General features: G+C 33.6%; 3 protein-coding genes, 2 long non-coding RNA genes and 1 pseudogene across 6 annotated transcripts; 3 read left to right on the top strand and 3 right to left on the bottom strand.

Moving 5' to 3' along the window:
• Nucleotides 1-27,687: 27,687 nt before the first annotated feature.
• Nucleotides 27,688-28,474, bottom strand: LOC144560243 (uncharacterized). Its single transcript, XM_078309407.1, has 2 exons — nucleotides 28,344-28,474; nucleotides 27,688-28,072 (listed from the first exon to the last, which is right to left on the bottom strand). Exons 1-2 carry the CDS (start codon nucleotides 28,472-28,474, stop codon nucleotides 27,688-27,690), a joined length of 516 nt encoding a protein of 171 aa, XP_078165533.1.
• Nucleotides 28,475-34,317: 5,843 nt separating this feature from the next.
• On the bottom strand, nucleotides 34,318-34,633 carry LOC144560144 (uncharacterized). The gene is made up of 2 exons (XR_013513342.1): nucleotides 34,578-34,633; nucleotides 34,318-34,476 (listed from the first exon to the last, which is right to left on the bottom strand). It is a non-coding gene; the product is annotated as an uncharacterized LOC144560144 (long non-coding RNA).
• A 5,052-nt stretch (nucleotides 34,634-39,685) lies between these two features.
• LOC144560762 (3-ketoacyl-CoA synthase 13-like) lies at nucleotides 39,686-41,534 on the top strand. Its single transcript, XM_078310011.1, has 3 exons — nucleotides 39,686-40,333; nucleotides 40,444-40,783; nucleotides 41,015-41,534. The coding sequence occupies exons 1-3, from the start codon at nucleotides 39,744-39,746 to the stop codon at nucleotides 41,417-41,419; spliced, it is 1,335 nt and encodes a 444-aa protein (XP_078166137.1). The 5' UTR covers nucleotides 39,686-39,743; the 3' UTR covers nucleotides 41,420-41,534.
• A 1,715-nt stretch (nucleotides 41,535-43,249) lies between these two features.
• Nucleotides 43,250-43,908, bottom strand: LOC144561002 (uncharacterized). The gene is made up of 2 exons (XR_013513544.1): nucleotides 43,846-43,908; nucleotides 43,250-43,459 (listed from the first exon to the last, which is right to left on the bottom strand). It is a non-coding gene; the product is annotated as an uncharacterized LOC144561002 (long non-coding RNA).
• Nucleotides 43,909-50,533: 6,625 nt separating this feature from the next.
• LOC144560242 (3-ketoacyl-CoA synthase 13 pseudogene) lies at nucleotides 50,534-52,304 on the top strand (annotated as a pseudogene). Its single transcript, XR_013513350.1, has 3 exons — nucleotides 50,534-51,148; nucleotides 51,265-51,604; nucleotides 51,821-52,304. The product of XR_013513350.1 is annotated as a 3-ketoacyl-CoA synthase 13 pseudogene (transcript).
• A 1,775-nt stretch (nucleotides 52,305-54,079) lies between these two features.
• Nucleotides 54,080-56,508, top strand: LOC144560768 (cytochrome c oxidase subunit 6b-2-like). Its single transcript, XM_078310017.1, has 4 exons — nucleotides 54,080-54,213; nucleotides 55,108-55,196; nucleotides 55,786-55,867; nucleotides 56,256-56,508. Exons 1-4 carry the CDS (start codon nucleotides 54,205-54,207, stop codon nucleotides 56,307-56,309), a joined length of 234 nt encoding a protein of 77 aa, XP_078166143.1. The 5' UTR covers nucleotides 54,080-54,204; the 3' UTR covers nucleotides 56,310-56,508.
• The last annotated feature ends 15,581 nt before the right edge of the window (nucleotides 56,509-72,089 follow it).

The following is a 72,089-nucleotide window of genomic DNA, read 5'->3' as shown; positions in this document are numbered from 1 at the left end:
AGATTACTTTCCGCTATTCTGTAATCGTTTTTCCTACTTCTTTTTACAAATTGCATAGCCTATATAAGGCAAATGCACGTGTGGAATTGTATCCGGAAATTATCTAGTGAAATAGGCGAATTGCTTTGAGCTTTTCGTGCGATTGGTTGCTGTTGCTCCATCGCTTTATCTCAAATTGTTCTCTTTTAATTGCAAAGCTCGAATCTTTCTTATCTGAATTTCCTCAACGAGATCCAAGCTCGTTGCAATTGGTATCAGAGCCAGGTTTCTTACCTGGAAACGCTTCCGCGAGATGCCACCAAAGCGGGTTCCTGAGCAACCGGAGGAGGGTGCTCTAGATCTGTTGGCAATCAACGAGAGGCTCAACCAGGTGATCAGAGAATCACAAGCGTCCTCTCAGTCGCGGGATGAGCATGTCATAGCTCTCGAGCATAGATTCCAGGGAGCGGAGACTGGTATCAATGAGCTCAGAAATCAGTCTGACATGCTGAGGAATTCTGTTAATGGTCTTCAGACATTACTACGGGATATCGCTACCCGTTTACCAGAGAAACATAATGACACGGCTCAGAGTAGTCATACCACGCACAGATCCGATCGTCCCCTGGGAGGAGGTGGAGGTAGTTGGCATCCTGAGGGTACTGATATGGGAATCCATCGCCAAGAAAGGGAGCATCCCGATCAAAGAGTCTATATGCCAAGGGTAGAAATACCCACTTTTGATGGCAACAAAGCCGCTACCTGGTTAGATCGATGTAAGCTCTATTTTGAAGTTAATCAAACACCTGAAAACTATAAAACAAGATTGGCCTCTCTTAGCTTCACTGGTGATGCCGAGGAGTGGTATGAATGTTACAAAGAGGAGAACCCGAATCCACCTTGGCTAGAATTAGTAGATGCTGTGTTTGAGAGATTTAAATTGCGTAATAATGTGAATCCAGTTATACAGTTCAAGAGGGTCAAACAAGAGGGAAGTGTAGATGAGTATGTCAGAGAGTTTCAAAGAGCTAAAGCCAGGCTGTTAGCTGAAACCGGTATCAAACAGGAGTATTTTTTTGTGTGGAGTTTTGTGTGTGGATTGAAGGAAGAAATTCAAAACACTATTCATCTGTTTAAACCTCAAACTCTCAACGAAGCTTTCAACCTAGCCCTAGAAATTGAAATTGCCCTTGGACCTGGTGACAAGAGACCTTCTTTCCTTAGAACTCAACCTACCCTGAACCCTAAACCACACACTCTCATACCTTATAAACAGCCTATGCCAAGACCACCTGAAGGAGGGTATAAAAAGGGTGCTGACTTCCCATACACTCCTAAACCAAACATTAATCTTAAACCTCCCAATTCATCTCTTACTATTGATCAAAAAAGGGCATTGGGGCTGTGCTTCAGATGCAATGAAAAGTGGGGACCAGGTCATAAATGCAGCAAGGGCTTACATACCATGGAGGGTGAAGAAGAGGTTGACCTAGAGGCACAATACCAGCTGGAGATGAGTGAGTTGATACATGAGGAGGAAAAGGCTAGAGGGACAGAAGAGGAGGAGGTAATTATAGGTACTTTGAGTGGTACCAGTAAAGCTGGTAGAAAGAGAACCCTTCAATACAAAGCAGAAATTGGTGGAAATCTTATTTGCTTGTTGATGGATACGGGTGCCTCACATTCTTTTATCAGTCCCTCCATTGTACAGAATCTGAAATTACCTACCTTCCCAACAAAAACCCTGAAAGTGCGGAGTGCAGGAGGGGAGGAACTCATCTCTAAAACCAACTGCAAGGGGGTAAATTTTAGGGTGCAAAACCATGACTTTGAAGCTGATTTATGGGTGATGGAAGTGACGGGATATGATATAATACTCGGGTGTGATTGGATTGCTGAGCAAGACAAAGTAGAATTGATTCTGAAGCATGGGGTGGTAACCGTAGAAAACAAGGGCAAAAAGGTCCATCTAGTAATACAAAAAGATGAGGCTGAGGTTCAAGTGTTGGATGGGGTGCTGAATGTGATGCAGGAGATAAAAGAGGGAGGTCAGGTGTACTATGCACACATTTCCAAAATTGAAGAAGAAGATAAGAGGAAATTGCCAGAACTGCACCCTACCTTGGCTGCCATACTGGATCAATTTGATGATGTTTTTTCTGAACCCAACTCTCTTCCTCCACACAGGTCAATTGACCATCATATCACACTCAAGCATGGTTCTCAACCCATAAACATTAGACCCTATAGGTTTTCCTATTTCCAAAAAACTGAAATTGAGAAGATCATCAAAGAATTATTACAGCAATCCTTCATACAACCTAGTACCAGCCCATACTCAGCACCAGTATTGCTTGTCAAGAAGAAAGACTCCACTTGGAGGATGTGCATTGATTATAGGAGATTGAATGATGAGACCATTAAAAACAAGTTCCCAATTCCCCTCATAGATGATATGTTGGATGAGTTAGATGGGGCACATTTCTTCTCTAAACTTGACCTAAGGGCAGGATACCACCAAATCAGAATGGCTGAAGAAGATATTCCAAAAACAGCATTCCAAACCCATGAAGGCCTATATGAATTCAAAGTCATGCCTTTTGGCTTGACTAATGCCCCAGCCACCTTCCAAGCTCTTATGAATCAGATTTTTAAACCTTTTTTAAGGAAATTTGTGTTGGTTTTTTTTGATGATATACTTGTGTATAGTAAGGATTTAGAGTCTCACACTTCTCATGTCCAAGCTGTGTTCAAAACAGTGCAAGAGAACCAGCTTTTTGTAAAAAAATCCAAGTGTGAGTTTGGAGTTCATACCATAGAGTACTTAGGCCACATAATTTCAAGGGAAGGGGTAGCTACTGACCCAAAGAAGATTAGGGCAATGGTTGAATGGCCAGTTCCAAAAACAGTAAGGGGTTTGAGAGGGTTTCTTGGTCTCACAGGATATTATAGGAAATTTATCAGGGGTTATGGTATTATTGCCAAAACTTTGACTGACCTGTTAAAGAAGAATTGTTTCAGATGGAGCAGTGCAGCACAGCAGGCTTTTGACCAATTGAAGGAGGCTATGGTCACTTCCCCAGTTCTCAAACTCCCTGACTTCCAACAACCCTTCACAGTAGAGACTGATGCAAGTAAGGATGGTATTGGAGCAGTACTGATGCAAGGAAGGAGGCCAGTGGCATTTTTGAGTAAAAAGTTGGGTACAAAGAATCAATCCCTTTCAACCTATGAGAAAGAGTTGTTGGCCTTGTTTACTGCAGTGACGAAATGGAGGCACTACCTCTTAGGGGGGGAATTTGTGATTAAAACAGATCAGATCAGTTTAAAGTATTTGTTGGAACAAAGAATCAACACACCCATGCAACACAAGGGATTGAGCAAGTTACTTGGGTTGAATTATAAAATTGAGTACAAAAGGGGAGTTGAGAATAAAGTAGCTGATGCTTTATCTAGGCAAGAGTGGCAGGAAGAAAAAGAGGAAAATGGGAAAGGGGTAAAAGAAGGGCAAAGTGGTAATACTAGTGCTGTAAGTGAGAAAGGAAAAATAGATACTGATCTGGTAGGAGGGCAATTGCAGGAGAGAGAAGCTGAAATCCAAGTAGTAAGTGAATTGATACCTAGGTGGGTGCAAGAAGTGAGGGACAGCTATAAAGATGATGAATGGATTGTTGAACTGAAGAGGAAGGTTAAAGACAGTAGTGTGCAGTTAACACCCCATCACTTGACTGAATATCAAGGTGTCATCAAGTATAAGGGAAGGATCTGTATTGGAAATCATGGGGATTGGAGACAGAAAATCATGCACGAATTACATGATACCTGTTTAGGGGGTCACTCAGGAGTTACTGCCACATACCAGAGAGTCAAAAAACAATTCTATTGGCCTAAATTGAAGGAAGCAGTACACAACCATATTCAAGCATGTACCAATTGCCATCTGAACAAAGGTGAACATGTTCCTTCTCCAGGGTTGCTACAACCCTTGCCAGTACCAGAGGAGGCCTGGTACAGTATCGGGATGGACTTCATCACTGGTTTACCAAAATCTAAAGGATTTGATGTGATTTTCGTGGTAGTTGATCGTTTGACCAAATATGCCCATTTCATGGGATTATCCCACCCTTTCACTGCCTCCACCGTAGCACAAACTTTCATGGATTCTGTGTATAAGTTACATGGACTTCCTTGCCAAATTGTATCAGACCGAGACCCAATATTCACTAGCCGATTTTGGCAGGAACTAATGAAGAAGTTAGAAGTAAAACTGAATATGGGAACAGCCTATCATCCACAGTCCGACGGCCAAACAGAAAAGGTGAATCAATGCCTGGAACAATATTTAAGAGGAATGGTGTTCGACAAACAGAATAAATGGGCATGTTACTTACCATTGGCAGAATGGTGGTACAACACCAATTGGCATAGCGCAATCAAACAGTCGCCTTTTGAGGCGCTCTACGGCTACCCACCACCGCAATTGGGAATAGGGAGTGTTCCGAGAACCCCAGTGGGAGCAGTTAATGACTTCCTGAGAGATAGGCAAGTTGCTATGACTCAATTGAAGGCGAATTTGCAAAAAGCACAGGAACGGATGAGAAAGACGGAAGATAAGCATAGGAGCGAGAGAAAATTCAGTAAAGGGGATTGGGTGTACCTAAAATTACAGCCGTACCGTCAGATATCAGTGGGGGGAGTACGCAACCAGAAACTCAGTTCCAAGTATTATGGGCCATTTGAAATTCTCAAGCGCATTGGTACCGTTGCGTATCAGCTCAACCTCCCTCCAGGATCTCAAATCCACCCTGTCTTTCATGTCTCCCAGCTCAAGGCCAAGCTGGGCGGAGCACAAGCACCTTCGCCAATGCTTCCAGTAACGGGTCCAGGAGCAAAGGCGGACCCAATTCCCCACCTGGTACTTGACCGTCGAATGGTGAAGAGGCGGAATGCAGCAGTGTCCCAGCTGCTAGTTCAATGGAAAGAGCAATTGGCTGAAAACGCCACTTGGGAAGATTATGAAGAAATGGTTAGGCGATTTCCTGAGTTTATTCGTGAGGACACGAATTTCTTTAAGGGGGGAGGAGTGCAACAAGGCAGCTGTGATTTGGGGGAGACCGTTGGCATCGCTAATTTGATGGGAGAAGAGGAGAGTAAGGGCAGCGCGGTCAGAGCTCTCGGGCAGGAAGAGATAATGAAGGGAAAGACTGATAGAGGGGTCCCAGTTGTAAGAAGGCCAAATTAGAGAGGAACTGGAGACGATACAAGAGATGAAGGATAAAGGATCGTTTCCGACAGAATTCAGATTCAGTTTTCAAGTTAGTTACGCCAACTCAGCTCTCCAGCTGACATGGCAATCGTAGATTACTTTCCGCTATTCTGTAATCGTTTTTCCTACTTCTTTTTACAAATTGCATAGCCTATATAAGGCAAATGCACGTGTGGAATTGTATCCGGAAATTATCTAGTGAAATAGGCGAATTGCTTTGAGCTTTTCGTGCGATTGGTTGCTGTTGCTCCATCGCTTTATCTCAAATTGTTCTCTTTTAATTGCAAAGCTCGAATCTTTCTTATCTGAATTTCCTCAACGAGATCCAAGCTCGTTGCATCTATCTTGCTCCTCGCTAAATACGATTTGTGTGAGGTTATCACCTATGGGATCAATTTCATCTCTTCTTTGCCAGGCCTCTCTTAGTGAAATCCTGGGTCCATCTCTTCTTTGAATTTTTTTGGGACTTAAAAAAACGCAAGTAATCATCTCCTTTTGTGTTACATGAGATGGTTTCTATGGTTTGATACAAGCAATAGTGCTGGTCTGCTACCAGAGAGAACTCTGCACGACTTCACGTGCAGCTAGTTGTTTGACCACGTGATCCCACCTGTACGCAGTAAACACACCCAGTCAACATCTCTAGCTTTGACTGACAATATTGGCAGTGGGACCGCACGGCCCAGGCGATGGGGCACAAGCCGATAATTATACAACTTTGGGCTCTTAACGGGCCGTAACATAATTCTGTTGTGGAGCACATCTGTAGTGGAGATGGAATAAAAGAAAAGATCTTAGTCTTATATGTGGAAAATCCGGCCCATTAATAAATAAAATTCGAACAAATTGGAACACAGGTCTTGATTAGGAATTCGTATCCTCGGAAGATTAACACAAACGGTGAGTTAATACAGAGGATGAGGATTCCTTGATTAGTCCATGCACCACAGGTAGGGATCCATATCTTCGCAGGTACCTGACTCAACACAATTGAAACAGACGACACAGATTTATTCTCGGCCAGTCTAAATTCTGATCAGACAGTCTGTATCCAAACTCATAAGTTAGGTTACTTGAGGATCCGGATTTTCTTGTAGGTGGATCAGAGGAGCTGATATTAACACTATAACATTTGTTACTAACACAACACAATTTTAATTTTCTATATGATGGACAAAATTGCCTTTCGTAAGCAATATTTATGCTTCCTTATTTAGTAAACTTTTTGATACCTATTTGTTTTTTTAATGTACTTTCTTAATCTGTTTATCTTCTTCATAAAGAAAAAAATGCAACAAATCAATTGGAGCAACCATGATTCTATTGTTATTTATCAATCTCTTAAAAAATCCTTTTTTGTGTCTTTTACTATTTTCTTTTCAAACAAACAGATTTTTATGAATCATATATTGTCCTAATTGAAGCCTTGTTTATATAATAAAGCACGAACAACACAGATACCCCCCCCCCCCCCTGCAATTTTTTTAATAAAATAAAAACGTATATATCCCTCCCCCAATAGCAGAATAATTGTTCCATAATTAAAAGTTTAATTATAACACAAATCTAAAAAAAATATTACAACATAGAGTATGAAATCTTTGTTTACATGATATATTACAAGCACACATTTTGAAAAACCCTTTTTTTCTTACATGTGCTTTTCTTGATTATTTTGTCTAATTATACTAAATGAGTTTTATTATGTATAACAAACATTACAATATATCTAGCAGAAAATAATTAATAAGATCCGATTTGGAAAAAATAATATTCATAAAATTAATATACAATTAGTATCGATAGATTTATATCCAACAAAAAATATTTTGTCAAAATAACTTTTTAAAGATTTTTTTTCTTTAAGTAAATACTTGTTGAGTTTGGTAAAATAAATGCATATATTGAAAGGTTTTCAATAATATAATAAAATCTTTTATTCTTGTAATATATTTTTAAAATCTTAAAAGTATGATGAAATATAAATAACGAAGATGATTATACATTTATTCAATTTATAAATTTTATTTTTAATGAAACAAATTATACAATATAGAGTTAGGCTATGGTGCTATGCATATATAGTGTTGTTTGGTGCTATGTATTTTTCAGCCATCAGATAGACTTGGAGATGCGTGCAAAAATCACCGCTAATTCATTTAACAGAGAAACAGAGACGGAAATTTCAAATAGCGTCACTTTCTTGATTAATAGTACATGATGAAAAAACAATACCATTACTTTCTTGATTAATCATTCTTTCTCTGTGTACTCCATCGACAATAAACTATATATGTTCTTGAATATAAGAAACAGAGTTAACTATAGTAATAGTCAAAACATCATCTTATTCTTTATTTATTAAGACAAGCTACAACGTGTGACGGATACAAGGAAGAATAATATGTATGTACACACACACATACACTAGTATTGTGCCTGTGCGTTGCAACGGAGATATATTATAAGAATGTTTTTTATAAAAAAATATATCAATGAAAATAATAATTATCCAAAAATTAAGAGACATGTAAATAGAGAATTCATATGATTATGTATTTTTAATTAACTTGAATCGTGATTCCTGATAATAATTTGATGATGTGATAATTATTTATATTTTTAAGTATCAATGATTTCAAATAGGATCCTGATAACAATCCCCGCAGTCTCAACTCCGGAAAAAACCCCGCACAAATTGCCAAAAAGTTATGGGGGGACCACTCAATTATTAATACTCCGCAGAAACTTTTAGTATTTAACTTGAAGCATCAAAGTATTTATCCTGGATTTGCAAAGTATTAATTCCTCTGCAATGATCTCTATTTATGACTGAACAAATCAATCCATCAATTATCCCCGTACAATTTTTTTTTTTTTTGAATTGTCCCCGCACAACTAGGGACCATTAAATAAACAATCCCCTCATAAATACTTGTCAGTTATCCCCGCACAATTTTTTTTTTTTTTTGGATTGTCCCCGCACAAATAGAGGCCATTAAATAAACAATCCCCTCACTCAATGATAAATACTTCTTAGACATAATGATAAATACTTTATGCTACATGGATAAATACTTTATGTTACATGGATAAAAACTTCTCAGACATAATTGCAACTTTCAGTAAAACATCAATAATAAATACTTTTCAGACATAATAATAAATATTTTATGTTACATGGATAAATACTTCTCAGACATAATTGCAACTTACAGTAAAATACTTATCAGACATAATGATAAATACTTTATGTTGCATGGATAAATACGTCTCAGACATAATTGCAACTTATAGTAAAAACGTTTGTGACAATGATAAATACTTCTCAGATATAATGATAAATAATTGTCAGAACAATGATAAATATTTTCTTGAATTTTGTTATTGAACTTGTCAATAAATAATGTTTAATTAAATCAAAGTATTAACATGTTAGGGACAATGATAAATACTTCTCAGACATAAGGATAAATACTTGTCAGAACAATGATAAATACTTTCTTGAACATCAATAAACAGATAAATAATTGTTAGCAGAGATTGTTATTAAAGGAAAGTATAATTAATACAAGAATTGTTATTAGAGGACAGTATAATTAATGCCGAGATTGTTATTAATTTACAGTATTTAATGCAGGGATAAATGACAATTCTTAGCGGAATTAATGGGAGGATAAAAAACAGTTAAGGAAGTTAATTTGAAAAGAGAGAGAGAGTGCGGAGATAAATGGGGGGACAGGGGTGAGAGAAATAGTATAATTATTCTTAGTTATTAACTAGTTAGTAGTTGCAACAATATTTTTATTTGCATGGTCAAGTGAAGATCTCATTTGTTACATAAAACCTTCTTTATATTATGCATATATGACTTGATTATGTTGAATTTTAGTTGAATTGAATGTTTACGTGTATATGTATATTAAATTTGAAATTTCTTTTTTGTTTGTTCAATGTTAAGTGTAGAAATCACCACTTTCAGTATTTTTTTTTTAGAGTTTATTTCTATTAACTGCGTATGTTATTACTATATAGATACTGTTCAGAAATCGTGTACAATGTATCCATCTATTCATACACGACGCTCACTGATACGATTGTGTAATCGTGTGTTATTAATTTTTCGGACTGTATACAGTTGCATTTTTCTATACTATTCAAGACCATATATATATATATATATTTTTGAGATATCCTGATAGAAGCTACCAGTTTCAACTTTATTAATACATGCATTTGAGTTTATAACTCATATAACATCAGTTTCCCTGTTACATGATCAAAATCTGCTGTTATTTTCGTGCATGAACAGTATTCCTACTATTCTTGTTTTTTCAAATTCAGTCATTGAATTTTTTCGAGATGTGTGCACAAAAGTTTTGAAAAAAAATTGTTTTGAGATTCGTTTCTGAAAAAAATTGAACGGTTGGATTCAGAAAAGTAAGAATAGCAGGGTTACTGTTCACAGAAAGAGAACAGTAGCGGATTTCATTCCACATCAGCAACGCTTGCAAAATTATAACAGCTAACTGGTTCGACTCCAGTAATACATTTGAATGAAAAGAGGAAAAATGCATGCAGGACCCCACACTTAGCAGAATTGCATCCACATTCTACCCTCTTGTAAAAAAGCATGCAGGTCCCATACTTAGCAAAATTGCATCCACATTCAACCCTCTTGCAAAAATGCATGCAGGTCCTGATACTTAGCAAAATTGTATCCACATTCTACCCTCTTGTAAAATTCGTTCTGCAAGGATCCAAGGTGGGACTTTTCTGTTTCTGAAAACTCTCTCATTCTTGTTCCACAACCCGCATGTTACACACACAAACCATGTTACCCACACCTTGGCACCTGCTTTTTTGTTCCCATATAGGTCTGTTTGAAGGCTTTTCTCGATTCATGCCAAATTTGATCAATGGTCATAATATAGCCGGCTTGAACAAAGTGGCCCCCAATTTCTGTACGTGACATGATCCACCATACATGAACTGCATAAGGACAGAGAAAGAGCAGATGCCTAGGCCTAGCTGTTTCTATTGGACATGCATTGCACATTACACAACCGAGGTTGCATTGGATGTGCATGTCTTCTTTGTGAGAGGTCCTGTGTGAGAATTCTTTCTCGCAGCAGTAAATATCTGAAAATTCTTGAAGTTGCAGGACATTTTACTTTCCAGATCAGAGGGTATCCCCATGCTACTTTCCCCCCCTGCTTGCATTATATCGTATGTGTTTTTCACTGAATATGACCCAGTGTTTCCCCATCTCCATTGTAGCGAGTCCGTTCCCGGTACCAGTGCAATATCCACTTCCAGTTCTGGTACCAGTTCAGTGACACGTGGCAATGCTTCTGCTAAGGAGATCCTGCATGATAGAGGTATTGGCAGGCCATCTCCTTGACTTCTCAAAACGGATTCATCACTCCATTTATCGTACCAGAAGGATGTCACCCTTCCATTTCGGATTATCCACTCACTACTAGAATCTCGGTTTGTTGCATGGTTAAAAATAATTGTTGCATGGTTAAGTAGTGTCCATGCAACAAATATTGGCATTTCTGACACAGTTAAATTTGTTGCATGGGTAGTCCCATGCAACAGTTACTCATGCAACAAGTTTGATGGTTATCCATGCAGCTGCCTCTTATTTATCCATGCAACAAATATTTGATGACCCGTGACCCGCTAGCAAGGATAGAAAGTGTATTCTAATGAATGTCCATGCAACAACTCATCCCATATCCATGCAACAAGTCTTCCAAATTTAGACTAACCAGTTGCATGGGTAACCCATGCAACAATTATTTGAAAACTATTTGTTGCATGGACTTGTCCATGCAACAAATCTCCAAAATCTAGACTAAACAGTTGCATGAGTAATCCATGCAACAAGTCTGAAGGATTATTTGCGAACTATTTGTTGCATGGATTACCCATGCAACAAGTTTTGACAATTTTTTTGAACTATTTGTTGCATGGGCCTACCCATGCAACAATTATTGAATTTCTGGACAGTGACTTTTCTATATATATTTGATCTCTCCTTTTGAAATTGAATATATTCTTATAAATTACAACAAGGGATACATTACAGCAGTATATTAATTTATATTAATTTGTTCACATCCTACTTAATATTCTTCAAATTTAGAAGGAAATTTGATCTTTCATTTGAAATTGAATATATTTTGTAAATCACAGCAATAAAAATTAAAACAGTATATTAAAAAGTAAATGAGATACACAAATAATTCAAAAACTTAAATTAATAAATCTTTAAATTTTGGTTTAAGAATAAACATTAGAAAGTAATTGAGATACATAATAATTCACCAAATTGCAAGACAACACATTACACAAGATTAACCAATTAATAGCCATCTTCATCAAATTCATCGTCGAGGGTAAACCAACCATTCAGTATAGTGTTCCTACAAATTGAATTTGCAATCCTTACAAAATATATATGACAGTTGCTATATAAAGATCATTTGTACATGTCTATGTATGGATGAAATTTCATCATTGAATTGGTCTATCATGTGGACCCTGTCTGCTGCTACAACAGCATTCTCATACATGTAAATTTGATTTCAATGGTAATTATTTATACAATGCTAATTTATCAAGGCCCGTGAAAATATAGTTCTTGCCACTGTATACAAATCTGGTACCAGCCTAAACAAATGGTAATATAGTATAAATAAATAAAAACTTACAGTTTGCCTTACCTTCCAATTGCCAACTCAATTTGTGCATCAATATCACATAAGTATGCCTCAGGCAGCATGCCGAAAAATTTGAATGAACTTGGTACCTTTGACTCAAGCGCATCAGATCTCGTGATTGTTTCCTTGACTTGGTCAACTTTACCTAGCCTAAGAAGCATCTCAGCCCTAAATACCAAGATCTGAAATTAAGGATGTCGATCTGTGAAATTTTAAATTAAGGGATGTAATTTCTGACTTGGGAGGACCCTTCACTGCCTTGGAAATACAAACCCACATGGAAACCACATGGTTATACTAATGAATTATTTCTCAAAGTAGGTCAATATGAAATTGAAGTAATTGAGCAAATTCAGTAATTATGTGCGCTGGTGCGCCATTTCTCTCTTGCTTCCTCAAGTTCTCATTATGCCATATAATCATGGCAAGCTGATGTGTTAGATCATCCTGCTCAAGCATAGATAACCCATTTTGATCAGCCAACATATACATGAAAAAGAACGATATCATTTTTTTTGTACTTTGTCAAAAATAATTTTACCTCACTCCTAGCAAAGGTATCCATCATAACAGAAGGCCTAATAGGGGGAGGAGGGATAGAGAGCACTTGAAATATCATCCAATCCGGCTGGGCATACTTTTGGATTTTAGACCCAATTAGCATATTCGGTTCTCAAGCAATATTTTCATTATGTGTATATATTTTCTTTGTTCGGTTTTCATTTCCTTAAAGTTGCCTCATCTCAGTTATTTCAAATGTAGGTTCAGAAAGCATACCAAATATGAGCTTGCAATTTGTTGCTTTAATTGACAGCATGAAGAAGGGGAAAAAAATATCTTACAAAGTATGCATCCAGAAATACTAAGTGAGCAAATGCCAAAAATAAAACAGTAATTATAACAGTTGGTGGTCCAGATCAATCACCGCCTCCATTGCCTTTTCTTCTGGATTTACCATCAATTATAGTTGGTGGTCCAGCATGGTTAACTGCAATATCAAAAGTTTAAATAATTAAATAACTAGCACCCAAATATAACATAGCCTGCAAGTTGTTCGAGTAAATGCCTCACTGAAAATTCATCTAACAAGAAAACTTGGATTGTTAATTAGTGAGATTAACTACCTCGAGAAGCTCAGAGTTGACGGAAAGCTGAATCGCACCAGAATTGCATAGCTGCGCACGGGTCTCGCCTTGAATCGCGCTGGCCGAGCTCGTAGGACTCCGCCTCTTTTTCTAACGGAGAGTGTTTCTCAGAGACGTAGGGTTTTAGGGTAGTAGAGGGAATCAAAATTTAGGAGGGAAAAGAAAACTTTCTAGAGGGAAATGAAGGAGGGAAGTGAAATTTTAGTCTTTTGATACAATGGTGAAATTTTCGTCTTAGAGATCTTTCAAGTGAAATTTCAAAAGAAAAAAAACGCCAAAGTCCAGAGAGGAAAGATGGAAGGGAGATCTATCCACAATACACTCTAAGGTAACATAATATTTGTGTTTAAATCAGAACTATCGATCATCATTATGCACGACTGTTAAAGAATCTAGTGTATCACCTTCACCTAGGACCAAATATAAACAAAAATATTATGTTACTGCAGAGAATATAGACTCCCTTTTCCTAGGAGGAATCCTCTCTGGATGCCATAGGGGACAAAAATTTTTGGCCAAGTGCATATTTTAACAGAGCAATTTTAGCTTCAAGAAGCTTGTTAAATATATTGGACGTTCTTTAAGTTATATAGGATGTGTGTTGCATACAATTAAAATTGCTCTGTTAATAAAATCGCTCAAATGAAGACATCAGGACTTTTAATTGTTTATCGGACGGTTCGGAGCTTGATATTTACTAATTAGATGATGCATGTACAACAAATAATATGAAAATAATTAAAAAAAATTGTTTACATCTTTTATGGACGAATCATACTTTAATTGTCAATTTTAAATAATTTCATGATTATTTGTCCCTTTGAATTTAGTAAATATTTGTGAACCGTTCATTTTCACGTGAGCGATCGACGGTCGATCTAAAATGAAATGATTCCAAATTTATTTTGAAATGATCAAGGGAAACCGTTGAACATAACCAACATAAAAGTTTTGAAGTTTTATTGTGTCCGAGCTTCGATCCAACATAAATCAGTTATAGCCCTTCGATTTTAAATATTTCGTCGTCTCGATGGACAGGTAAATAAAAATAAATTTTCGTTAGACTTTGATGCAAGAAAATAAATGTAATGCTCTTTAATTCTAACGGTTCCGATCGACAAACCGACGACATATTTCCGTTCGTCTTCATTGACTTACAAACTAGAGTTTATGTCTTATGAAACATAAACTCTTGTTTGTGAATAAATGAAGACGAACGGAAATATGTCGTCGGTTTGTCGATCGGAACCGTTAGAATTAAAGAGCATTACATTTATTTTCTTGCATCAAAGTCTAACGAAAATTTATTTTTATTTACCTGTCCATCGAGACGACGGAATATTTAAAATCGAAGGGCTATAACTGATTTATGTTGGATCGAAGCTCGGACACAATAAAACTTCAAAACTTTTATGTTGGTTATGTTCAACGGTTTCCCTTGATCATTTCAAAATAAATTTGGAATCATTTCATTTTAGATCGACCGTCGATCGCTCACGTGAAAATGAACGGTCCGCAAATATTTGCTAAATTTGAAGGGGCAAATAATGATGAAAGTCTATAAAATTAAAAATTATAAGTATAATACGGTCATAAAAACTGCATCAAATTTAAATATTTTTTTTTGAATTTTTTTTCATATTATTTTCTGTAAATACATTAACTAATTTGTAAATATGTAAATCTGATCCGTTTGATTGAAAATGTGTTGTCCTGATGTCTTCATTTAAGAGATTGTGGGCAGCGAGTCTCTATTCTCTGTGGTAGCATAATATTTTTGTTTAGATCCGAACATAGATGATGCACATGATCCTTTAATACTCGTGTGTAATTATGATCAAACGGCTCCGATCAAAACATAAATATTATATTACCTCAGTGACCATGAATTGGTGGTTAAATCTCCTAGCGCAATACGAAGCCCCTTCTCCTCTCAACTTCTCTGGACTCAGCGTTTTTTTTTCATCTGAACAAGCCTCCAATTATTTTTTCTCTTCCCGCTAATTTACGCCAAAACCCTAACTTTCTTTTTCTTCCCTCCCATTCTACACTACTCGCCCAAATTCCTTCATCCTGCTAATTACCAAAAATCTCCCCTCCTATCCTCTCTTTTGTGGTCTCTCAGACCCGCCTCTCTCTTGCCCAAATCCGATCTGAGTCGCCATGGAGTCGTCCAGCCCTCTGCTTCGTTCCAAGAGAAACCCCTTGCTACCTTGTTAGCTCAGTCGCTTTCACCTCTCTGACCTTGTGTAAGCGACTGGTGGACGTTATAGGCGGTGGCGCCTCCTAGGACCCTGATTCTAGGTTTGAGATGGTCTTTATTGATTTTGTATTGCATATCTCAATAATTTTGACTTAGATTGGACATGTGAAATCGTTTAGACTTATTAATTGAATGCATGTGATCAATTTCAGGTTTCATTCAAAGTTTAGGGATACCTCTTGAATCAAACACTCCCGGTCACGGTTTAAGAGAGTCTTTTATCGATTCTTTGAAATTTAATTTGTTATTGTAGCTCAATCTTGTTTTAAGTATGCTGATCATACATGGGTATTCAATTTAATGTCAGGTCAAGTTTGGGCATGACTTTCTGTAACACAGCAAGTTTCAATTCAGTTTGGTGGGTTAATGTTTGCCTTCCATCATGATCGAATTTAGGTAATAAGCATTTCACATCCCTATTGTTGTTCTAAAGTCCATTATGAGCATTTTTGGAAAAGCATATTTCAACTTAACATATGAATCCACTGTACCCAATTAATTATATGCTTTCAATTCAAATTATTAGAAATTTTGTGATTTCTTAGGCAACAAAGAAGCACCTTTATTTTGTCAATTCAAATAAAATCTGACTGTACCTTTATTTTCAAGGTTTTTGTATTTGATTCCATCTTTCTTGTTTTCTAAATGTTTATATTTTTCTAAGAGACTGTATTTCTAATGATGCAGGCTTTTCTATAATCAAATGACAAGATGTAATTTTTTTTTATTTTGATGTAACGAGCAGCTACATAAAAATAATTACTTGTAGGTGTATATATGCATGAATGAAATCATGATGCACACTAGTACGAATTTACTTGTAGGTGTAAATTTTCTGCAATGGTTAAAATAGTTAATTGAATAAACTAAATATGGATTTCTAATAATCTTGATGCAATCTAGTATGAATTTATGTTCATGACTTGAAAATGTTTAATGTTCTCAGGTTGCTGGCAAGTTCAGAAACAGTGGCCAAACATGTGTATGTGCAAACAGAATTTTGGCACAAGAAGGTAATTTTACCAAGATCAATGGTAAATGGTAATAATTAAATAAGAATGATGTTATAATAGAAATGATCAATTAATATACTATGACACGTACTTTAGATTTTTAGGGAAGAAAACTAGATTGGAAACTTTTTGTAAACATCTATATATTAAAAGTCAATAACATGCTTCTTTAGTTGCTGGGTCATTGTATTTTAATTTGACTTGGTAAGCAAATTAAAATCTAATTTGACTTGGTACGCAACATAGGTTTAGGGTATAGGGTAATGCCAATTGAAGTGTAAGTGCTGGGTCACTGTATTTTAAGTAATTGCCATAAGTGCTGGGTTATATAAGTAATGCCAATTGAAGTAATTGCCATGTACATATAATTATCTTAGTCTTTATCCCCATGGCTGATACTGTAACAAAATTACTTTTAGTTGAGATGTCTTTGTTTGTACTTGTCTTTGTCTTAAGATTAGCAACATTGGCTAATCCATATGAGCCAATTAAATAAATCTTTCCTTCTAAGTTTTAGAATCAGTGAGGATATTCTTAGTTATTTATTAAAGCAAACTTTTAGTTCGGACCCTTGAAAATGATTATTTTGCAATTGATGCTTTTCTAACTCAATATTTTCCAATTGATGCTTTACTGGTAGTAATTGCAATATATGTTGTGAAATTTTATGTACAGGAAGCTAGCACAGAGAGAGGAAAGGCATAGTTGCACTTCGAGGAAATCCTAAAGAGCAATATTGCAATATATGTTGTGAGTTATTTTATATGGTTATAATTTCAACTAAGTTATGCTTAGGTAGGAGCTATGTATAATGTACCTGACCTGGTTGGTAGAAATAAACTTTGACAAGGTGACCTAATTTGCTATGGTTATAGTTTATTTCTACCAACTAGTGAAGTAAATTAGGAGCATGCATCAGTTTAGTAGAAATATGTCTACAATTCAAAATTTTATATGGTTATAGTTTTCAATTTATTAATTCACACATGTGGTGCTGTTATTATTTTTTGTACTTTTAAATTTTCTATGTTCTTAAGTTCTTAACATCAATTGAAAATTCTCTTAATGCAGAGAACTTCTTGACTGACCTTCAGATTTGTTCAGTCCAGTGTTAAATCATTTATTTTGGATATATGTACAAGTTTATTATATTAATGTGATTGTAATACTTTTTGGTTTTTGCTACAATGTATGCTTGATGACATTATGTTGATTAATTCTTATTGCAATGTGTTGTTATTAATGCTTTTATAAATTGAAATGTAAATTATTAATGCCAATGGGTTGGTACCAAATCGGTACAGGTACCAAATTGGTACGAAGTGAATTATAGAATTGGGCCTGAATTTTTTTTTTTGGAACGACAATTTTTTGCATCGTAAAATCTATACAAATATGGGGACCAGACAATATCTTTGCAAATAACCTGGTGGGGCCCACCTTCTTTATCCATGCAACTAATAAGTTAATTACCCATGCAACAAACCATGTGGGGCCCACGATATTTAACCATGCAACTACTCACTCCCCTATCGTTGCAACTAATCCATGGGACCCACACACTTTATCCATGCAACAACTCACTCCCCTATCGTTGCAACTAATCCATGGGACCCACACACTTCATCCATGCAACTAATCAATGCTATTTCGTTGCAATTACTTCCTGCATCTGATTTGTTGCATGGGTACTTATTGCATGGACACACCGTTGCAACAAGTATTCCAGAAGTTATTGCATGGTAAACCCATGCAACAAGTCGGAAATTGAGTAGTTGCAACGGGGGTTGTTGCAACGGTATTTTTTGGGGCTTGTTGCATGGGTAACCCATGCAACTGACATTTTTAGGGATTGTTGCATGGGTAAGCCGATGCTACAAGTCAAATTTTATCCATGCAACAAACCGAGATTCTAGTAGTGACTTACTGCACCATTGAAATAAATGGCAGTAACCTCACAATATTCATCCAAAAAAAGGAGCCTTGACTCAATAGAATGTATGGACCATCGATCATGTACTTCTCCAAGAACTCGCAACCTGATTGCCCAAAGTTGTTAAGCGGGCAATGTTCTACAAACCACTTTTGAATTCTATATTATTTGAAAATCTTTAAAATCTAGGTTAGGATTCATCTGGAACAGATTAGATTGCCTTTCATAAATGAAATGAAACAAATAATTAATTAATGTGTTGACTAGTCTTCAGTAGCAAAAAATAAAAGAAAAAAAAAACACGCTTTCTTTAGAAATTAGCCTCCATGAACAGTTGTTATGATTACAAAATTCTAAAGACATGCATGTCGTATATAATAGCATGATTCAGAAGGCCAAATGAAATATAAAGAAAAGGAAACTCAGAAGGGAACTTCCCAGAACTCAGCAAATAATTTTTGCTTAACCAGATGACTTTGAAAACCAGTACATGGACTTCACCTACCCTTCCGTACGCGTGGGAGCAACGAGAAGACAAAGCACCTCTGATTTATATAATTTTTTTTCACTTTTAGGAAAGTATTCAATATTAGTTAAATATTTTTTTCGATGCTACAGGAATTCCACGTTAATTCTGTGATTATTTATGATATTTAGAAAAAAAAATCACATAAGTGATGCATGCAGACATGGGTAAAAGAAGCCTGACCGTTATGGTCGATCTTAATTAATTTTGTGTACAATAGCGTACCATAGCGAAATTGATCCAGGTCGATTGTTTGGAGAGATTTGAGATAAGTAGGAAACCATAACGAAGGATCCTCAATTTCTGATACGTACTTGGAGATTTATTAGTTAACAATTTATTTTTACGTTTATGGTTTCTTAAATCTTGGTCGTACATGCATGCGTAGTATATTCAAATGGACGATATAATTACCTTGGTTCATCCATTTTATTTTCATATTTTCAGTTTTATCCGTTTTTATTAGCAATGAACTAAATCAAAATAATATATATTAAAATATAACATCTTAAATAATTAAGTGATTGCTTATATTAAAAAAGAAAGCGTCAAAAAAAAAAATTAAATCAGATGGTTAAATGTCCCAACTTGCATGTATATAATTAAAAATAGAAGAATAATCTAGAATACTTGTATATTTTTAAAGAGCAGGGCACAAATATTCCAACTTTTTTGTGCCCCAAATCAACATCAAGTTTTGGACCCTCTGATTTACATCAAGATTCGTGCAAATCAGAGAGTTTAATTAGCAAAAAAAAAAAAAAAGTTCAAAGTTGGCTGTCCATTTCCGGCAGTTCTCCTCTCCCTGTCCAGTGCCTTCCAGTTCCCATCTTTCTCCATCTTAACTGTTCAATAACCAAACTGTTTAGTTACAAAACATCCATAACTGTTCAATAAAGCAGCACAAAATTCACAGATTATCAAACAGCCAAAAAACTATAGAATCACACTATCAACTATTAGTAATCCAGCAAGTTCCAGTTGACATCGTCATCTTCATCATCTAAGGTGTCGCTAGACGTTGGATTTAAGGGGCTGCCAGGCCCAAAATCCTCCCTGAGGAGGTCCAAAATGGAGTATACATATTAAGAAGCACATAAATAATAGATAAAAACATATAAGGTAATGATAATCTTACAAGCATGGCTGGAACTGCAGGGAGGGCAGGACTCAGTACTGCAGCTAGGGACTAGGGTGGTGGAGTGATGGCGGCAAACGACCTACATGATGGTTCTTTTATGCAAAAGTTGAAGAGCAATTAGTTCTCTTTCGTAAATTAAGGCCGAAAGGCGAAATAAATTAAGACAATACACTTCATCCATGGACCATGAAAACACAAAAGAAGCAAATCGAAGTGCCAAGGCTAACTAGCTAATTTAGATTCATGAATTGAGCCCAAAGTATTTCCATACCAAGCGTGAAAAATATTAATAACTAGGAACTTCAATTGAGCATTGGTTCGGAAGCATTACCGATGCCGGAGACGGAGGGAGATTTACTGGCCTTGCATTCACCATAAGACCAAAATGTGCTCCCATTCCGCTGAGAAATAAACAAAGAAGGAGCAAGATCTTTGTACAGAAGTGAGGGTTGGCATTACATTTACTCCTCATTTTGCTCTCCAAAACCTCTACCAGGATCTCCTTTCTCTTTTTTGTTTTTGTTTAAAGCTTGGTAGAGACCTCCTTTCTCACTTCTTCAGCATTTTATAGTGTGAGCCATGTGAATTTTATTTATTTATTTGCATCTAGACCCTCTACTTGCTTATATTTCAATTAAGAATGCATATTATTTATGGTGTTCGCAAAATCAGGAACTAGAGAAACTAATTAAGGAAAAAATAATATTGAAATGAGGGAGAATAAAGAAAGTTAATTTGAAATGATGTAAACAAGGGACTAGGAGAGAATTGAGGTTGTGATGTCTTCCAAAAATTATTTTACTTAAGCATAATACTTATTTACAGAAAATCGATATTTACCTCATAATAAAATGTTGATATATTATCGTTTCTCTAAAAGTAAAATGTTATCAATGACATAGTAATATGGCTATAGGGGTGTTCATTGGGTCCAGTTTAGTTGATTTTGAATCAAACCGAATTAGATTGGATCAAACGGTTCGATTTTTTGATTTAATGATTCGGTTTGGTTTGGAAATTTTCAAAACCGAAATAACCAAATTATTATAAATCAATTGTTTTAAATAATAAATTAATATATTTCGGTTTGAACTGAACAAACTGATATAAAACTTTGATTCAGTCCTATTCAGTTGCAATGCTAAATCAGTTCGGTTTGGTTCTATTTTTAAAATAAAATTATAACTTTAATTTGTCTAGTTTGGTTGAAACAACCGAACCGAAATATATTGTTGTTTTATTAATTTTTTATTTCCATTTTAAAAAAATGATCTCATTTCATTTTTTTTTTAAATGCTAACAAATAAAAAAAAATCGGCACCAATTATTTCTTTTTTTTGAAGGTCAGTTAGCGAGCGCTTACCGACTATTTCATTAAAGAAATAAAAGGCAACAATTATTTCTTATAAGGAGTTTGCAATCTGTCCATATTATACAATCAAATCTTAAACATAGTCCAAATAAGAAAGCTTACAGCTCCCTGCAATATAATTACTTGACCTCAAGTCCTTTTCATCATCTGAAATAAATCTGCTACAATCCTAAGGAAATTGTAGGGTTCTAAAATTCCAAATCTAACTTTTATTAGTTTTGAGATTCGTGCAAAAAACAACTTCTATAGAAATTCATACAATTCAAAAAATTAAAGAATAGATTTGAAATTTTAGGACCCTACAATCCTCTTAGAATCATAGCAGATTTATTTCCTCCATTAGTAGCTGAAATATTTAATGAATTATTGACCGAAAGTCCAAATGTGCAACTAGTCACCCATGGGAATTCCAGCACATGGGAATCAAAGTTGACCACAGTCAAAGTCTTTCATGGAACAAAAAGTTAGGTCAAAGTTTTTGTCAGAATTTAAAACTGATTAATTAATTAATAGTTTATGATTTCTTCAAAATAAAAAGAGTTTATAAAAAAGATTGAGACTGTCTTAATGCTTGTCATTACGATCTTGATAATATATGTTTTAAATTAAGGTAAAAATAATTAAAATAATTGAAAAAAATAATAGACATTTTTTTTTTGAGAAATTAGGATCCGGACTTCAAGAAAGAACAATAGTCTTTGAACTAGTAATTGACAGAGCCGGCCCTGCCGTGCCATTTTTTCCACTCTGAGGACTAGCCATAGTCGTTCGCACATCACATGCTCGATACAATGCCTTGGAGATAATTTCTTATCAATTCAGCCAAAAACGTTCGCATTTGAAGTTTTGTTGTTTTGTTTTTAAAGTAGAAATCTAGTAAATTTTATATCCAATTATGCCTCAATTTATGCTTACCAAACGTCCGATAAATATTTAGTCTAAGGGGCTTCTAATTATTCAACTAATCTAGAAGCTCTATTTGTGCTGCAAGTCCAGATTTGCAATTAACAAAATTATCAAAATTATAGTAATAGTAAGTATGAACTTGTTACTTTATTTCTTAAGACACGGTACACTGCATGGCTGATACAGGAAAGCAACAGAATCTGTAGATATATAATCTTCAGTTGCAACTAAATATAGCTTGAACCATATATAATATTGAGTGAAGTAATTTATTGTCTCTTTAACAATCTCCATGCTGTTTCTGCGATAGAAATCTTCATCTTATCTAAAAAAATAAAAAATAAAAAAATAAAAAAATAAAAAGAAAGAAAGTCAGAAAATAAAAATGGAGTATCAAGAATCATATAATAACTAGCTAGTAACTGAAAATATAGAGAATAAGGGGCAGTCTGATTTCCGGTATGAATAGTTTAATCCGCATCAAGATTTGCATATACAACTTCTTAAGATTCGTGCAGATCAATTTCATACGTATATCTTGATGCGGATCAAACGGCTCGGGTCAGGCATCGTACTGCCCCCACTCCAAAATATAGAAGGTAATGATAATCATACTAGCATATATGGCTGCAACTGCAAACGTACTTCTCATCTGCAATGACAGCAGGACTCATGGCAGGTTTTTGCATATGGGCTACCCACTACCACAGGATTAGAAGATGGCTGATGAGTACCTGAGGGGGCCTTTTTTGCAAAAGTTAAAGAGCAATTAGTTCTTTTGTAAAGACCGGAAGGCGAATTAAATGCGTACCAAGTTACCAGCCACTTTACTGTAGTAAATTACAGTTTTCAAATTACACAGTTACAAGACAAAATAAAAACGAAAATGGAAGAATGTTAATTTGAAAGGACCTCGTTACCATTTAGTACAATGCTAATTAATTTTGATTCATGAGTTTGCTAATATTGAGCCTAAAGTGTTTTTCATACCATGCAAGAAAAACAATAACAACCATAAACTTTAATTGAGCTTTCGTTCAGAAGCATTACCGGGCGCAGCCACGGGAGAGAAGTTAGTGGTTGTAAACGACTTGCATTCACGATAAGACCAAAATTTGCGCCCATGCCGCTGAGAACTAAACAGAGAACAAGAAGGATGGCACAAGACTGAGGGTTGGCTTTACATCTACTTCTCATTTTGCTCTCCAAAACTTGTACCAGGCCGGTCTCCTTTCTCACTTCCTAGTTCCTACAGTATTTTATATTGTCAGCTATGTGATCTTTTCATTAATTTGCAACTAGCTAGACCCTCTATATGCATGCTTATATATAAAGAGAAGAGATCTATTTACAATATTTGAAATTTACAACATTAATTATTTTAATTTTTGTCGTATTATAAGTTTATAACGACGTGACCTGTATATATCACGTCTTGGTCAACCATTTTTGCAAGCTTAAGGCTAGGGGTGTCAATGGGTACGATACGGGGAGGGTGGAACCATTTTCATACCCATACCCACTAAGAATTGACCTTACCCATACCCAACCCATATCCGTTAAGAATTTGTCTTACCCTACCCTACCCATACCCGTTATGATTAACGGGTAACGAAACGGTAGTGGGCGAATAACGAAAATACCAATATAATGGTTCGGACAGCATATGGTCAATTTTGTCATTTGTTACATTATTTTTCTAACATTTCATTCTATCTCATTCAATTATTAAATATATATATTCATAGTATAACCTTGAGAAAGCTGACATGTAATGCAAAATTCAGATGCTAACACCTGAGCTGACATTAATGGATTACTTATTTAGACCAAACAATACATTATTGCAAGAAAATAAGGTGAGGATATATTTTCTTTGAAACATGGAATATTTCAATTTGTAGAATTGAGAAAAAGACAATAACGATGAATAAAGAAGAAAACAAGGAAATGAATTAGTTGATATATATGTCTCTAGCGTTGATACAGGCATACAACAATATGAAAAGAAGAAAAATAAATAAATTGGATATAATATTGATATATTTATATATAATATATTTCATATAATTACCAATTCCCTAACGGGTACGAAATAACCTTTACCCGTACCCGTACCCGTTTATCTAACGAAAAAAAATCTTTACCCATACCCATACCCAATAAACTAACAAAAAAAAAACCTTACCCATACCCGTCTTATCGAATACGATACGGGTAGGGTAAACGGCTAAACGGATGTCATTGACACCCCTACTTAAGGCTCAAGCTTTCTTGAACGAATAATATATATATTTTTAAAGAACATTACCACGTAAGATACCGACAAATCTTTTTTCTCCCTGTCACCGAAGCACCACAGTGAGTCAGTGCACTGTGACCCTCTTTTTCTGGGAAATAAATCTAGTGTTATTGATATCTGCACGGATATTCAGATATCAGATATTAATATTTAATTTTCGAATACGAATCTTGATATAGTCAGATAATATCTGACCCATGGTTTACCAGTACCTCAAGTCATCTTCATCATGCCTATCCGGAGCTAAAAGAATGACTTGTTGACCTCAAGTCCTCAAGTCCAAGTGCGCTGTCATTTTCCATTAAAGTTCAAGTGCGCCACTCCATTGAACTTTATCAAAGTCTTTATGTAACAAATTAAAGTTATGTCAAAGTCTTTGTCGGAATTTAAAACTAATTTATTAATTAATTAATAGATAATAAAAAAAAAGAGATAGGTCCTCTCAATGCTTCTCTACAATCTTGATTTTATAGAGAGTTTTTTAAATAATATAAAAAATTTAAATAATTGTAATAAAAAATAGGATGTTGCTGGTCTTTGAATTAATTTAATATTAAATTTCATAAAATTTTAGTGTAAAATGTTGTTCCATCAAAATCTGTCAAAATATAATTAAATAGGCATCATGTTTAAATACAATATAGAGTCTACTCAGTGTTTACAATTGATGTCACATTTTACAATATAGAGTCTATTTTTTTGGAAAGTGGCTTAATAAATAGTAAAAAAATTCAAAAAAAATGTAAAATTTGGCCACTAAGCATATTTTAATGTAAAAATCACATCTAACAGTTTGAATCTATTTTTTGAGCTTTGAAAATTAAAAAAAGACTTAGTTGCACGGGACTTTAGGGACAATCAATTTGATATTAGCCAACTTCTCTATATATATTTTATTTTACTTAGACCTATTTTCAATTGCAACTATTAAATGTTTATGATGATTGGATCCAATAATTTTCCGAGGGACAATTCTCTCCACAAAAAAGGGTACACACTTATTGGGGGAAAAAAAAAAACAGATAAATGGGTTTCGCAAAAGGACGTACAACTATATTTTTAAATATAAACCAATTATAGAGGGTCTAGTTGCAAAAAAACTATATAGCTCACAGTATAAAATGCGGTAGAAGTGATGAAGGAGACCATGGTAGAGGTTTTGGAAAGCAAAATGAGGAGGAAATGTAAAAGCAACCGTCTCTATTGTGTTATCTTGCTTCTTCTCTGTTTATTTCTTTGCAGCATGGGGGTACATTCCCATGTACCTGTTGATCCACAACACCCGGTAATGGTTCCGAACAAAAGCTCAAAGTCCTTGGTTATTAATTATTATTATTATTTTTTCATTCCTGGTTTGAAAACAATTGGGCTCAATTAGCCAATTCATGAATCAAAATTAGTTAGTAAGGTTGGGCAGTATGATTTTCTTCTTTTATATTTTAACGGTACATGCATGTTTATATCAATGTAGTGTACAAATTGGCTTGGGAATTCAAAATCCATTTTCCTATCATAAACGGTGCAATTTCATGTTCACAGGATAGAAAGCAATTTAATTACATAGTTCTATTAATTACTTCCATAAATAATGGACCTGCCTTGCATTTTTTTTGCTGAGCTTGAATGCTAACGAGACGTTCCTGGTTATTTTAACATTAATTTTATTTTGGTGAGCATTGTTCCCAAATAATTGACAAGCCATGATTTTGTATTTTGTCTTGTTTAAGTACTCGGTAGTCCTTTCGCCTTCCGGCCTTTACAAAAGGACTAATTGCACTTTCAATTTTTGCGCAAAGGATCATCCTCCAGCTTCCAGAGTTATCAGAAGGGGAAGTGCATATACACGAACTTGCAAGGGGGCCTACCATTGTTTGTAAAGTACCCAATGCTCAGCCATGATTATAAGATTATCATTAGCTTCTATATTTCTTGTCCAGATACTACTAATGTGCTTCTTAATATATACTCCACTATGTTCTGAACTTTTTTTGTTTTTTTTTAAGATAGGATGAAGATCTCATTGGCAGAAACTACATGGAGATTGTTAAAGATATTAAGAGACAATAAATTATTTATTATTTATAGTTGAAGCAATATTTAGTTGCAACTTAATTGCAAGTGAGGACTATCTGCAGAACCTGTTTTCCTGTATCTGTCACATGACAAAGTGTTGTTTGTATTAATAAATAAAGTAAGAAGATGAAACTTTGACTATATATAATTGTAGTAATTTGGATAAGTTTTTTATTTGCAATTGGGACTTGCAGCTAGCACTAATAGAACTTCTACAATTCTTAATAATTAACTAAACGAAATTTAACCTTTAAATTAAGCTGAGCCGTTGCACCTTTGTTTCCTATATGTAAGCTCATAGTACTATCTAGGGTGTACAGAGAGAGAAAGATTAACCAACAAATATAATTGCATTTTCATTATCATCGAACTGTCGTTTGAAATTTGAAGTCATGATTTTTGAGAGTCATGCATTATAATACTTCATCATTTTTATTATTGAATCATTGCAAAGGTCTTGAATATATGTCGGAATTTGATTGAAAAGATTATATCATCACAAATAATAATGGACTGAATCGGCCTTCAAATGTTTCTACGGCTAACCTGGAAAAGAGCAATGTGACTAGACAATAATTAAGTTTACAGACTTCAAAGGAATCAGATCTGAAATGGTGTAACAGGGATATGTAATGCTCTCTAATTAAGGCATTGTATCGAACACCTCATGAAGTGCGAATAGCTTCGGCTGATCACCGCTCCATGGCCGTGAAAGGGGGCCCACTGTCATTGTTTTCAATCAGAGCTGGAAAAGTGTTGATCAGGCTTGTATACTGCATTCAGTTCGCTCATAGCTAGTAATAATGACAGTATTAGAGAGATCAGACTCTCAAGTAAAAGCCCAGTTTTTGTATACATGGGCTAAAAATTAAGACCCGAGTTCCATTTTGTTTGAATTGTATTTATTCTATCTCTACCCAGTGTTTTTTTTTAAAATGCTGACAGTGGCTGTCAGTTACATATGCAAAAGTAAAAACAGGAAAAATAAAAACTACAATGACAACCACAAACAAACAAAAAAAAACATCAAACTGCTTCTAGCAATATTGCATCCACAACTTTGCATCTTGTAATGCACATTCCTCAATCATCTTCAAAGGGAATTCTTTCCTTTCAAAGATCTTTTTGTTCCTCTGCTTCCAAATCGTCCAGCAAGTCGATATGAAGTAAACCGACCACTGCTTTGTCCCCATCCCCATCCTTGCTGCATCACTCATCGATTTTTTCCATGTATCCTTCACCGTTTCCTCTCTTGTCATGAGACGAACTCCTAGGATGGCTTCCATCCTATCCCACAATTGGATTGCCTTCGGACATGTAAAAAACAGGTGCAATATAGACTCTACCTCACCTAACACGCAAGAGTCACAATTTGGGGAACAATTGAAACCTCTTCTTACCATCAGCTTGTGGGTGAGCAATCTACATTTCAGTAACAAATAAATGAAGATGCGAACTGTTGGAGGAATCTTATATCTCCAAGTTTTATTATATGGCCAAGCTATCTTCCCACCGCTCACCATCACCGAATACACCGACTTGGCTGAGTAGTGCCCACTGTTTTCCCACCATATAATCTGATTTGCCGTGTTCATTCCTTGACATGACCAATCAAAGATTGTGTATATGCTGGTCAGATCGGTCCAGAAAAAAGATCCCACCTTTGCCCACTGTGCCGCCCCTACTAGATTACCTGGTTTCTTTTTTAAAGACACAATTTTTTCCGTCCATAGACAATTTAAATTGGTATACAACCTCCACCACCACCGTAAGAGTAAGGAAATATTTCTCAACCTCAAGTTGCATACTCCCATACCTCCCCATTCTTTAGGCAAACAAACCCAGTGTTACGGCCTGTTTAGATCACTGAGGTTTTACAATGTTAACTCCTTCAAATTGGGAACTTTTTGTTTCTAAAAAAAAATAAAATAAAATAATTCTTCAAGTTTGAACTTTGGTAGCCTGGACTGTCTAGTCACATTGCTCTTTTCCAGGTTAGCCGTAGAAACATTTGAAGGCCGATTCAGTCCATTATTATTTGTGATGATATAATCTTTTCAATCAAATTCCGACATATATTCAAGACCTTTGCAATGATTCAATAATAAAAATGATGAAGTATTATAATGCATGACTCTCAAAAATCATGACTTCAAATTTCAAACGACAGTTCGATGATAATGAAAATGCAATTATATTTGTTGGTTAATCTTTCTTTCTCTCTGTACACCCTAGATAGTACTATGAGCTTACATATAGGAAACAAAGGTGCAACGGCTCAGCTTAATTTAAAGGTTAAATTTCGTTTAGTTAATTATTAAGAATTGTAGAAGTTCTATTAGTGCTAGCTGCAAGTCCCAATTGCAAATAAAAAACTTATCCAAATTACTACAATTATATATAGTCAAAGTTTCATCTTCTTACTTTATTTATTAATACAAACAACACTTTGTCATGTGACAGATACAGGAAAACAGCTGGTTCTGCAGATATAGTCCTCACTTGCAATTAAGTTGCAACTAAATATTGCTTCAACTATAAATAATAAATAATTTATTGTCTCTTAATATCTTTAAAAATCTCCATGTAGTTTCTGCCAATGAGATCTTCATCCTATCTTAAAAAAAAACAAAAAAAGTTCAGAACATAGTGGAGTATATATTAAGAAGCACATTAGTAGTATCTGGACAAGAAATATAGAAGCTAATGATAATCTTACAATCATTGAGCATTAGTACTTTACGAACAATGGTAGGCCTCACTGCAAGTAAAATAATATATATAATTAATTTATTTTACATTTCTCTATATAAAAGGTGACATCATTTGTAAGCACTAAGAAAGAAGACTCTATTTTATTTTTATTTCACACTTATCCTTTACACTTCATTCTAAATGTCCATTAAATTTTTTTTAAAAAGCCAAATGTCCATTAACAATTGAAGGTCACATTATAAGATGTTCTGAAAAACAATAAAAGCACTACCAGTTCTGTAAGCGCCAAGGCAGAAATAATATTAAAATGAAGGACCACAAAGAAAGATTGCAATGATGAAAGGACAAATTAAGGAGAAAGACTTGTGGTCAAGAAAAGAGAGGTAAAAATTAAGGAGAAAGACTTGTGGGTACCAGATAATGAAGCAATTTTTGGTTGTAGCTGTATTTCTTTTCAGTAAAGACTTTGACTAATTTTAGTCCTTACAAATTCTAACAATGATTTGACCTAACTTTTGTTCCATCATAAACTTTGACCAAGTTCATTAAAATTTGTACATTGTAGTTGATGCCAATAACTCAGTATTTGTGCTATAAATTATTCATGCCATTATAAATTTTGTTCGTATGGTTCAGATCGATTGAATTATTGAGGACATATTACAAACTTCTTGTAAGTCATATTGGCAGAAGCTCAGTCTTTCGTTGAATATTTGGACGAGTCAACATTGGAAAAACTCAGTGCTCACAACAGGCCGTAACATAATTCTCTATTTTTATTATTTTTTGCTAAATAAAACCCGGCCCATGAACAAAAGAAAATCCGGCCCATGAATAAAATTTGAACAGATTGATACTCAGGTGTTGATTCCAGCCCATGCATACAAAAACCAGCCCTTAACTCTTGATTTCTTTAGTATCTCCGATGCCTGGTGCAGTTATCAATTTAGTATTCTTTTGAAACATACCCTGTAACGGGTCAGGTAAGTTACCAATTTACATGACCCATTATAGCGTAGGGTCGACCGGATAATGGGCTGAGCCGGGCAGGTATGGACGGGCCGATGGGCTTTTCTGCCATCCCTACTCAGGATCCATTATGAGCACAATATCCAAATGAAGGCCGAAATATTTTTAGTTAGTACATTTAAAAATGAAATGTGAAATATTTTAATCAGATAACATCGGAAGGTCAATTCATTCCTTATTATTTGTGATGATAAAATGTTTTCAATCAAATTCCAACATTCAAGACCATGCAATAACTCAATAAAACAAATGGATTAAAAATATTATAACGCATGAACTTAACTATAAGAACTGTAGAAGCTCCATTAGTGCTGAAAGTCCAGATTGGCAAATAATTAAAATATGCAAATTACTACAATGATACAATGATAGTGAATGTATCATCTTATAATCACTTTATTTAATAATTAATACAAACTACACTGTGTGAAGAAAACATAATATATAGATATAAAGTCTTCACTTGCAACTAAATATAGCTTGATCTATAAATAATAAGTAAATTATTATCTCGTTAACAGTCTCTATGCATGTTGTTTCTCCAGATGAACGTGACTCGCGTGACTAGATCTTTTGTGTGATATATTGTGCTGTGACAAATTTTCTAAAGATAATCACAACACATGATACGCGAGTCACGACACGTAGCCGACACTCGTGCCATGCCGTAACCGTGCTGTTCTGTAACGGAGCCGGCTCCGTTGTGCCATTTTTCCCACTCTAAGGAGGACCAGCCATAGCCGTTCACACATCACGTGCTCGATACAATGCCTTAGAGAGCATTTCTTATCACTTCAGCCAAAACCGGTACCGTTCGCATTTGAAGTTTTGTTGTTTTGTTTTTAAAGTAGAAATCTAGTAAATTTTATATCCAATTATGCCTCAATTTATGCTTACCAAACGTCCGATAAATATTTAGTCTAAGGGGCTTCTAATTATTCAATTAATCTAGAAGCTCTATTTGTGCTGAAATTCCAGATTTGCAATTAACAAAATTATCAAAATATATTACTATAGTAATAGTAAGTATTTTTTTTGAGAAAAAGTAATAGTAAGTATTATCTTATTACTTTATTTATATATTAAGACACGGTACACTGGATGGCGGATACAGGAAAGCAACAGAATCTGTAGATATATAGTCTTCACTTGCAACTACATATAGCTAGGTTGATTCATATATAATAATCAAGTAATTTAAATTGTCTCTTTAACAATCTCTATGTTGTTTCTGCGGTAGAAATCTCCATCTTATCTAAAAATAAAAAAGAAAGAAAGAAAGAAAGAAGTTCAGAAAAAAAAAATGGAGTATTAAGAATCACATAATAACTAGTAGCTGGAAATATAGGGAATCGGGTGCTGTCTGATTCCCAGTCCAAATCGTTCAATCCGTATCAACATTGGCGTATACACAACTTCAATATTTGTGCAGATCAAGTTTGCACGTATCTTGATACTGATCAAGTTCGCAGTTCTTACTGACAATGACAGTGGACCCTCCGCATCTCCACCGTCATGGGCCAGTCGAAGCCATTCTCACTCTAGTCTCTAGGTGCTCGATACAAGGCATGCCTCAGAGAACATTAAATATCCGTTGCAGATCGATGGGATTCATTTGGAGTCTGTAATTTAACTGAATTAGTTGGTATATTTCTCTTTTCCAGGTAATAAGCCATGGCAACAATATGGTCAAGGTGATGTCGACTGGAAGCGGTGAACCAGTCAAAGTAGTGTACCAAAACTGGTTTTTAGGGGTGTCAATGACACCCGTTTACCCTCCCCGTATCGTATTCGATAAGACAAGTATGGGTAAGATTTTTTTTTCGTTAACTTATTGGGTATGGGTAAGGATTTTTTTTCGTTAGATAAACGGGTATGGATACAGGTAAATGTTATTTCGTATCTGTTGGGTAACGGGTAATTATATAAAATAAATAATTTCATAAGAAAAATATATTATGCTAAATATTTTACTTTTTTATTTGAATGTTAATTTATTATATAGTTAAAGAATTGATTTGCTAGAAGAGATGTTTGTGATTTTATTTTTTTTGCTTAATAAAAAACTATTATTTAGAATTATTTGCATATTTATATTTTTATTTTATATTACTAATTGTGATTGCATATGTACGACATGATAAGTTTTGATGATTTATTTGTAAAAATAATAAAACTATTATATTTGTATTATTCGTTATTCGCCACTACCGTTTCGTTACCCGCTAATTTTAACGGGTATGGGTAGGGTAGGGTAAGAAAAATTCTTAACGGGTATGGGTAGGGTATGGGTAAGATCAATTCTTAGTGGATATGAGTATGAAAATGGTTTCACCCTATCCATATCGTACCCATTGACACCCCTACTGGTTTTGACACTGGCATCCAGTCTTTTAAAATGCGGCCGCATGGGGCGCATATGCGGCCGCATGTGCGTATGCGGTCGGCAGCCGTGCTCAGAATGCCCATGCGGTTTTTCCATACGGTTTTTTCATGCGGCCGCATATGCGGTCTGAATATGCGGTCATGCGGATTAAAAATGTGGCCATGCGGTCTAAATATGAGGTCATGCAGTCTTCTCATGCGGTTTTGATAATTTGATTGTATTTTAATTAAAATTTATATTAAAAAAAATCAAAAAATTATTGTTGGTTATGTTATTATGTGAAAATAAATTATATATATATATATATATATATATATATAGAGAGAGAGAGAGAGAGAGAGAGAGAGATGGGCTATGGTGCATTGCAATGCATGAACCCTCTTATGCATTGCACTAAAATTATGGATTTAAAGTTCAAACGACCGATCCGAACCGTTCATCTTGTTCTTCATATTAATATGTGCTTGGGGACCAAATTTTACATTTTTTGGAATTTTTTTACTATTTATTAAGAAATTTTGAAAGCCGCTGATCTGATGGTCCATAAAATTTTACTGTTTTTTTACTGTTCACAGCAAAACAGCAATTTTCAAAAATACTTAATAAATAGTAAAAAAATTCCAAAAAATGTAAAATTTGGTCTCCAAGCACATTTCAATATGGATTACACATCTAACGGTTCAGATCGGTCGTTTGGACTTTAAATCCGTGATTATAGTGCAATGCATAAGGGGGTTCATGCATTGCAATGCACCATAGCCCATCTCTTTCTCTCTCTCTCTCTCTCTCTATATATATATATATATATGTGAATTTTTATTTTAAAATCCGCATATCGCATATGAGGTATGCAGTAGTCTTCCGCATGCATGAACAAAATCGCATTTTAAAACACTGCTGGCATGATACAAGGGTTCAATACCTAAAAATGTATGCATCAATATTGCACGCGGGATTCCAGCTTTAATTTAATTAATTTTTGAATTTATTCATTAAAGCATGCGTGTGTACTATTAAAGTCCCAACTATAGAAGCAATAAGATCTTTAAATTGAAACTTAGTGAATTTAGATCCAATCATACCTCAATATATATTTGCTTAAGAATTGTGGATATTTAGCTAACATGGCTTCTAATAATTCAAAATAATTGTATATGATATATTTGATCATCGTTGTGTTTAATTTGCCTTATTGAGTTGTTAAACATATTTTAAAACAAATGTCAGAAAAATTAAGGAGATGAGATTTGAAGGGCAATTTATTCATTTTATTAATTATCATATGTGATGATAAAATTAATGTTTTAAAATAATTGCAACATTCAATACGTTGCAATGACTCAATAGCACAAATGGATGAAATATATATTAATTATAATGGTGATGTTGAAAACACAATTCCATTCTATTTCTCTATTAAGTCTTTCTTTCTCAGTACTCCATAGATAATACTCTCAGTTGAAGATATATATAAGAAACAAAAGGCCAGATATATTGACAAATACAACAATTATCTAAATTACTATAGTAATTGTCAAAGACAAACAACACGTACTGTGTGATGGATACAACAAAGCAGATCGAATAAGTAGATAGTCTTAACTTGCAACTAAATATAGCTTGATCTGTAAATAATCTCGGGATTTATTATCACTTCAACAATCGTAATTTTGTTTCTGCCGTTGAGATCTTCATCCTATTTTTTTTTTTTTGTTTTTAAAAAAACGGAGTATATATTAAGAAGCACATAAGTAATAGCTGAATTGGAATTTATAGAAGGTAATGATAATATCTTACAAGCATGGCTGCAAGTGCAACACCTCATACACAAATAGGACAGGCGGACTCATTGCAGCGTTTCCCTCCTCCTGGAGGCTGTATTCGAGAACAAGGAATGTTGGTCCCCTGAGTCTTTTGTGCAAAAGTTAAAGAACAATTAGTTATTTTGTAAAGGATGGAAGGTCAAATGCCTACAGAGTACTTCACTATTGTAAATTAGAGGTTTCAAAATACACAGTTACAAGACAAAATAGTAACGAAATTAATTAAAATAATGTTACATAAACAAGAAAAATAGTGACCAAAATAAAGGCATGTTCATTAATAGAATTAGTGAAACTATGTAAATTGCTTTCCATGCAGTGAACCTGAATGGATTTTGAATTCCCAAGTCTATTTATACACTAGCTACATCCTTGCACTCTGAAAACACAAAGAAGAAAATTGAACTGCCAAACCTAACCCGGTCTTTTTATTCATATGTTTGCTAATTGTGCCTTATATAAGTGTATACCAACATAAAAAAGAAAATAATAACAAAGGCAGAAGCATTACTACGCCACGCGATCGATCTTACAAGTTTACGTGCACGCCCTTCTGTTGCATTGACGATAAGACCGGAATGTGCCACCATTCTGCTGAGAAATAAAAAAAGAAGAAGAAAGATGGTACAAAAGTGTGAGTTGGCTTTAAATTTACTCTTCATTTTGCTCTGCAAAACCTCTACCAGGGTCTCCTTTTATAGTGTGAGCTATGTGAATTTATTTATATATATTCATCTAGACCCTGTATTTTCTTATAATTATATAACAAATGCCTATTTCTTGTAGTGTTCGCAAAACTAGTTGGTATGCTCTTTTGCCAACCCCGTTTACCTATTCAATAACAGGTCTAATTAAACATTGGACATAATGCATGATGAGAAGGTCTCCTTTCTCACTTCAGCATTTTATACTGTGAGCTATATGAATATCTTGCAACTAGACCCATCGTTTGCTTATATTTAAAAAACAAAAAAAATTATTATGGAGTTGGCAAAAACAGGGACCAGAGAAACTATGGAAGACATAATAATAATAATAATATGAGGGACAATAAAGAAAGATTGATGTGATGAATGAAAAGAAAGGAGAAGGAGAAAGACTTGTGGTTTTGAAGTCCTTGCATATAAAATAGTAGTAAATTTTGGGAGCTTTGGTGCAATAGGATCCTTTTGTTGAATGAAAATCAATTAATTAAGCTAATTAATGGAGATATTTGTTAATACCAGTGTTTTAAATAGCGCGCTATAGCGTTTTCCGACCAAAAAAGCTATGGCGCTATGCCCAAATAGCGCCGCTATAGCGCGCTATTCCGCGCTATAGCGCCGCTATTTGAGCATAGCGCGATTTTTTTAAACCGTACGCTATTTCGCGATAAACGCTATTTAAACCATTGGTTAATACTGACTCTTAAGCATCTAATAAATATACAAGACATTTTTTAATTCAGTTTCGAAGTTAGATTAGCTGAAAATTTTATTTTTACCATCTTTAAAAAAAATATCATTTAACTACTCTTTAAAAAAAAATTCAGTTTCACAAGTTTTTTTTTTTTTTGAGGAAAAATAGGGATTTAGCTCATATTTGATTGATATTGAAGTTACAAAACTTTTGTCGTTGCAATTTTAAAGAAAAAAAAAACACAAGTTGCTCAAAACACTTGAGCTAAAACAAAAATTAAAGTAAGGAAGTAAGAAAAAGTAAAATTTAAGTAAAAAAATCTAGAGTTGTAAAATGTTTAAAATTCTGATTCACCGGTCAATGCAGGTTCACAAGTTTAAAGTTTAAACTGCAGAACTAAACTAAATATATTTTCTATTATAGATATGCTGCAGTGGGCCCCACGAAGAAAGAAATTAAATTGTTTTATTTAGATATTCTGTAGCAAGCACTATTCAGTAGTGGGTCCCAAGGAGAAAAAATAAATAATTGTGGTTCGTGCAGTGACTTTTTCATACTTTACGGCGCTAGCCAGCTAGCCTTGTTTTGGGGTAGTTTTAAACTTAATTAGTTCCACAGTTTAAACTTGCGGAATCAATAAAAACGGTTCAATAAATTTAAAATGCAGAATCAATTTGGACTTGAGAAACGATTTCTGAGCAAGGATTTTATACTTAGTCCGAAAATTGTTGTTTCAGTTCATTGAAACAATGTTTGAGAGAAACACTTCCTCGGTGTTTTATTTCATAAAAAAAAAAAATCACGTTTCATTTCTTTCAAATTGATATTTTATTTATTCAACTTAAGCATATATAAATTGCTAGTTTGTATATAATTTGATGTTTTATTTCATGAAAGCGTTATTATATATCATTTGACATCATTTCTCATAGAGTGAAATGTTGTCAATAACATCTTCTCAAAATCAATGTTTTATTTCATTTTTTTTACTTAAAAAATTTGAAATAAAATATTAATTCTGAGTTGGGATAAATAATGATCTTTAAAAACGCTTCTTCCTATAATACAAGATTTCACCCAAACCCTGATATATTTTTTTTTTGCAATACCAACAATAAAAAAATCGGGACCAATTAATTATTTCTTATGAAGAGCATGTAATATGTTCATAATATTTTGTTATTAAAAATCCAGTAGGAATCAAATTGGACGGCCTACTCCCTGCCATTGACCTCAAGTCCTCTTCATCACGCCTATTCGTAGACTCATTGAGCTCTCAAAGTCTTGTGCGTATCCTCTGAGATATCTCAACTTTTGTGTGACCGACGTGTCCGGTGCCTATTCGGGGGTCAGTATTATGTGTGCTTTGAGATTCGTGCAGAACGTATTTAAACGGTTAGGATCTTCCATAAAGTCACGCAAAGTTTGAGATATCTGAGAAGATACGAATTCCTGAAAGTCCAAGTGCGCTATCAATTCAACAAGGAAATTCGAGCGCATAGGACAAATGACAATAGTCAAAATACTATTGAACTCATGAGTCAAGGTCTTTGATGGAACAGAAGTTTGATCCAAGTCGTTGTTATAATTTAGGAGTAATATATAATGAAATAAAATCTAGCAACAAGTTAAAATTTCATTACTAGTTCAGTTACACACATAATTAACTGCATTTAAAAATAATTTGTTAATAATTAATAGATAATAAATAAGGGGTCGCTTGGCAATAAATTCCAACACAATTAATAAAAATGGAAAAAAAAATGATAAAGAGAAGATAAGTTAAAGTGTGAGAGTTTGTTGGATAAATGGATGTTACTAATTTAATCTGAAGATTATACTAATATGTGACGTTATAATTAAGATTTTCAAAATAAAATTAAAATATTAAAAAGTAGTCTTAAAATACAATATAAAATTTCCCTATTAATATTTTATTTAAATATAGATGGTCAAAGTTAATTACTCTTTTATTTTCCGTTAAAATATGATGCACCATAACATTGCTTAAATGAAAAATATTGATTTCTTTCTTTTTTTTTTAGAAATATACATGTGATTTGTGTTTTTTGGATAGTTGTTATTTTGAGTCAATCCGTAATACGTATATTACCATAAAAATAGAATACTAGAAAAACAGTATTATTTTAATAGTGCATAAATTAGTATTACAAAAATGTAGATTTGATAATAGAAATAAATAATTTAAGTATAATTAATAAATAATAATAATACAATAAATAGTTATTTTACTGATATAAATAAATAATAATAACTATTTATTTAGATAGATACAAATTCATTATTTTTCAGAAGATTATGAACCATCTAAAAACAATTATTTTGTATCTATCTAAAAATCATTAAAAACTTTCTAACAAAATATCAACTAATTATATTTTTCATAATTCACATTTACTAGCACTAATTAACTAATTATATTATAAAACTTTACATTTACTAACTTTCGGTAATTTCAAATAGTATTCGGTCAATTTATCTTAAATTATCAAAACTAAACGAAGTTTAAAATTTTTACATGGATTAATTAAACGATTTGAATGCTGCCCGAAGTATCCATGCACCTAACATTTGTAAGGTTGGGTAAAAATCTTCGACATAGAATTGGATTTTAACATTTTTTGTAAAAAAAAAAAAAAAAAAAAAAAAAAAAAATTGGATTTTAACATTTTTTGTAAAAAAAAACGAAGTGTCACCGAAACTGATTTGACAGCTTACCAGAGATGCACAATTGCTATACACAGAGAATGATTATGACTTAAGGTACGATCTGCAGCCAATATATGGAACCCCATTTCTTATTCATTTGGTTAACACCGAATCTGATTGACACAGCTTATCAGATACCTTCAATTATTTTGTTATACGTACGGTGCCATTGATTAATATGTACAAATTTGTCTCAACTATTAATTGACCTACATTGCACCAATATTGCTCTACATAGATTAATTGATGATTGTGACTCTAGGTACTACATGTATTCTTACATATGCAACCGCAATTTATCTACAGGATCAACCATATAAATAAAATATGTGCAACTATATCAATCACTGAATATAAAATGATGTATATTTTCATTTATCCATATATATTTATAGGAGCGTTCAAATGTTTCATTTCTTTCATGTTTCATATTATATATCTCTATTTTTAAAGTTCAAACTGTTAATCTGAAATGCTCAATATATTTATATTAAAAATATATTTGGAGATCAGATTTTATATATTTTAGAAACATTTAACTGTTTTTTTTAGATAGGTACAAAATCACTCCTTTAATTTTGAAATATCCAAAAAGAGTGATTTCCTACCTATAAAGAAATAATAAAAAATTTCCAAAAATTTCTGGAGGAAGAGGATCATATCACTACGGAGAACAGTGAGGTACTGTAGCACATAGAATGAGTTCTAAATTGTTTGTTTTAAGGTACATCATGTATCTAAGACATGCTCATGCAAAATTTGGCTTGGCTGAAAGCTAGTCACATCCTGTGCGGTATCACATGCAGTTAATAATGCATTCGAATATATATATATGTATGTCACAAAATAATTATTAGTACTTGCCAAATTAATTGGAAGTTAAGCTCTCATATCGATCGGATGCCATATTTGTTATATATATATAATTTTTCTCTGTCATATACAATAATAGAAATAGGAAATCAAGCCTCTGGTATATACAACTAATTAATTAAATAAGAGAATTTTATCCATGATGACTACTCTTCAAAAACTTGTCCAATTTCACAATCTTTCCATCACATTACTACTACTTGCTATAGCCACCATCTCCATCATTTGGTGCTTATGGCGCCGCCGCCGCCTCCCAATCATGCTTCTTGATTACAGTTGTCACCTTCCTGATCCCAACTGTCGTTGCACACTTGATGGTTTTGAGTACATATGCTTGAGATCCCGCTGTTTCAATCCTAAGAGTGTAGCTTTCATGAGTTCCATCCTCCGTAAGTCAGGCCTCAGCACAGAGACAACAACTCCGCCTTACATCTTTCAAACACCGCATTGTCTTCCTTCGAAGCATCCCTTCGCCATTCAAGAGGCCGAGGAAGGCCTTTTCGCTGCTGTTTCCTCCCTCCTGTCCAAGTCTGACGTGTCACCTCGGAAAATATCACATCTCATTGTGGCTTGTAGCATGTTTTCACCTTCTCCCTCACTTGCATCTATGCTCGTCAAGCGGTTCCTATTTTCCGAGTCAGTCAAGACCTATAATCTGTCTGGAATGGGCTGTAGTGGGGGCGCGACATGCATAGATCTCGCTTACCGCCTTCTATGCCAAAAACCGGGGTAAAGAAAGAACTAACATAGCTAATAAATCAAATTGGCTATATTTCGTTACTGTCATTTTAACTAAAGCAATCAATTTATGTCAGTTAAAAATTAATCAATATTTGCAGATACGCCCTTGTGGCGGTGACTGAGAGCAATGGCATCAACTGGTACTCTGGCAATGATCGAAACATGCTTGTGCCAAACTGCATTTTTCGTGTTGGCTCGGCAGCTGTCCTTCTCACTAGTGACCCCGTGAAACGGGACTCAGCCAAGATGGAAATTCTCCGGACACTACGGACCCACCATGGTACTGATGATTCTGCATATAAGGCCGGTTACCAGATGGAGGATGCAGATGGTAATCTCGGCGTTGCCCTCAGCAAAGACCTTATTCGTGTTGCGGCTGTTGGGATCAAACGTCACGTTAGCAAACTTGCACCCAAAGTTCTTCCTATCTATGAAATTGTATGTTTTCTTTAGCCAATTCATTGCTCATATTGATAAATTTCGAGGGGGTCAGAAACTCAGAATTCAGAAACAGTCAAAATTACTCATCATATACACTTTGCTTTCCCTATTGCACATGAAATGATTTCATATTGGTGATGTGGCTGTAGAAAATCGGCAAAATTTAAATCTGAATAAGTATTAAAAATAATTTTGATATTTTTTCTTATTCTGGCTTAATAACACCAGGCTAGGTACGTACTCAAAGCGGGATGGTTCTACATGACAGGTAACAAAAAGGCGATCGCATCGCATGTCCCAGACTTCACGAAGGCCTTTGATCACATATTAATCCACGCAGGCGGGAAGGCCGTGATTGACGCAATGGCAAAGAACCTGAAGTTGGAGCACAATGTGATGGAGCCGGCACGCATGACGCTGCACCGGTTCGGGAATACTTCGAGTAGCCTGGTATTCTATGAGCTGGCCTACCTTGAAGGAAAGCAGCGTGTCAGGAAAGGGGACTGCGTCTGGATGCTGGCCTTTGGTACCGGGTTCAAGGCGTGTAGCATCGTCTTGCGGGCCCTCAAGGATTCCCCCATAGATTCTGACAACCCGTGGAATGGCTGCATTCACAGATATCCAGTTTATTAATGTGTGTATCCTGTCTTGTTTATAGGTTTGATTTAACCTCTCTGCATTTACATTTGTATGAGCTACAGGTGCAACTATATTGTTTTCAACTTGTATGATCTATCAATTCAATTTCAGGTCATTTGGGGTTTTTTTTTCTTATTATGGCACACATTTATTTGCAATTTGATGTGATTATGCTATAATTTTATGGTATGGTGTCACCATTTGTTTTAAATAATTGACCAAAATGAATGTGTTTGGATGAACAATTTACATTTGATGAAACGACTGATCAATCCAAGTCAATATTGCTGACTAGGATATATAACAAATTTTAAATCTAGAGCAAGAAGAAATAGTTGGTTTCATGGTCCTTTTCGTCATAGAAATATAGCTCAACAAATTTAATACATAGTACACCTAATTTACTGTTTATCATATATAAATTATTCTTATATTATGATATTTTCTCATGATTTTTGCTATGGTTGTCTAAGTTTAGATAGTAATATATATAACCTTTTAAATATCATCTCTTTATCCAGCTAAGTCAATATCACTTGCCAGGGCCAGGTACATCATTAATGTAAAATCTCTGAGCAATTTCAGTTTGAATCTGTCCCTGTCAATCATTAGCGGTTTTATTTTATAAAAAAGTAAGAATTGGAAGAAAACTGAATTCATAATTACCAAATTAAAAAATATATATTTTTTAAGGAACGTAATTATTATATATAGACATGATACCTAATCATGATTGCGGTCCCATCTATAGGCTGCAGATCGTACCTAAATTATTCAAGTCAAATAATTATTTTCTCTGTGGAGCAATTAATAATTAACCAAATCATTGTTTTCAGTTGAGAGTTGAGATAATATATGGATATGCTTTAAATACACTAGGTCTCTTTAAGATTCCGGTTAATTAATTGATGTGGGTATCTAGGTATGTGGAATTCATGGAAATAAATCTGTTGTGATTCTAAAGGGATCGCAGGATTCTGTTATTCCATATCTATCCATTTATCTGTTTAGAGATTTGTGCATAAAAAATAAGTATTATTGAAATTTGTGCATTTCAAAAAGTTAAAGGTTAGATTTGGAATCGCAGGGTCCTGCGATCTCTTTAGAATCACAGCAGATTTATTTCCGGAATTCATAGGCAAGGATCCTATTGTTGACCAACAGTAAAGTTATTTTATATTCATTTTTCTATTTTATACACTACTAGAATCCTAACTTATTGCATGCCCTGAAAAATAGCTTGTTGCAAGGCGATACCCTTGCAACAAGTCCGAAAACACTTGTTGCATGCGTTTACCCTTGCAACTATGCCCTTGTAACAACTTCCCTCACAACTGCTAAGTAGTTGCAAGGACTCCCTTGCAATAGACTTGTTGCAAGCCTATACCCTTGCAACAAGGGCGCATGCAACTACTTTCAGAGTTGACCCCGTTTTTAGTATTTATCAAGGGGAGGCAGCATGGGTCCCACCTGACTATATGCAAGGTTAACAATCGTGGGTCCTACTGAACTATATGCAAGGCTAATACCCGTGGGTCCCACCTGACCATATGCAAGGCAAGAGAATATGGGTCCCACCTGACTATGAGCATAGGAAGATTATTGGCTTGTTGCATGGGTGATTATTGACACGTTTTGAATACAGTTCATACTATTTGCATGGACATACCAACGTATATAATAACAGAAAATAGCTGGAAATTAGCATGCTCCAATTCTACAATCCTCCCTCTCTGTACCAATCTGGTACCAGCCCAGTAATTTTTTACAATTCCCAGTTTCTCATTCATCAACATTCACATAAAATACATAGAAACATAAATATAAAGCAACTAATAATCATTGACCAACATAGTATAGTCATCTTACATTGAACCAAAATTTAAAAAGAAGTAAAACAACAGTATTATACTGCAAGTACTTGTAACTTCTATATTTTCATATTTTCATGCATTGATGTTGAGTTAATTTCCACAGTCGAATTCACAGCAACAAAAGCACTTTATTGCTCTTGTACTTCACTTCAGTTTTCATCTGAAACTTTGAACATAACAAATATGAATTTTAACAACCATTACATCTGAAAACTTCTATTAAATTTACTAACCTCAACAGATTTCTTGTAAATAACAAAGGTGCTTGCTTACTCTTGTTTCGATGGTTGGTGCTTACTTTTATTGGATGATTTGTGTTTCACATACATAATTGATCTAATATTTATCTAACTTTGTACAAGCAATTGTTCAAATAAGGGCATGAATTGACCACACCTCATTTTCTGACTGAGCAAAACCAGCAATTTATTGCTTTACAGGATAGAAATATAGCACATAATTACTGTAAGGGCCTATTATCATTTAACTTTAACCATAATCAGTCAAAGATAAAAAAAAAAAAAGAATATAGGAAATTGAACTTACCCCCAATTATACTGAGACTACTGCTCTTTACAATGGCAAGGCAATATCCAACCGCATCACCCTATAGAGTTAGTGGCAGATGTAGGGACACAAAGAAAGAGGTCTTTTTGCAGTTTGGCCTATATTAATTGTTTACTGTACCACAAGATCCGATGCACTACTTTTTTTATCTTTTTTTGCCAATTTTGTAATCACAGATGTTTGTTAAATTTTGGGATAAGGCCTATAAACAGCATAACCAAATGCAATAGAAGAGATCAGGGGCAAAATTTAATATAATATAATATGTACAAGAGAAGAATGTAAACTCAGCTTAGAATTGTTCTACAATGTCTATTTCCAAGAAAATATGATAAAAATATAATTATTCGAAAAGGCAACTTATCTTAGCAATAGTAGCCCAAATAAGACTGACAGCACCACCATTACTGGCCAACAAGAGTTGTGTCAAAACTAGTTTGGCTCTATTCGCAGCTAAATCCTGAAATGAATAAAATAAAGTACATGAAATTAAGCTAATCAACTATGAAAGGTCTGATTGAATAAAAAAATGTCCCTCAACTATGAAAGGTCTTATTAGTACCCAAATGCTTCAACTAGTCTGAACTCTATAGAAATAAAAGCTCGTGCAGTCTCTGCTTTGACTAAGTGGAGATGGCAAAGTGCACTGTAATAAAATCAAACCACATTTAATTGCACTGTAAAAGAAGGAAAGAAAAATAATAATTGAGAAAGAATAATAAAAATTGAAAAAAAGTATGTTTAGATGATGTTTCTTCTTTCACCTCCATTTCTCTATTGTAAAAAAAGATGACTATTTTGAATACTGGTATATTAAGAAACCACAAGAGAGACTATAAAGGAACAAAGTATATTCTAATGTAACGCAGCCAAAATTAACCCAGTGTCTAGATTGGTTGCTATCAATACCTTCACTGTCCTCACTAAGCTAACAATTGTTGCTTGGTAACAGTTCCAATACCATCATTGTCCTCACTAAGCTATCGATAATAAATATCTCAAAATTGCAGGGGGGTCGGAGCAAACATTGGAACATTGGTCAGAAATTACTACCGAACATGATAAAGTATTGATTGTTACTTGCATAAATTCGTGCCTTAAATGGTATTAAATTGAAACAAATATGGCAAAACTTAAGCCCAAAATTAATAAACTACCCAGTGCTTGAAAAATGGTGCTAAATCTCTAGAATTATGAAAAAAAATACAAACATCAATTCCAATTATGTCAAAAAAAATTGCCCAAAATAGATCTCAGTTCCAAAATAGAGTTGAATTTACATCTAGAGCAAAGTAAAATCAAAGAGAAATAGCAACAATTGACCTCCGAGAATGAGCGCGAGGTCACGCACACGAAAAGCATTAGCGGCAGCGTGAAAGGCATCGCGCCCCGCCATGGTCGTCTCCACCAGCATCTCTGCGCTTCTCACCACCTTGCTTTAGTAATCAGACCTACGGGGAATTGTAGCCCCGCCTTGCTCTCTCGTGTTTCCTCTTCCTGCCATTATAGATTTAGGGGTTTCTTTTAAGAGAGAGCCGCTGAAGAGAGCGCGAGAAATGAAAAAAATAGAAGGGAAGTAAATTTTCCATTTAAGCAGAAAAAATAAGGTGAAACACGAAAAAATAGGAGGGAAGTTGAAAAAATTTGGGGAAGGTGAAACTCTCCTGGGAGGGAAGATGAAAAACCCTAGATCTAAAATGAAAAGTTTGGCGGCTGCGTACAGCGAGAAGGGAGAAATGAAAAGTTAGATGTAAATATGAAATTCATCTACCCTGAGGTAACATAATATTTGTGTTTAGATCGGATGATGGGATCATCTTTACGCACCAATCAAAGGATCCTATGCATTATCTACCGCCGGATATAAACAGCAGTATTATGTAACCTTAGAGTATTGATCCTCTTTACTCACAGTTATTCAAGATAAATAAATCAAGACCATTCTTCACATATCAGACGGCAAAGAATTTTGATATATACTAATCAGCTAATGTATGTACAGCAGTACATATAAAAAAAATTCAAAATTTTTTTTTTATTTTTTTTACAACTTATATGATCAAATAATACTTATACATGACATTTTTTATAGACTTTCATCATTATATGCACCTTCAAATTTAAAAAATATTTCTGGACCGTTCATTTTCATGCAGGAAATCAACGATCGATCTACGGTGAAATCATTCCAAATCTGTTTTAAAATAATCAAGGGAGAGCATTGACCATAACCAACATAAAAGATTGAACGTTTTATTATGTATGAGCTTCGATCCAACACGAAGTGTTTATGGCCATACGATGCTTCGATTTTTGATTAACTGGATGGATGGGTAAATAAAAACAAAATTTCATCAAACTTGGGTGCAAAACAATAAATGCAGTGCTCCTTAATGTAAACGATTCTGATTGACCAACGGATGACATATTTCTATGCATCTTCATTAACTCACAAAACAAGAGTTTATGTCTTATGTTTGTGAATAGAAGATGTGAGCCATATATGCAACATGCATGTAATGCTATATAATTTAAATGTGTCAAAATCATTTAATTAAACAATAAACATGTTAATTATAACACTAATCATTGCATAAATTTCATTAATATAATTTCTATAGCAAAATATTTTTTAAATTAAAGTAGAATTTTAATATTAATTGACTAAATATTTTCACTTCTATCGACACATGTTGAAATTCATATAATTATAACTATGATTTATTGGTCATATAAACCGTTAAAAATTTGAATTTTTTTTAATTGTTTTTATATTATTTGTTGTATATGTTTTATCGAAATACAAATGCAAATCATAAAATTTATTTTGTTAACTTTTAATTTTATTCTGACTTTAACAATTTGACCTTATAAAAGGCCACTCAACTTAACTTATTTTACAATAAATTTTCATTTTGTTGTCATTCATTTAATTATCTTCAATATATAAATGAAAAAAATATATAATTTACAAATTTAACTGTGAATACTTTACTAAATTATTTTTCTAAAATACAAGTTATAATTGTAAATAGTTCACTTGTATTTCGATTTACATGTAATTCATAAAATTCGACTTTGACCATGTTGAAGGGACAAATAATGATGAAATTCTATAAATTTGATAATCGTAAAAAAATTGATTTTTTTTTTTAAGTTTTTTCATATTATTTGCAATGCATACATTAATTAATTTTCACATATATAAATCTGAGCCGTCCGATAAAAAAATGTGTTGTCATGATTACAATGGATACCTCCATTTAATGATCATCAATATTATATATTAAAGATGTCTCTATGGCAACTGGGTCCCACTTGTCAACTCCGGCTTTTTCATCTTTTATTTTCCCGTGTTCCTTCTCTGGAAAGTTCGCAGCTTCTCCTCTCTGTCTCTCTGCGCATCCTCTTCAATTTTTTTTGGAAATCCAAACCGCCTCCCATACAAATCACTCAATTTAATTCCCTCCCATACAGTATCTTCCATGTGGTTTAGTTGCAAGGCAATGATTTTGAGCTGTTGCATGGACCTCCAATAAATTATAATATCTTACCTTCAAAATGTAGTTGCAAGGAGAGGTATAAAACAGTTGCATGGTTGCATATCATACATTTGCATGCGATAGATGTTGCATGGGACTATCCTTGCAACAAGTTCGAGTCCTGGTTAAACGTCATTTCTGTTGCAAGGACTGTCTCTACCTTGCAACAAACAGGTGCTCCCCTTGCTATATATAAGTTACGATTCTAGTAGTAATATGAAATAATTGATAGGCAAGGATTCTACTGTTGAGTTATAGAACTATTAAAACTTCATAAGCTGACAGAGCCGAAATTTATATATATACCATAAACCCAAAATTAATAAACCAAAATACCCTAGTTTATGGAGAATTATAAAAATATCCGGGCCGTCAAACATCTTTACGACTCCAAAAACTAGGGACCACTAATCATGCAGCTCTAGTGGTCTCCAAATAAATTAGAAGACCCATTTTTTTTTAAGTGACATAGAGAAATTTTTAGTTTAAAGTCCTGTTGTATAAAGCCAAAACTTGCATTGCCAGGTGTGACACAAAAAACAAGTTTTTGGTACAAACTGACGTCCCTTATATTCACACCTTCGTGTCGCACGCCTATTGATGCTCTCTGAGTTGCACACCCTCCCCCTGTCCACACTCTGTTTCTACCTTGGTCATCCTCATAATTTCACACCCACCTTTTCTTCCATTCACCCAAACTACCCGGCGGATCTTGCCATTCCACAGAGAGCATGGCAGCAATGTAGTTATGTCTCTCAGAAACTACCCGGCGGATCTCGCCATTTCATCCAGAGAAGGAATTCGGAGTCACCTTCATACTGCGACTTGAAGAATCATTTTCTTCTCTGGTCCGCTTGCAATCCCTATGCGGTTTCCACGTGGCAATGGAAGCATGAATAAAAGTCAAGGCATGTATAGATGAGTTTCACGGTGAAGGAAGAAAATTAGAAGGACAGATTTGTCAATTTAACTTTTAAAATAATAAAATAAATGGGGATAGAGGAAAGAATGTCAAGTTTTAATGAGAATATTGGATATTATGAGATTTCTATGAGTAAATTGGCTATTTCAAAAGTTTGTATGGATACACTGGAAATTTTCCCAACCTTTTAAATATCATCACTTTATCCAGCTAAGTCAATATCACTTGCCAGGGCCCAGGTACATCATTAGTCTAAAATCTCTGAGCAATTTCCGTTTGAATCTGTCCCTGTCAATCATTGGCGGTTTATTTGATAAAAAAATTAATAATTGGAAGAAAACTGAATTCATAATTACCAAATTAAAATATTTATATTTTTTAAGGAACATAATTCTTATATATAGACATGATACCTAAATCATGATTGCGGTTCCATGTACGTATAGGCTGCAGATCGTACCTAAATTAATTAAGTCAAATAATTATTTTCTCTGTGGAGCAATTAATAATTAACCACATCAATGTTTTCAGTTGAGAGTTGAGACAATATATGGATATGCTTTAAATACACTAGGTCTCTTTAAGATTCCGGTTAATTAATTGATGTGGGTATCTAGGTATGTGGAATTCATAGGCAAGGATCCTATTGTTGACCAACAGTAAAGTTATTTTATATTCATTTTTCTATTTTATATGAAGTAATTGATAGGCAAGGATTCTACTGTTGAGTTATAGAACTATGAAAACTTCATAAACTGACAGAGCCGAAATTTATATATATACCATAAACCCAAAATTAATAAATCAAAATACCCTAGTTTCTGGATAATTCTAAAAATACCCGGGCCGTCAAACGTCTCTATGACTCCAAAAACTAGGAGATGCTAATCATGCAGCCCTAGTCTAAAGGTCTAAAAAAAAAATTAGAAGACCCATTTTTTTTTAAGTGGCACAGAGAAATTTTTAGTTTAAAACCCTGTTTTATAAACCCAAAACTGGAACTGCCAGGTGTGACACAAAAAACAAGGTTTTTTTAGTTCTTAGTTTATGTCTTAATAAAATTTCTGAAACTAAAAATGGGGCCGCTATTTTATTTGAAGGTCTCTTGACTGAGGCCGCAGGGTCAATTGGCGTCCCAATCTTTGAGGTTGTAGAACAGTTTGACGGTTTAGATATTTCTCGAATTCCCGAGAATGTAGGGTCATTTGGTATTTTTTTTGTGATTATGGTATAAATAAAAATTTCGGCTGAGAGATCTCATGTTCGGCGAAATTTTTCCTGTATATGTACTCTTCTCAGGCCAATACATATGAGTATCTGTATATATGTGGAATGAACATAAAGGGCCTGAGTGAGGTACTACATGTGAAATGAACATAAAGTATCTGTATATATGAGTATTTGTTATACGGTGTCATTGATTAATATGAAGAAACTTGCCTCAACTATTAATTGATCTACATTGCACCATTGCTCTACATAGATTAATTGATGATCTAGGTACTACATGTATTTCTTATATATGCAACCGCAATTTATCTACACGATGCACCATATAAATAAAATCTTTGTGAAACTATATCAATCACTCAATATAAAGCGATGTATATTTTCATTTAACCATATATATTTATAGGAGTGTTCAAATGTCTCATTCCTTTCATGTTTCATATTCTCTATCTCAATTTTTAAAGTTCAAATTGTCAATATGAAATGCTCAATATATTTATATTAAAAATATATTTGGAGACTAAATTTTTGTATTTTTTATAAACTTTTAACTGTTTTTTAAAATATATACAAAATCACTGCTTTAATTTTGGACCATCCAGAAACAGTGATTTCCTACCTATAAAAAAAAAAAAATTTCCAAAAACTATCTAGAGGAAGAGGATCACATCACTACGGACAACAGTGAGGTACCGTATCACATAGAATGAGTTCTAAATTGTCTGTTTTAAGGTACATCATGTATCTAAGACATGCTCATGCAAAATTTGGCTTGGCTGAAAGCTAGTCACATCCTGTGCGGTATCACAGCTAATAATGCATATGTCACAAAATAATTATTAGTACTTGCCAAATTAATTGCAAGTTAAGCTCTCATGTCGATCGGATGCCATATTTGTTATATATATATAATTTTTCTCTGTCATATACAATAATAGAAATAGGAAATCAAGCCTCTGGTATATACAACTAATTAATTAAAAAAGAGAATTTTATCCATGATGACTACTCTTCAAAAACTTGTCCAATTTCACAATCTGTCCATCCCATTACTACTACTTGCTATAGCCACCATCTCCATCATTTGGTGCTTATGGTGTCGCCGCCGCCTCCCCATCATACTCCTTGATTACAGTTGTCACCTTCCTGATCCCAACCATCGTTGCACACTCGATGGTTTCGAGTACATATGCTTGAGATCCCGTCGTTTCAATCCTGAGAGTACCGCTTTCATGAGTTCCATCTTCCGTAAGTCAGGCCTAAGCATAGAGACAACAACTCCGCCTTACCACTTTCAACCGCCGCATTGTCTTCCCTCGAAGCATCCCTTCGCCATTCAAGAAGCCGAGGAAGGCCTTTTCGCTGCCGTTTCCTCCCTCCTGTCCAAGACTGACGTGTCGCCTCGGAAAATATCACATCTCATTGTGGCTTGTAGCATGTTTTCACCTTCCCCATCACTTACATCTATGCTTGTCAAGCGGTTCCGATTTCCCGAGTCAGTTAAGACCTATAATCTGTCTGGAATGGGCTGTAGTGGGGGCACAACATGCATAGATCTTGCTTACCGCCTTCTATGTCGAAAACCGGGGTAAAGAAAGAACTAACATAGTTAATAAATCAAATTGGCTATCTTTGTTACTGTTATTCTAATTTCAAACTAAACCAACCAATTTGTGTCAGTGAAAAATTAATCAATATTTGCAGATACGCCCTTGTGGCGGTGACTGAGAGCAATGGCATCAACTGGTACTCTGGCAATGATCGAAACATGCTTGTGCCAAACTGCATTTTTCGTGTTGGCTCGGCAGCTGTCCTTCTCACTAGTGACCCCGTGAAACGGGACTCAGCCAAGATGGAAATTCTCCGGACACTACGGACCCACCATGGTACTGATGATTCTGCATATAAGGCCGGTTACCAGATGGAGGATGCAGATGGTAATCTCGGTGTTTCCCTCAGCAAAGACCTTGTTCGTGTTGCGGCTGTTGGGATCAAACATCACGTTAGCATACTTGCACCCAAAGTTCTTCCTATTTGTGAAATTGTATGTTTTCTTTTTCCAATTCGTTGCTCATATTGATAAATTTCAAGGGGATCAGAAACAGTCAAAATTACTCATCATATACACTTTGCTTTCCCTATTGCACATGAAATGATTTCATATTGGTGATGTGGCTGTAGAAAATCGGCAAAATTTAAATCTGAATAAGTATTAAAAATAATTTTGATATTTTTTCTTATTCTGGCTTAATAACACCAGGCTAGGTACGTACTCAAGGCGGGATGGTTCTACATGACAGGTAACAAAAAGGCGATCGCATCTCATGTCCCAGACTTCACGAAGGCCTTTGATCACATATTAATCCACGCAGGTGGGAAGGCGGTGATTGACGCAATGGCAAAGAACCTGAAGTTGGAGCACAATGTGATGGAGCCGGCACGCATGACGCTGCACCGGTTCGGGAATACCTCGAGTAGCCTGGTATTCTATGAGCTGGCCTACCTTGAAGGAAAGCAGCGTGTCAGGAAAGGGGACTGCGTCTGGATGCTGGCCTTTGGTACCGGGTTCAAGGCGTGTAGCGTCGTCTTGCGGGCCCTCAAGGATTCCTCCATAGATTCTAACAACCCGTGGAATGGCTGCATTCACAGATATCCAGTTAATTAATGTGTGTATCCTGTCTTGTTTATAGGTTTGATTTAACCTCTCTGCATTTACATTTTTATGAGCTACTTGTATGATCAATCAATTTAATTTCTTGTCAATTTGTTCTTTTTTTTTATTTTGGGACTCATTTTTGTGCAGTTAGATATGATTATGCTGCAATTTTATGGTATAGTATCACCATTTTGTTTATTAAATAATTGACCGAAATGAATGTATTTGGATGAACAATTTATGTTTGATGAAACGACTCAATCCTAGTCATTATTGGCAACTATAGGATAACAAATTTTAAATTTAAAACAAGAAGAAATAGTTGGTTTCATGGTCGTTTTCTTCATAGAAATATAGCCTATCAAATTTAATGCATGTTACACCTAATTTACTGTTACCTTATATAAATTTTTCTAATGTTATGACATTTTCTCATGATGCTTGTTATGGTTGTCTAAGTTTAAACAGTAATATATATATATATAACCTTTAATTTAAAGGGAAGCTTTATTTCAACAGCTCAATTGATACAAAATTAATGATTGCAATTACATATATAGGCTGCAGATCGTAAGTTAGGTCAAATAATTTATGGAGCAATTAATAATTAACCAAATCAATGTTTTCTGTTGAAGAGTTGAGACAATATATGGATATGCTTTAAATACACTAGGCAAGGATCTTATAATTAACCAAATCAATGTTGAGTTATAGAATTATGAAAAACTTAATAAACTGACAGAGCTGCTGTTTTGGCAAATTTTTTCTGTTATGTCTTCTTGTCAGGCTCATATCAGTATGTGTATATATGTGGAATGAACATAAAGGGCCTGAGTGAAGTATTTTCTTTTTATTGTCTTGTGACGCTTAAATTGATAACTACTGGTGCAACTATTGGATGAATCATGTATATATGATCTATCAATTTATAAATATCTTCAAAAAAAAAAAGAAAAAAAAAAGAAGGAGATAATTATATAATGTGTAAGATAATTTTAACATTCTATAAATTTTGAACTCAAATCATTCTTTTTTTTTTAGACTGCGAAGCACAAAACATGTGTATAATTAAACCCGCAATATTTTAAGTTTAAATGCAGAGAAATGGATTATATCTTAGGTATATATATATGAAACACATTTTTTACCGAGTAGAAATATAAATGACGCATGGCGATCAAATCAATATAAATCAATTATTAGAAATATGTATGAGAATGAAATAATAAATAATTTGATTTGTCTAAAAATTTAAATACTTGAAAACTTTTTCCATCTAGAATGAAAATATAAATAAATATACAACTTGACACATTGGCAGGCACCTTCTTAATATCCTAATAAGACAGATGGCCCAGCCCAAAAATAGAGAAGTTATAAAATGATAAGAAAAAATATCAAGGAAAAAACGAAGGCCCATACGGCCCATTTTGAATCCCACTTGTGTGACCTGAGATCCTGCCCCACGCAGGAAATATTTATCACAGATCCAATCCGTTATTTTGCTTTAACATTCGTGCAATCAATCTCGAAAATATATCCTACAGTATAATCAGGGAGAGAAGAGCAGTACTCAACCGGAGCCGTCCGATCTGTTCGTATTCAGACCAATCCAGTTTTCTTGTCGGACGGTTTGGATTTAAACTCTAAAATTTGGGTTACTTTAGGGATTTCAGTAAGTCTATGACCACTAAAGTTACATAAATTTTGTGTTGAGATCTGAACCGTTCGATTAGAATTTGGCCAATCAAGTCCCACGTTGATTGCACTGGACTTCTTTAATATTCGTGATACATCAGATATAACGGTTTTAATACAAACTCCAACTTTGAGTTACTTTAGGGATTCAGTATTCATCGAGAATCCCTTTGACGCTTTCTCCGTTTCTCTCTCAGTCAAACCACAGCGAAAGAATAAAATTAGAACGAACAGAGGCGCACACGGATCCGATATTTGACATTTCTTCGTACGAATCGGGAGATCTTGCGATGGCGGACGTAAGATTCTTCAAACCTATTCCTTTCATCGATTTATTCTCTATTTACCTTTCGAATTTCTAGATTTTTTTTCTTTTATGGATGTCTTTCTTTGTACTCCAGGGTTTCCTGATCATACCAAATCGAGTCTTTCTTCAAAAAAAAAAAAAAAATAGTTTTCTGTACTTATGTGCGTTGCAAGATGATTATTTGATCGAAAAATATGATAAAAATCGGTGATTTTTTATTTTTATACCCAAATTTGTCTCATTATCATTATTGTTTTTATCAAATTTAATCTAGAGTAGGGGTGTTCATCGGTTCGTTTTGGTCCAAAGCGAATTAAAATAGGCTAACCAAAGTTTTATTCGGTTTTCAAAAATCAAACCGAACCGAAATAGTATAAGAAGCGAACCGAACAAACCGAAGTAAATTTCAGTTTGTTTGGTTTAACCGAAAGAGGGTTATAATCATATAAATAATCATTTTTTTCTTGTTATGTTTATTAATTTTTTAGCAGATAGATTTTAAAAAGTTCTTTGGCTCGGTTTAACGGGTTTTAAACCGAACCAAGCAGATACATTATAGTTTTACCAGGGATGAGTGCATTCTCTATTTACCCAGTTCTTGATGGACACAGTTCGGTTAATTTATGGTTCTGCCTTTATTTGTCAGAAGGGTAAAGGCACAATTTCATATTTACCAGTACAAAGCCGTAGGAACATATACCCTAGTTAGGTACTTTCTCGCACCTCCCTATGCATAAAAGAGAATAGATAGGTAAATTCAGGTACTTTGGTGAAATATACATAGGATGCATTCATGAAGAATTATCAAATTAGTTTATTTGTTAATAAAGAAAATCAAGGCCATATCTGGTGAATTTAGTATAGAAGTGTTGTATTGAAATTTCAGATTGAGTTGAAGACTGCCCCAGCCGACTTCCGTTTTCCTACCACAAACCAAACACGCCACTGTTTCACTCGCTACGTCGAGTTCCACAAGTATGCTTTCTCTCTCCTCTTCTCTCTCTATCTCCCTCTCTCTCTTGCTCATTACCTATTTTCTTTTTCATGTAGTAGAACAGCTTCTTGAACTATTGCACCAAATTGCCCCCTGTTCTGAGTGCCATGTCATGAAGTCAGTGATGTGGGTGGCACCACTGAAAGTACAATTCAATGCTAATTGAAATGCTGAATGGATTTTGAACCAAATGGAATAGTTTTATGGGGCAAATTGAATAATGAGGGATCTAGTTGAATCAATTACAGTTATTCAAGTGCCCAAAGTACCCTTGAGTATTTTTTGGGCAAGGAAGCTGTAAGTCGGAAACTATTCAAAGGTAATATTTTCAGATTAAGAAAAGGGAAGAGCTTTTGACTTTTCTGGTATCATAGTAAGGAGACTTGTGAGTTTTAAATGCTAAATTAGTGAATACACAAAGCAAGTAAACGTTAATGGTATTTAAGCCTTGTATTGTGGTTGAACTCATATATTTCTGAATAATTGTACTTGGAGCTGTTCTGTGAAAAGTTGTGCCAAATTGAGGTAAATTTGAATTGTTGTATCAAATTCTAAGATAGGAAATTGCAGGTGTGTGAATGCAAAGGGAGAAGATTCTGACGATTGCATGAAATTTGCTAAGTATTATAGGTCTCTTTGTCCCGGCGAATGGGTTAGTGCCAAAAATTTATCATAAAATTTATCATACCTATCATTGTTTGTACCAGCTTTAGGTACAATACCGTTATGATTTTGTTTATCTGAGACTTCCAGCATGTGTACCAATATTTGAATTTAACTGTTACAAGGATACAATATTTGATGTTAACTGGTACATTACCAATATACTGTCTGCAACCAACACTGGTACAATAACACATAAAACTTTAAAGGTCGTGCTAGAAAGTAACTCATAAAAAGATGCAGTCTGGTATAACGTATCATAATCTATTTGTTTGATAGAAAGTAGACCTCTGGTTTCTTGTTTCACATTTGCTTTATTTAATGCCACTGTTGATGTGTTACTTTTATGTTAACTTTTGCAATTGCAATATTTTCAGGTTGAAAGGTGGAATGAACAAAGGGATAATGGCACATTTCCTGGCCCTCTCTGATTTCATTGTTTAGAATTCTCTAAAATTTCTTGAATGTGTCATGATTTGAGCACAGACTCATTTTGTTTGCTGGTCTTTATTGACTTTTCATTAAACCAAATGGATTAATGACACCATATCAGCTTTATTTCTTGCTTCTTTAATGTAATAATGAGATTAAACTTGTTTCTTATGCAATGATTGGTGCAGTTTTGTTATTTCTCCTATTATACTGGTAAACGCTTACGAAAAATAATATTGATTCACATTTTTTTGTGTTGATATATGTTTTTTGTAGCTGAATCAATAACACTTAAAATAACACTTGCTATTTGCCAAAAGTTTAGCTGTTTAAATTATCAATATTTGCTAAACTATGGTCCACAATTATTTGAAAGGGATAAAAAGTGAAATAATTAGGCCCTGTTTAGCAGAAGAGTAAATGTTACTGATTTTTTTTTTTCATACGTAAAAATCAATTCAAAACTTTTGATTCCTATTCCTTTAAGACCTGTCGAACAGGGCCTTAGAGAAAACATATTTTTTGGCAGTTAACTTCAAATGCTGCCTCCACATTTCATTGTATTTTGAGAGTTTCTTTTTCTCTATTTGACCTTAGCATTAGACCTTTTAAGCCCTAAATATATTGAGAAAGAAATAGGAAGCTAGTCCCATTAATTTAAGATATCAATTCAAGTAAATGCTAATAAAAAATTTATATAATTAACAATAGAAGTTGGGCTCAATACCAGTATAATCAATAGTATTACAACCATAAACAATTTAAAAATAATACAAAAGCAGTATGAATTGGCAATCCAGCATAGGGATGTTCAAATGGTTCGGTTTATTTGGTTTTGAACCGAACCGGTAAGATTCAGTTTAAATGGTTCGGTTGTTCGGTTGAATTGGTTCGGTTCGGTTGATTTTGTGACTTAGTTCGGTTTAAATGGTTCGGTTCGGTTTTGATTTCTCAAAACCGATTAAACCGAACCGACCGATTTTATTGATAGGATCAAGACTTCTAGTATTATTTTGGTTCATTAATCAAAACCGAAGTTTAAATTGGTTCATTAATCAAAACCAAAGTTTAAATTGAGTATTATAGATGTATTGAGTTTTGATTTTTGAGAAAGTTCGGTTCAACCGAACAAACCGAAGTTTAAATCGGTTTAAATGGTTCGGTTTTAATTTGGTTTGCTATTTTAGTTCGGTCGGTTCGGTTGGATTTTCAAACTTCGGTTTTAAGTTCGGTTTGATTATTTTAGTTCGGTTTAAACCGAACCGACCGTTTGAACACCCCTAATCCAGCATACACAGTGTGAGCTAACGCATACAAGAAGTTTGAGCTAGCTAACAAAATTGTAAGCTAACATTCTTTCAAACGCTATATATAGAACATTGTTATTAGGCCAAATTTTCCGAAATTTTTATAAATATCCAAATCAAATAACAAATTACGGAATCTATCCTGTTTTGCAATGAAATTCGAAAAATACCCAATCCGGTTATCCAATAACCGGATTTGATACAAATGTTCGGTTACCCACTCCCCGGACTCAAAAAAATAAATCCGGTTAATGGTTAACCGGATTTGTGAATTTTGCCTTTTTTTTTTTTTTTTTTTTAAAACAGAATTTTTTATTTTTTGTATTAAAATATTAGAAATGTTGAATATATTTCTTTGAAAATAGATGGAATACAATATAATTTGATTTATTAGAAAGACTGCAACAAATAACCCGGATTAATATTTTTCAGATCGGATTTTTCGCGGCTGTAAGAAAAATTAATATATTTCTTTATGTGTTATTGGAAAAAAAAAAATTAGATTCTGAGTTATTGATCCCGGTTCAAAAGTCACTTCTAGGTAATCCAGAAAATATTGTGATCTTTCTAGTACATTTAATTTATAAAAAGTTGTATCTATTTTTGAAAAAAATCAAAAACTTTAATTTATTTAATTATTGTTTTTAAAAAAGAATTATCAAAATAGATACAACTTTTTATAAATTAAATGTACTAGAAATGTCACAATATTTTCTGAATTACCTAGAAGTGACTTTTGAACCGGGATCAATAACTCAAAATCTAATTATTTTTATTTTTTTTCCAATAACACATAAAGAAATATATTAATTTTTCTTACAGCCGCGAAAAATCCGATCTGAAAAATATTGATCCGGGTTATTTGTTGCAGTCTTTCTAATAAATCAAATTATATTGTATTCCATCTATTTTCAAAGAAATATATTCAACATTTCTAATATTTTAATACAAAAAATAAAATAAATTCTGTTTTCAAAAAAAGAAAAAAAAAGAGAGGCAAAATTCACAAATCCGGTTAACCATTAACCGGATTTGTTTTTTTGAGTCCGGGGAGTGGGTAACCGGACATTTGTATCAAATCCGGTTATTGGATAACCGGATTGGGTATTTTTCGAATTTCATTGCAAAACAGGGTAGATTCCGTAATTTGTTATTTGATTTGGATATTTATAAAAATTTCGGCCAAATTTTGCTGATCACAAAGGCATATGGAAATTGGTTATTCATATTAAATATAAAGTCATATTTTTTTTTTATTATTTTTGTAAATTTATGGAGCTGTAGAAAGAAAGCTATTTTTTTAGGATAATTAATGCAGAACCTACCTTTAATTATTTGCTTATTAAATAGTGTATTACGGGTATTAGTCCTTTTATGCCCTGAATTGAAGATATCAATCCCAACTAATGTAATAAAAAAATTATATAACTAACATCAGAAGTTAGAAAATTTAAACCCATAAAAATATGCTATGATATAAGTATAATCAATAGTACTATATATTAAAAACAGAAAATATTTAAACATAATACACAACAGTCTAGAATATTGCAAATCATGAACTCACGATTAAAGTGTGAACTATGCAGGTTAGAAGTGTGAGCTAACACATATAAAAGTGTAAGTTAGCATTGTTTTTCACGCTATATACAGCACAATTTGTTTTAGATCGACATATTTTTACCATACATTGATTATCCATGTTAGCTGCATTAATATTGATTTTTATTTAACGGTTTGATGGACCAGAAAAAAAATAATATAAACTAACAAGATATTAGAGGAAATCTATAAGTAAATGAAAATATTTTTTTGAAAATATTTCCATTAGAAACACAATTTATGTGTACAAAACATAGACAATTATGCTATGTTGCATGGATACGGATATGGGTAACGTATCGGATACGATATGGGTAACGTATCGGATACGATATGGATACGGCGATATGATAATTTTCAAAAATCCCGGATACGATACGTCTATTATATATATTATTTTTTTATTAGTTTACTTATATTATATAAATTAAATAGTAAAAATCTTGGATAAAATATATTGTATATATATATGTTAAATAAAAGAGGAACTCCATTGTAACAATAAAACAAGACTAATCCGGTCGTTAATTAAGGTGTTGTTGCCGTAGCTATAAAACCAAGGTTAGACTTTTCGTTATAGCATGATTTTTGCTTAATTAATTGGACTTGCGCGGCTCACGGCTTGGTGCGCAAAAAAAAAAAATTGAAATGGAGACTACATTTGGATTCATGCGCGGTTTACAAAAAGAAATCATATTCGTCAGTAGCCGTATAATTTTTGCTCAATTAATTGGGCTTGCACGGCTCACGGCTTGGTGCGCATAAAAAATTGAAATGGAGACTACATTTGCCGTATTAGTTCCGTATCCACGTGGAAATGGGCCGTATCAATACGATTCAAAGTATATCCTGACTGTAACGGGAGGTTAAGGATACGCCACATCGTCAGATACGCCAGCTGGCGTATCGGATCTGTATCGTACCCGTATCCGTATCCGATATGCATCCGATACGGATACGGAGCCCATTAAGTATCCGGGTAACATAGCAATTATGTAATTGAGAGAGGTGGCATACATCCGTATGTTAATACACTTTATAATTTTATAAATGTATATTGGGATAAATTTTTAGAGTTTAGATATAATTTTTTTTCATAAAGAATAATATTAAAAAAATTATAATTTAATAACATGTTCAATATAGTTAATTTTATAACAAATTAATTTAATTATATATGTAGTTTATTTTAGTTCTTTGTAATATAAATATATGTAATGTTGTATTGTCTTTTTTTGTAAAAATTATACTTGTATTTGAGTTTTAATTATATTAAATTTAATTCATATTAGAATATTAATTATATACTAAAATTATTAGCAAATAATTTATATGAAATTAAAATTATTAATTAATTACAGTCTTACAGACTCGATTCATTTATATATCAGCTCAAAATTAAAATAACCCACAAATCCACAATATAATCAAAATTAAATACAAAAATAAAACTACATTCTCATTTTTCACTTACAAGATCAGAAATTGAAACCTTCACAAAATATTAATTGATGGCTCATTAGCTTACTCATCGCACTAGATCTATGTTGCATAAATATGAGTACGAGTATTCTATATACGGCAGTACAATAGTTTTTTAACACGATACAATGATACATACATGTACAGATATGGCGATACATACATAGATATCAATACATGGATACGATACGCAATCATATATAAAGTATCGGAATAATATAGCACTAGATAAATACAATTCTAATTGAAAAAGTCAGATTTTCTCATTTGTTTGTCATTGCAATTTCGCAGTCTTAATATTTATATGCACTAAAAGCGTGATAAAAAATTCAAAGCAATTGTATAAGTAAGCGGCAAGCATGTTTTAAACTAGTGACACTACTAGAATAATCGTTTTTTGCATGTCCAACACCGGTTTTTTTGCATGGTTGAGACGGCCCATGCAAAAGAAATGACGTTTGTTGACTTTTTAAACTTGTTGCATGCGAATTTCCATGTAACAGGTATCGCATGCAATTGTATGAAGTGCAACCATGCAACTGTGTAATATTCAATCATGCAAATGATTTTTGAAGGTCAGATATTATAATTAATTCGAGGTCCATGCAATAACTCAACAACATGGCCATGCAACTACTTAAAAACTTAGTAGATATTATATTTAATTAAAAGTCCATGCAACAACCCAACTCCCTTCTCATGCAAAGTAGATATTATATTTAATTAATTCGGGGCTTGTTGCATGTCAAAGGCCATGCAACAAGCCATTTTCGTTGTCATGCAATAAAAGATTATTCTAGTAGTGTGAACTCTGGCGATCTATGTCTATGATGTCTTTGAAAATAGTGAACTATGCAACCTATCTTATATATATATATATAACAACATATATATATATATATATATATGCAGCGCATAAACATGCACAAGAAACGGTTTGGAGTTTGTTGCTTTTTTACAGTCTCACTATATTTCTTCTTTTTACAATCTTTGTAGAGATTTTGTTGGTTTTGGGTTGATTTAGGTCATAAAAACGGAATTATACAATCTTTGGATTTTTTTTTTTTTAAATAGAACACTTTTTAACTCTTTTAACGGAACAAGCACGGTGCGCGGAATTGTTATAAAAATGGATCGGTGGAGCAAGAAAATCATTTTCTTTCGGTTGAGCCATTTTTATAATAAATTTTACATTTATCTCTAGGATCAGGTGCAAAAATGGCTCGACCGATCTCTAGGATTGATGGAGAAAGTGGTTTTCTTGCTACACCGATCCTAGATATTGGTAGAGGCTATTTTTATAAAAATCTCACATAAGGTGCTTGTTCCGTTAAAAAGATTAAAAAGAGTTCTATTTAAAAAAAAATCCAATCTTTGTTAGATTAGAGGTGTCTTCTCTCTTTGACCAACAAAAAACCAATAAATCAATAAATGGGCCTAACACTGACATGTCTACTTTGAAAAGCATAGAACCTATCTAACTTTCATAATATTTTCTTTCAAAAGTACTAGTGGATCGAGTTGATGTACTGATTATATCTAGCTAAATGAAAAATTATAACTAAATTTAATAAAAAAAATTATTCTTTTTTGGTAGGAACTTCTTCCAAATAAAAGATGTGAGGTATCAGTAATTAAAAAAAAAAAATCATATAATAATATAATAGAGATTAATTCGAAATCTGACATCATATTTTCTGAATTAGACAAGGCCACAAGGGGACTGATAAAGCATAATAAATGGAGCATGCAATTGTAACTATATACAAAGATAAAATATTTGAACATTACACTGATTCTTGGAGAAATATGAAAATACATAAAAGTAAAGATAAAATAAGACAAAGCTCAAGAGGGATAGACAAGTTTAACACTTAACACACTCTTGAAGAAGAAGAAAGCCATCAAGAGGAATGATGAGTTCTTGCAATTTAGATGGAAGTCTTGCAAGATCAAGAACAAAATACATATAAAAACACAAAAAAAAATTATAATACAAGCTCAGTAAAGATAGCACCGTTAATTAACAACTTCAATATTCTCTGCATATATACATTTCAGTATACTCTTTTCCCACCATAACATCCCAAAAAGCAAGAGCAAGAGCAGCCATAAACTGAAAATTGAGTAAGGTAACAGGTTTTGAATGAGGCCACATAGTGTTTGGTAAATGCCCCCGGGGACCCAACCCGGACCGGTCCGCCCGTGCCCGTGCCCGGACCGGACCGTGCCCGTGCCACGGGTATGCACGGGTACACGGGCACACGGGCACGGGTATTAAACGGGCCGGACCCGGTTTTTTGGAAAAATGCCCGTGAGAACCCGGACCCCCGTGCCCGTGAGTCCGTGCGCCCGTGGCAGAATTTTTTTTTTTTTTTTTTTTTTTTATACTTTTGGTCTAAAATTCAAAATTTAAACTCAAATTCTCCCCCCCATTCCCCCCATGCCCCACATCCCCAATTTCTACCCGGACCCCTACCCATTTTTTTTTTCAGTTTTTTTTTTTTTTTTTTTTTTTTAATTCAAATTTTAATCCCTCCAAACAAAATTCTATAAATATACACCCATTCCTTACAAATTTTCACATCTCTCTCAATATTTTCATCTCTCATTCTCTCAATCTCAATCTCAATATTTTTATTATTCTCCAATTTTAATTTTATTGTCAAAAAAAATAGTTGTTAATTTAACAAATACGCAAACGCAAACACGCAAACGGAAACGAAATTACGAAGGTATTCTCGAAGATTTTCTCGCGAAATTAAAAAGGCAACATTAATTTTTGTTAGATTACATTTTGTTAGATTAAATTTTGCTAGATTAAATTTTGTTAGATTGAAATATTGAATGTTAGATTTATTTTTGTAGAGTAATTTAAAAATTAAATTTGATGTTAGATTTATTTTTGTAGAAACAATTTAGAATTTAAATTGAATGTTAGATTTAGTTTATGTTAGATTTATTCAATGTTAAGTAATTAGATTTGTTATATTTATTGAATGTTAGATTTATTAAATTTGTTAAGTAATTAGATTTATAAGATTTATTTTATGTTAGATTTGTTAGATTTATTTAGTTTATATTATATTTGTTAGATGTGTAGTAATTAGATTTGTTTTGAATATGTTAGATTTTATTTTTGAAATTCGGATTTATTTTTAATAGGTAAATGAAAGATGTTAGATTTATTTTTTTGAATATGTGAAGTAATTTGATTTGTTTTGAATAGATTAGATTTTATTTTTGAAATTCGGATTTATTTTTAATAGGTTAATGAAAGATGTTAGATTTATTTTTTTGAATATGTGAAGTAATTTGATTTGTTTTGAATAGGTTAGATTTTATTTTTGAAATTCGGATTTATTTTTAATAGGTTAATGAAAGATGTTAGATTTATTTTTTTGAATATGTGAAGTAATTTGATTTGTTTTGAATAGGATAGATTTTGTTTTTGAAATTCGGATTTATTTTTAATAGGTTAATCAAAGATGTTAGATTTATTTTTTTGAATATGTGAAGTAATTTGATTTGTTTTGAATAGGTTAGATTTTATTTTTGAAATTCGGATTTATTTTTAATAGGTTAATGAAAGATGTTAGATTTATTTTTTTGAATATGTGAAGTAATTTGATTTGTTTTGAATAGATTAGATTTTATTTTTGAAATTCGGATTTATTTTTAATAGGTTAATGAAAGATGTTAGATTTATTTTTTTGAATATGTGAAGTAATTTGATTTGTATTGAATAGGTTAGATTTTATTTTTGAAATTCGGATTTATTTTTAATAGGTTAATCAAATATGTTAGATTTATTTTTTTGAATATGTGAAGTAATTTGATTTGTTTTGAATAGGTTAGATTTTATTTTTGAAATTCGGATTTATTTTTAATAGGTTAATGAAAGATGTTAGATTTATTTTTTTGAATATGTGAAGTAATTTGATTTGTTTTGAATAGATTAGATTTTATTTTTGAAATTCGGATTTATTTTTAATAGGTTAATCAAAGATGTTAGATTTATTAATCTATTGTTTTAAAATAAGAGCTTAATTATTTTTAAAATAATAGATTTAAGAAATTTTTTATTTATATTTTATTATAACAAAAATTATTGAGTTCAAATATACAACCATGTCAAATGAGTTTAAATTGGTATGAATTTGAATTTATAATTTATTGGTTTTCAAAAAAAAAAAACAGAAAAAAAACAGCAAAAAAAAACAGCAAAAAAAAACAGCAAAATAAAACAGAAGAAAAAAACAGCAAAAAAAAAACAGCAAAAAAAACAGAACAAAAAAAAAACAGAACAGAAAAAAAACAGAACAAAAAAACAGAACAAAAAAACGAAAAAAAAACAGAACCGAAAAACCGAACAGAAAAACCGAAAAAAACCAGAAACAAAAAACAGGAAAAAAAAAACAGAAAAAAAAACAGAACCAAAAAAACAGAACAAAAAAAACAGAACAAAAAAACCGAAAAAAAAAACCAGAAGAAAAAAAACAGAACAGAAAAACAGAAACAAAAAACAGAAAAAAAAAAAAAACCGGTCCGGACCCGGACCGGACCGGACCGCCCGGCCCCCGGTACCCGGACCGTCCTACCCCCGAACCCGTGACGGGCACGGGTATTAAACGGGCAGGGCAGGATTTTTGAAAAAAAAACCCGTGACGCCCGGCCCGTTGTACCCGTGTGCCCGTGACGCCCGTGACCGTGACTACCCGTGCCCGTGCCCGGGTTTTGCCCGGACCGCCCGGCCCGGCCCGTTTACCAATCACTAAGGCCACATATGGAAAATTTATGAGGTACGTAAAATGATGATGACATGAGTAGCAAATGGAGAGAGGTAAATGGTGAAGTTGGTACATATAGAAGGTCAGATTGTTGCATGTAGTGGGGCCATGACTGACATAATGACATGGTCTATTATTATTCATTTTTAAGATAATATGAACTCTGACATGGCTAATAGCAAAAAGGTATCGAACGTACATTTTGATCATTTATGACTAGGGCTGCAAAAGAACCGAACCAAATCGAATTGAGCCTAGTTCGAATTCGAATTCGAAATTATTTCGAACCGAATCCAATTCGAAATTGAATCAATTTCAAACTTAAAAGGTTAGTTCGAATTTGATTCGAAATAATTCGAACTAGTTCGATTTGATTCGAAATTAGTTCGAAATTGAGAGCAATTCCAACTAGTGTTAACCGGCCGTAGATTCGTCATCTCAGGCATCCTCCGTCACCTCCTCTGGTGGAGCTCTCTTTTAAAGTTTATGAGGACAAACGAAGGAGGAAGAAGGTTAAACGGGGTGGACCTCTCTTTTTGAGTTTCTGATCGTCTGTGACTAATACCAACCAACCATGTCATGAGGTCAAAGTTATTTATTATGTTCCTCTAGGTCTATAATTTTTCATAGTCTCGGTGCCACAGAGGATCAGAAAAAGAGCCAAGAGGTCACACGTGAAAGCTGTTGTTTATCGAGAAAAGCGAGGTCACACTTCTCTACAATGTTTCCTCTGCAATTGACAAAATTCATGATCTCTATTACCATTCGCTTGCCAGATAGATAAATAGAATAAAGACTAATTGGAGAGAAACAGCCGAATAGATCGGGCCTGTTTAGATTCGCGAACCTATCGATTCGAATTTGCATGGGTTCGAATTCGAATTCGAATTAATTTCGAATCGAACTGGTTTGAATTAATTTCGAACCGAATTACTTTCGAATCGAATTTATTTTGAACTTTTTCGAATCGAACTCGAATCGAATCACGAATCTCGAATTTTTTGTGCACCCCTATTTATGACACATCGATCATAAATGTTTCATGACTGATGCACGCAAAGGGGGAATAAATTTATTTATTTTGACAAAAAAAAGGAAATAAATTTGATCCGTTTCCCCCAGTTTGTAGGAAATTGGAAGGACATTTCTGTTTACACAAATTAGACTGAAATTGCTGATTTTAACGAATAAGAGGGAACAGTAGAAAAGAAAAGAATGATTTATATTTTCTGATATTGTTGAGTTTATTTTTTACTCTCAGTAAATATTCTTATATAGGCTGATTATATTTGTACTAGTTCTTATTTCCTAATTATCCTAATTGGATCACATTTTGATTTAATATCTTCAACACTCCTCTCAAGCTAAAATTGTAGATGCCGATCCATAGCTTGCTTGTAATTTATTCAAATAGTTTTGGTTCTAATTCTTTTGTAAATATATCTACTAGCTAGTTGGTCTTCACTTCTTACGAAGTGATTAAGCACCTCAATAAATAAATTACTAATTCTCTTCTTTACACTTTATAATTTTTGCAATTACAAATTAATATTTTTCAATCATTCCTCATAAATAAAATAACACTATGGTAGCTAGCTTTTTCAACCTCCTCAATCTCAATTTTATAGTTTTGCTCTTAATGTAGAGCTCACACAATAAATGAGAGTAGTTTGCAGAGTTATTTTTTATTTTTTTTACAAAGGTATGTAGGCTCAACACACACCTAGAATTCCATTGCAATGGGATCCGATCATATGCAAAATAGACTATGCCACTACCAACTGTGTTACGGAACCAGCTTGGGTTCGATGTCCATTGGACCCAAAGTGGTTTCAATGGATATCCTAACCGTCGGATCTGCTTTAGGATTCGCACCTGCAATTTCGCATCTGCTTTAAAATTCGTATACACGAATTCTAAAGCAGATCCGACGGTTACCGAACCCATTGGAATCACTTTGGGTCCAATGGGCATCGGACCCAAGCAGATCTCCTGTGTTACATAGCAATGGCCTTCATATTTGTCTATCATCTTTATGTAAAAAAAAAAAAAAAAAACTATTTATGCATGGAACTTTATTTCAAATATGAATACTTAACCACCAATTTTTTATAAAAAGATTTGGAATATGCAATCTTATTTTAACAAACTTTACGGCAACCTTAACAACTTACCAAATCATTTAACAAAACTAAACATGGAAACATTACTTTTTATTGTTTCTTATAATTTAGTTGAATTGTTTATCAAATTTGATACAATTTCGAAATTACTTTGAGATCCATTAAAAATTTTAAACTAATTGGTGATCAACCAAATTTGACACAAAACATATCTATCTATTAAAATAAACGTTTCTATGATCTATTATTTTTTAAATATTGGTTTCAGTTTTTCCTATTTTTATGACAAATAAATTAAAAATAGATTCCGTTGTTAATTATAATACCTCTGTCCTTCATATATAAACATTAATATATGTATTATGATTAACCTTGTTTTACCAAATCTGCAATCACATATTTTATGTCAACTCAATGTTGGATTTAAAATCAAGTGGTATCCCAAGAAAAGAAGCAGGTACATGCATTGGCAGTTATTTACCAACTTATATGAGATTTCATATCAGTTACCAATATCGAATTATGAATTGTGACAAGTGAAGCATGAAATCACATCTCTTGCCTCCTTTGTCACGCAACAGAGATATATATAGAGAGAGCGATTGTCGTCAAAAAAAAAAAAGGTTGTACGGATAAGCCAGTCTGAAAAAAATGATACAAAATTTTAAAAAGAGAGCGTTTGTCTTGACTTGCATCTTTTAAAAAAAAGGACCAAATGTTATGTTAAAACTAATATTCAAAGGGTGGAAGAGTTTGTGTAACATCCGAAAAAGATGAGTCATTATTATTTTTTTCTTGTTTACAAGATTTTACTTATAATATTGAATATAGTGTAATAATAATTTTCCCCTATTAATTTCTCATTTCATTCTTTAATTAACTAACTTTTTTATTTTAACTATAACTATCATTTTGAACGACTTTTATTTCTTTTCTCTTTCTTCCTTTCACTTCCACATTCATCTTCTTCTCCCACTTCATCTCTCACCTCCACCTCCCACCTCCCTCTCCTATCTATGCCTCCGCCTTTCTCTCCCACCTCCGCCTCTACCTCTCTCTCCCGCCTCCGCCTCCATTTTTCCATCGATAAGCTTCCTCATTCTCTCACCTCCCACCTCTCACCCTCTCTCACCTTAAAATGGTAAATACAATAAGCTCCCTCCATCTCCCACCTCTGTTTCAATTTTTTCCGTCTATGCTTGTTGCTCCCACTCCAGTGGACATTCTGTCGGAGATCATCCGCCACTCCATCCCAATCAAACATGCATCTGCCGGGATTGAATACTTCAACGTGTATGAATGAATACTTGAGTACACCTCTACCGGGTCAGATCTATAACTGTCGACGTATCAAAATATTTTTTGTATCTGTGGATGCAATTAATCTCTTTCATGCCTATGTTCTCCTTCCTCATAAAGTACCGAGTTATTTGTAAAGAACAAAGCTTTATTAATTGTGAATTAAGCCACTGCGTACTAAGAAATGACATAATTTTGTTTTTTGAAAAAATAGAGGTATACGAATGAATACTTAATGTCTTAGATATTAATACTTAAACGTGTATGAATTAATACTTGATATCATGGTATGAATACTTACATAACAAGGTATGAATACTTGTACAACAGACAACTCGAAAGTATGTCATTATGAATCTCATTTGAAAGATAAAATTGTGTAGAAAACATTCGTGGTTTTAGATTTGTAAAATTCCTCATATATTGTCAGAAATATTGTTTAGATTGAACGGAGAAGAAAAAACCACATCTAAAAATGTGTAAAAGATGAATGAGAGATGTGTCCAGTTTTTGTATTTACACTTACACGACAAGGATGAATACTTGCGTGACGAGATATAAATACTTGTGCAGATAACTCGAAAGTATTTCATCATGGATTTCATTTGAAAGATAAAATTGTGTAGAAAATATTTATAGTTTTAAATTTGCAAAATTCCTCACAGATTGTTAGAAATATTGGTTAGATTGAATGGAGAAAAAAAATCACCTCTAAAAATGTGTAAAAGATGAATGAGTGATATGTCCAGTTTTTATATTTGCACTTGCACAACAAGGATGGATACTTGTTCAATAGACAACTCGAAAGTATATCATCATGGATCTTATTTGAAAGATAAAATTATGTAGAAAACATTCTTAGTTTTAGATTTGCAAAATTTCTCACCGATCGTCAAAAATATTGATTATATTGAACGGAGAAAAAAACTTCTAAAAACGTGTCAAGTTTTTTTTTTAAATACTTGATATCATAGGTATGAATACTTTATGTGTTATATATGAATAGTTGATACATTATAGATGAATACTTGCGCACACCAGTTATAAAATCTTTTAAATATTAGATAGTTCCCAAATAGTAAGTGCCCCTAGGTAGTTAGTAGTTATTAAAGTATTTAATGATTGGGGGATGAAATGGGAGATTGTTAGGGGGGATAGCTAGGTGCAGTGCTTCCTTAAATATATTATATATGTCTAGGTTAAAAAATAAAATTATGTTTTTTATTGTAAATATAAAAAGAATTTTGATATCGGCTAATATAACAGTTAATTTTTTTTAAATGTCTGATAAGTATGATAAATAAAATAGTTATTAATTTGTATGTCTGATTAGTAGTGTAAAATGAACAATATGGTATACGGATTATATATTTATGCTTTAATTTGATGATTGTCACATATAAATAAGTAGCATTTCAAAGCATTTATATATGGTAACCGCCAAAGTATTTATGGTAATCGAATTTATTTCTATTTATATCCCTCTTAAATTTTGGAAAATAAAAGAAAAATAAAGAACATCTAACCCACAGCTCCTCAATAAATAATGAATAATTATATCTTCCCTAGTTTATTCCTCCAACTAACTAATTTTTTTTCTAACTATAATTATCAATTCTAACTATTTTTATTTCTTTTATCTCTCTCTTCCTTTCCTATCTCTACTTCCTTCTTCCACCTCTACCTCCCATCTTCGCCTCTGCCTCCCTCTCCTACCTCTGCCTTCGCCTCCATTTTTTTTTTCCATCGATAAGCTTCACCCCTCTCTCACCTCGAAATGATAAATACGATAAGCTTCTTCCCTCTCCCACCTCCCACCCTCTCCCACCACGAAATATAAATACGATAAGCTCCTCCCCCCTTGTCCTACCTCCGCCTCCGCCTCCGCTTTTCCATCTATGCCTACTGCTCCTGTTCCAGCGGATGTAATGCCAGAGACCATCCGCCACTCCATTCTAATCAAGCACGTCTCCATCAGGTATGAATATATTGAATGAATACTTCGATGTGTATAAATAAATACTTGACATACTTCATTCCAATCAAACACACCTCCGCCAGGTCAAATTCATTACTATCGATCGTCTCAAAATGAGTGTTAAATGGATTGAGTTCAACTAATTTTTGTCTTTGTCGATGCAATTAATCCTTTTCGCTTCTATGTTCATCTTCTTCATGAAGTAGCGAGTTATTTGCAAAGAACAAAGCTTCATTAATGGTGAATTAGGCTAGTGCGTACTAAGTACTAAGAAATGACAGAAAAACAAATTTTGAAAAAAAAAAGATGTGTATGAATAAATACTTGATGTCTTAGGTATGAATACTTCAACGTGTATAAATGAATGTTTTATGTGTTATGTATGAATACTTGGTATCTTATGTATGAATAATTCGATGTATGTTCTGTTTCTTTTAATTATTGATACAAGTATCTAGGCCCATTAAGCTTTTGTTAGCCTATTTCGACTAATTATTGATACAAGTATTTTGGTGCAGTGGGTTAATGTTCCTCGAATTTTATGGCTGTTACCATCCTAAAGGGATATTTAACACTCGTGCACACAAAATACATAACAATACTTAATCAATATAGGTGTCCTAAGTAAGGGTTTGACTTCACGGTCGTTCTTCACCAAACCCTAACATTTAATTATATAGTTTCGGTTTGGATATCAAAGTATTGTCGCTTCTAATCAATATTCTAAGGTATTTGTGTTCATAATTTGGTACTCTCCTCTCATCCTAACTACTTTGGTTCTTTCGAATCCAAAGCGAGACTACATCGATTTCAAATACTAAAATATGTAATCAACACAAATGATAAAGCACATAAATTAACAATCAAATCCCATAAAATAATCATAATAAAAACAAATAACCGAATAACATAAAATTAAACAAGTTCATGCATTGACCTAAATCCCTAGAGAGGAAAACTAGCCTCTCATGGAGATGCAAGTATTCAACAAAAAATTAATTACAAAAGATTGGCTAAAACAAAGAGAAATTAAATAGAGAAATATATTACACACTTCTCTAGATGAAGAACCCTTATTTTTGTCTTCTTCTTGAAATTTTTTTCTTCTTCCTCCTTAAATTGCTTCCTCGATTGTAGAATTTTACGCTAAGTATTGGTGGGAAGAGATTTTGAGAGATAAGATGATCTTTGCAAAGAG

Source organism: Carex rostrata, chromosome 10 (genome assembly GCF_964058835.1).
Source record: "Carex rostrata chromosome 10, lpCarRost1.2, whole genome shotgun sequence".
Taxonomy (NCBI): Eukaryota; Viridiplantae; Streptophyta; class Magnoliopsida; order Poales; family Cyperaceae; genus Carex; species Carex rostrata.
The sequence above is the reverse complement of the archived record's forward strand: the minus strand, read 5'-3'. Positions and strand labels throughout refer to the sequence as shown.

Bases quoted from the DNA above. Each gene is read 5' to 3' on its own strand.
- LOC144560243 (XM_078309407.1), bottom strand. From the start codon at position 28,474: ATGGGGAGGTATGGGAGTATGCAACTTGAGGTTGAGAAATATTTCCTT. The intron at 28,073-28,343 runs GTAATCTAGTAG...ACTGAAATGTAG, and splicing joins GTCTTTAAAAAAGAAACCAG to ATTGCTCACCCACAAGCTGA.
- LOC144560762 (XM_078310011.1), top strand. From the start codon at position 39,744: ATGATGACTACTCTTCAAAAACTTGTCCAATTTCACAATCTTTCCATC. The intron at 40,334-40,443 runs GTAAAGAAAGAA...CAATATTTGCAG, and splicing joins CTTCTATGCCAAAAACCGGG to ATACGCCCTTGTGGCGGTGA. The intron at 40,784-41,014 runs GTATGTTTTCTT...TAATAACACCAG, and splicing joins TTCTTCCTATCTATGAAATT to GCTAGGTACGTACTCAAAGC.
- LOC144560768 (XM_078310017.1), top strand. The intron at 55,197-55,785 runs GTATGCTTTCTC...AGGAAATTGCAG, and splicing joins CGCTACGTCGAGTTCCACAA to GTGTGTGAATGCAAAGGGAG. The intron at 55,868-56,255 runs GTTAGTGCCAAA...CAATATTTTCAG, and splicing joins CTCTTTGTCCCGGCGAATGG to GTTGAAAGGTGGAATGAACA.